At 41.1% G+C, this 72,089-nt stretch overlaps 2 protein-coding genes across 2 annotated transcripts; one reads left to right on the forward strand and one right to left on the reverse strand.

Annotated features, from left to right (window-relative positions):
- Nucleotides 1-16,987: 16,987 nt before the first annotated feature.
- On the forward strand, nt 16,988-47,841 carry lmo7b (LIM domain 7b; the record flags this gene model as incomplete). The annotated part of the gene is made up of 30 exons (XM_084001521.1): nt 16,988-17,078; nt 17,271-17,347; nt 20,094-20,164; nt 20,567-20,636; nt 22,219-22,325; nt 23,615-23,645; nt 26,361-26,474; nt 26,584-26,746; nt 27,510-27,669; nt 32,466-32,525; nt 33,284-33,434; nt 34,519-34,667; nt 34,839-35,022; nt 35,139-35,741; nt 36,619-36,924; nt 38,149-38,263; nt 39,045-39,206; nt 39,328-39,509; nt 39,602-39,665; nt 39,757-39,816; nt 41,908-41,933; nt 42,069-42,176; nt 42,310-42,402; nt 43,066-43,205; nt 43,406-43,450; nt 44,366-44,418; nt 44,504-44,675; nt 45,326-45,514; nt 45,618-45,726; nt 47,728-47,841. The coding sequence occupies exons 2-30, from the start codon at nt 17,279-17,281 to the stop codon at nt 47,839-47,841; spliced, it is 3,870 nt and encodes a 1,289-aa protein (XP_083857647.1). The 5' UTR covers nt 16,988-17,078; nt 17,271-17,278.
- A 10,225-nt stretch (nt 47,842-58,066) lies between these two features.
- On the reverse strand, nt 58,067-60,161 carry LOC311003762 (BTB/POZ domain-containing protein KCTD12-like). Its single transcript, XM_083995598.1, has one exon. The coding sequence runs from the start codon at nt 60,070-60,072 to the stop codon at nt 59,215-59,217; it is 858 nt and encodes a 285-aa protein (XP_083851724.1). The 5' UTR covers nt 60,073-60,161; the 3' UTR covers nt 58,067-59,214.
- Nucleotides 60,162-72,089: the final 11,928 nt, after the last annotated feature.

Genomic DNA, 72,089 nt, shown 5'->3' on the forward strand with positions numbered 1-72,089 from the left:
GATTTCAACATTTAGTGGAGTTAACAACAACAACAGTCGCAGCACTGAAAGTGTAAGCAAAATGTTTACAAGTAAAAAAAATTCAGTGATCTTCATTTATCACACCGACTGTTCAACAAGCATAAAGACACATTATGAACTTCTCCCTTTTTTTCCCTGTTAAAAATGGTTTTCCATGGAGTTTTTCCTCAGTCGATGTGAGGGTCTAAGGGCAGAGGATGTTGTTGTGATGCCATGTAAAGCCCTTTGAGACAAACTGTTTGTGAAAACGGGCTATACAAATAAAATTGCCTTGCCTTGCCTTCTCCCATCCACAACCACACAGCCAGTGCACTATACTGTAAGTTACACTAACAGTCATCTTTTTATGAACAAGCTAAAAGTGTAAATTTAAAGCTATATTTAAAACCGCTGAGCTGCTGCCCTCTCTCCAGCAGGAGGTGACCGATAGTGATGACCATCAGTGTTTTTCAGTCAGGTTCACTCAGTATTTTCGAGTCAGTAAGATTATAGAGATTATTATAGAGATGTATCATTGAGTTAAATACACAGTGACCTACAGTACTGCTGAAAACATGATTGTTGCTGCCCTAGAAACTTTTTTCCTCAACAAAATAAGAGTTGGATAAGCCGTACCCACAGAGCACCCGCTGGGTGAAACCCCACTGTCTCACTGCTGCAACCTCAATATACTGTAAGCCCTTCAGAAACATAGGGAAAACCCTGCATCCACACTCAGCATGCGAACATTTGACTTGTCAGTTGGAGATCTGGATTCATGGGCTGTGGTGCCAGTTTGGTGCTGACTGTAAAGTCAGCTAGCACATTATTAGTGGAAGACATTGGAGTTGTAGTACATTCACACATAAAACCCCTTAACATCCACATTAATTAGAAGCATTATGGCAGTAGACACTTGAAACATTTGTCAGTATTGACATACTATACCTTGTTGGCTCAGTTAAGTCGTACAAACATTGCAAAGTTGAACAAATCCATCTCACATTATACAGATTTTCATGTGGCAAGGTGAAGAGGGCCCGGGCGGGGATTGAACCGGGTAAGAGTCATGTGCGCTTGCCAGTCACCCAAAGGGGCATCCCCTTGGCCAAGTAGCCAGGGCACATGATCAATTGGAGGCATAGTGACAGGAACCTCAACTGTCACATCTCTCCCCCTCTTTTCACAAGCACGTCCTCGTGCTTTCGCGCAGGCTGCCACACATTAGGAATCCATGGACCCACCACTAGTACTACATGGATCCTGCCAACAACGCCAGAATGTGGCAAGGTGAAGAGGGCCCGGGCGGGGATTGAACCCACACCTCCCGGGTAAGAGTCACGCGCGCTTGCCAGTCACCCAAAGGGATGTCCCCTTGGCCAAGTAGCCAGGGCACATGATCAATTGGAGGCATAGTGACAGGAACCTCAACTGTCACATTCATATGGTGCAAACCTAGTAGAACAACTACTGCATGACTGTGAGTTCAACACGTGCAGCTTTAAAGGAGACATATTATGCGCCTTTTCCACAAATTAAAATAGTTTCCAGGTGTCCTAAAGACGTGTCTGTGACATGCTTCAGTCAAAATACCCCAAGGATCAAACATCACAGCTCTTTTCATCTGCTCAGAACAGCTGGTTTCAGTGCCTGTCCCTTTAAATGCAAATGAACCACTGTTCATCCAACCCCAACCCCTCTACTATACAGGTAGGTTGGGGTGGTATTATGCAAATTTGAAAACTAATGACATCATTGGATGACAACTGAGGGAACAGCTCATAAAACGGCATGGATTTCAACCTAGGGAGCCTGAAAATTACAGTTTTTTTGGGTCAATTCTCACATTTTGGGGTCCGGAAGGCAAACACCCAAATATACAATATGTTGTAGAGCCTTCAAAAAGTTATATTTCCATTATGTCCCTTTTAATTAAACACACAGGGGCAGCATGTTGTGACACAAATACCCCTGAGCTGGTGTCAGTGTTAGTTCGGAGCCAGAGCCTGACTTAAAACCAGTTCTTGCTTTACGACCACCTAAGCACCAGCTCCTGGCTCTCGAAACAGGTTCCAGACCAGCACCAACTCTTTGCTGGTCTAGTTAAACTGCTATGTAATTGATGCAAGCATAGTCGAAGCTATAAGCAGCCAAGTACCTGTGGCTAACAAAGACTAACGTTCATCTAAGAATCAAAACGTCTCACCGTCAAAACATAGTCGCTGTTTGCTGCGATTATTACAAAGATAGTTGTATTTTCTGTATATTTTGGCCGGGTTAGCGCTGAGAATTTGGCTCCAGGCTTCATTACCTGCGGGTCGGACCAAGTCGGGTTTAATTTTCAGGCCCATTGAAGACTCTAGTAGCTTGCAAAGACAAAAGCAGCACCTGTATGTGGTGCGTGGCTCTGACTTGTCTCCTCACCTGGTGGAAAAGCAAAATGGTTCTTTGAAGGCATGTGAGTTGAACCAGCTAAGCACTGACACCAGGTTCCTTTTACAACAGAGGCTGCAGCCTTTTCTGTTTATTCATTGTGTGGTGAGTGTGTAGACTAATTGTTACACATGATTCAGACCGCACTCTTAAACTTCAAGGTTGTTGCATAGAGAGAGAAAAATATTAATAATGGTGAAGTGATGGCATGAAAGAATAATAGTTTGATATTACTGTGAGCAATAAGGAAAATATTCTGATTTTAAGGACAAGCAATACGTTTTGTTGTGTTTTCAAAAAAAAGAAAAAAAAAAAGAAGTTTGATCCTCCAACATGCCTTGTTGTTAACAGCACCAACAACAATCTATTTTGTGGTGTAGGTTGGATGACTTACTATAATAAAGGTGATACAGACCTCTCCTACACTTGTGCGTCATATAATAAGATAAAGCACATCCCATCTGAATCTTAGATAATCCTTTGTTTTTTTCCATCTGTCTCAATGGAAGTAGTAAATGTAGCAGTCCTCCAGAGTGAACTCTTCAGCTGAGCCCTGTTCATTACCCTGCTACTGTGCAGGGAGCTGTCTGGTAAATGGCTTTATAATGGCTCATTGCTTCCACTGTGATCTCTCTGCCCATTTCTCTAAATTCTGATGCTTCATGGTGCAAAGAACCTCGTGACTCAAAACTACTATTACTCAACCAGTAATCCTGAACTTTTTTTTTTATCCTCACCTCAAACCTTTTGTTTTTGTAACCCTACTTAAGGACTTCTATCACAAGCCTCTCCAGAGAGTCTGAATTTCCATGTGTTCATTTATTGCTCTTCGGTATTAGACTTTCCAGTCAGTAGTTAGCGCTAGTTTTTATTCAGCAAAGGTAACCTCAGAGAGTGAGCTTATTAGCAACTCAATATTAATACTGATCATTTTGTCCTTGTCTCATTTTGTTTTACACACACACACACACACACACACACACACACACACACACACACACACACACACACACACACACACACACACTGTTCTGTCTATAGCAGCATCACTTTACCTCCGTCTACCTCCCCCATCCCCACAGGCAAAGCCACTGACTCCTTGATCTTGATTTAATGTAAATAATCCACGCTCAGACAGGTGATTACTGCCAGCTATTAATGACGCTTTCCAATAATGTGCTGCACAAGGAATATATGATAGACCCGACCCGGTAATGATGAGGAATTCAACATGATGGATCCCGTGAAACTGAAATGCTCACATAACATACTCAGGTAATTCAGATTCAACGAAGCGGCAACCTCCAGGGCTTTAAAAAAAAATGAACCCAATATGAAAACAACAACTGCAGTTCTTCTAATGACCACTTGAGTCTCTGTAGACTCTTGTATTACTGTAAAAACACCCAACTTCACAGCCACGTGCAAAGCTATAGCTTCACTGAATGCGACCCCCTCATCTGTATTTGTGGTGTTTGTGCCTTTTGGGAGATTTTTCATGCAAATATCAGATACAGAACAACATTGCTGGCTGTGCGGTCAATTGAATAACAGAAAGTTGGGAGCTAATTAGCCAGCACATGAATTAGCCTTGGGTTAGCCTTCCAGCAAGATGCCCAGCTTCCCAGTTGTGCTGACAATGCAAACAGGAGGTTATTCTTTCCTCAGTTGGATTCGAATTGAGCGTTTCTAACATTATGACCCAAGATATTTTATTATTATTGATGTTGTCCTACTTATCATGCCAATATCAATTACCTGAGTTCTAAAGAAACTGTGGGAGACACTGGGGAAAAGTTCAAAATACCTAGCCAGCTGTATCTGTTTTGGTTCTTTATATTCTTTATATTACAACTTGTGTGATGCACATTTACAATAAAGTCACTGATTGTTGATCTTTAGAGAAATGTTTTTTTCATGGGTGTCATCCTTACAGTGTTCATCGATAATGTGAACGTTGGAGCAGCGAGAGCTTAGAAATTCCAGACCACAGTAAGCTGTTTTTCAAAGTTTGGAAGACTTTGAAGTGAGAGATGGGATGGCGCTGCGGGCTGAATTCCTGATTGAGTTGTTATCATTCAGAGGCTATTGTACAGTGCTTAATGCTGTCTCGCACTGGTTTGCAATTTATGTTTGCTCAAAAGCTGAGGTAGCAACGCTTCTTCTCACAGTGTCAAAATGAAACTTCAACAGTTAAAGCGCTGCATTTATTCATGAACAGTTGAAAAGATAGATTTAAATGGAATACTTAGATGTCATTGCACAAAACATGGACTACAAACTTTTCCTGAGAACTTCCATCTTAAGGACTGACAGTTCTCATTGCTACTCTTTTTCTTATTATCTTAGGTCATTACATTTGAACATTTTTCATTGTCAGTATCGTCATTTACACTAATAACAGTCCCTCCTAAAAACATACAGTAATGTCACTCAGATTTTGTATCACAGCATAGACATAGGCCTCCACCATGTATATTGTTGTACACTGTCATTCATTTGTGATTCATTTAATTTTTCATTGTCAGTTGCTCACCGCTCTGTGAAGCTGCTCTTATGCACAGAAGTGCCTTGAGCTATGACACAATTATATTTACTCCACAGACACTTTGAGGTTTTCATATCTCCACTCGTATCATTAACGCATCTCTCCTGATTTGAGCAGAAGTGAGAACTCTGTACATTATGAGTCAAACTCTTTCTGCAGTTATCTTGACTGACTTCCACAAAGATGACAGGTGTTTTTTTTTTGTTGTTTTTTTCAAGTTTGGCTTATTCTCTGCAACCATTTGTCTTCCTGCCGTCTGGACTAAAACAAACTCTATGGAAGAATATTTCAAATATAGATGCAGCCAAAGCCAATAGCAACCACCCTGCTATAGTTTCAACTTTCCTTTTACTGTAATGAAGTCAGCTCATGGTGTTTCATATCCCCAAGCCATAAAAGAGCCCATTTGAAAGGCCTTGATAAATTCTACTGCTGTTTTCTGTCTTTTCCAGACAATCAATAGACACTATCAGGTAAACAGATATTACTGGCATATGTCTAAACTGAATTACAAGGGTTTTGGAGCCCATTGATTTCAGACACATGATGTTTTAAATAATTTTGACGAGGAAATCAAAACATTTATTTTTCTGAAACTAGCAGAGTTTTGTAAAAACATTAACATGTTTAACTCTTATATCGGGACTCACTTGGTCCAGACAAGCTCTGCCTTTCTGCAAAGGTTTCCTCTCTGCAATTACAGAGGCAGAAAGCTACAACTGCTAATTTAGTGCTGCCTTGTTGGCCAATGTAATGCTATGTAAGCACGTTTAGCATGACATGGACACACAAGCCTCTGCCCCACGCATCGTCCACACAAGCACAGTGTTCTTTTGAATCTTTATATGTTCATATAGAAAAGCCACTTACTGAGTTAAACAGATCTATGACCACAGATGCTTGATAAGCCACCATGTGATAGCTATAGCCTCATTTCCCAGGACAATGGCCCGCAGGTGCAAGGTATTTTGTAAATGCTAAATGGAGCGTTCTTTATGTTTTCTCATTCACCCATTCACACATGGGTGCTTCCTGCCATGCAAGGTACTGGCCCGACCAATAGGAGCGCTCGTTTAGATGATAAAAATATGACAGGAAATGAGGTTCATTATCTCAGGATGAACCGCTGACTACTCCAGTCTACCTTTTCTTTGTATTTTTCTCACCATTCATATAGAGATACAACAAAATGTTTCTTTCTGCAGAACTTTAAACCCATGGGAGTTGGTTTGGAATGAACTGGACAAAAGGTGAAGCAAAGTGCAACACATCTGTGTGAATCTCTGCAACAATATTGGAGCAAACTCTCCAGATGATCATTATATTGAAATCAGGATTTAAGATATGATTCATTAAAGGAATTATAATTTTGAAAAAAAATGTATTGACAGTAACTGAAACAAAATTAAGGTATTACATCTACAGCTTTTGAATGGTTATGGATGTACATATATCATAAATTATATCTAAATGTCTTGTGATGCATCACTATTGTGCGTTTGAATTTCAATATCAGTAAAACAAAACACTTTTCTTTCTGTCCACATCCTTATTTTTAGACATTTAAACACACCATGAATACAAATCTTTGGGAAAAAAAAGACCAACTTCATTTCCAGTTTCTATGCAACACAGTTATTGTGTGGACATGTTTCAGTGTTTGAGTTTGCGTGCAAAAAAGCGCTTTCCTCCAATTTACAGTTGTCATTCTTCCACCATTCACTTAAATGGTAAATGGACCGCATTTACATAGCGCTCTCTTTGCCACTCAAACCCCTCACCCATTCACACACACTGCACTAGGTCTACACAGCACTTCTTTAACACATACACACATTGTACCTCAGGGGCAATTTAGGGTTCAGTATTTTGCGCACGGACACTTTGACATGTGAGGAACCTTTCGATTTGTGGATGACCTGCTCTACCGCCTTAGCTGCAGCTGCCCCGGTATACGTGCAGGATAAAGCCCGTTAAATTTTAGGGTGGTTCTCCAAGTAAACACAACAACAGAGAGTCCAGTGGGATGGGCTGTTCAATCTCCTCTTTTATAGCTTGCCAAATCCCTGCAGCACTGGACAGTCCCAGACGACATGTGAATGATCTTCTCCAGTCATCCTACAATTCCTCCAACAAAAGGCTGACACTACCTTTAGCACTATTGAAATGCAAAGTGACAAGTGTCATGAGATTAACCCAACTGCAGTGGTATTATTTAATGTGCGTCCTGTACAAGCATAACATTTATATATAAAGTACCCATTCCTCACTTAAGGATGTATTGCTTATGAAGCAGCAGCCTAAGTCTCCTTTGCATAATGGAATTGGCAAGTTATTGATGCACTATTTTTACTTTTAAGTACACATTCAATATTCTGGTTGCACTGTACAATTTCCGTTACTTGGTAAGCTGCATGGATTTATTTCTGCCTCATTTTTTTTGGACTTGCTGTGCAAGCTCATAGGCATCATTGGCTTTAATGAAATATGGGCCTGAGTTCTTCGTGTAGGCAGTAGGAGAAATTTTCCAATTTATAAAGATTCCACACTGATGCGTATTTTCACATAATATAGTACAGAGAAAGAGAGAGAGAGAAGGGTGACAGAAGAAAATAACTCAGAAAAAAAGGCAAAAACATCTATGGCCTTAATTGAGGGTAAAAACAAGTAAACACAGTTAACCCAAATCCGAGAAACGTTTCACACATCACCCTCGGAGCATTTATGCACAGTTTACAGTTTACTATGCTCTCTTGCACTCTTTCTTGTATGAACTTGCACCCTTCTCTTTTATTTTATTCCGTTTTTTTCCCCACTGGATCATGGTATTATTCTCAGTGAGCATAGAGCAGCCGCCCACTCATGTCAGGTGAAGATATAAATAAACTCTTCTCTTCACTTAGACCTGCAACAAGACATGTAGGACACTTAATTGTTGGTTTGAAATTTGGACTATTTTGTTCCACCAAGAGTTGTGTCTTGACTTCTGCATTAAAACATCTAGTGCATGTTAATGTGGTCAGGAAAATATTTTTCTCACTTCAGCTCAATTTCTATTTCCGTGTTATGGCCACAGGTTGTTTGTCATTTCTGATTGGTGGTCAAAGGTATTTAACGCATGGTCTGTTACTATATGATACAGCCATGGGGCTTAGTGGTAATTAAATCCTCCAGACCAACAACAAATCACTTTACAAGCTCTACCTGCGCCAGTACATTCTGTGTCTGACCAGACAGTGATCCTCCTACGTACTCGATATCAAATACGCTCAAATTCAGTCTTTTAAGTTGGGATTTCTGACAGCAAAATAGGAGGTTTTCCTTCTATCATAGGAAACAATAAGTGGATTTTCGTGGAGATAAACAGAATAATGACTGCACGTGATGTGTGTCATTAATCATGCACACATGTAGAAACAATTCTCATAATACAGCCATACCTTTGCTGCAGGGAACAGTTTATCAATAGGGTTGACCAATACTGAAAATGGACACAAAAAGAGTGTGGGTGGTGTAGTAAAAAAAATAATAACAACAATAATTTAAGCCATTGTTTGAGGGAAATAGAGTGCACAGGGTGACCATGACATGCACATTGGTTGTTTGCTGTGCGTAGTCTGCCTTTGTTTGGACCTCCAACCTGTTATCACAGTTGTTTCAGGTGCCAGTGAAAAGTTATGGACAGTTTGGGTAACACAGGGTGACCATATTTTGATTTCCGACCTACAGTAAAGGGACACTTGGCTCCGCCTCAAGATACTTTAATGATACTTGAAGTTTACGCAAAGATGCCTCATAGCTTATATATATTTTAAGTATGCCTTATTTGTATGGATAGAAAATTCTGTTATATAACAAAATATTATCCAAGACAAACTCAGATAGGCTTCTCAGAGGTTATTCAAGACACTCTACACTATTATATGCCTACAATCATCTGTCTTTATAACAGATCTCAATTTTACAAAAATAAGATAAATATAAAAACATCTGAAATTAAATAATGGTAGAAATACTACTGTATTAGAAAATCAATTTGTCCCAAATGGGAAGGTAAGTGAAGATTTTTTTCTGTAATTCATTTGTATGGCTACACTTACGCCTGGGCCGAACTCGAACCTTGGCCACTGCCAGGTGAGCTAGGGTGACCCCCCATTATCAGCATTTTGTGATGAGAGGCAGTGCTCCTCCAACGTTTGCTTACACACAACAAAATAGTGAATCCTGTGCATCCTGCGCCAGTATATTTAAGTACATGAACCTGTGAAAAACAATGAAAACTATACATTTTCACAAAATGCCCCCGACAGAAGAGTGGAAATGTCTGGGCAAAAGAGGATGTTTGGTCATCCAAGAGTAACAGTGCTGTAAGTTTAAAGCCTTAAACACGGCTTGGCACACAGTTGGCATTTTACAACTATTAACCACATGCCCTGTACTGTAAACCACATATTGCCTTTGTTTAACTGTAAAGACAACTGTATGCATGTGGTTTTCCGTTTACAGTTACAGTTCTGTTGTAATGTGTGGCAAATTACCCTCTGAGGAAGTCTAACAAGTGCTTATTAGAATCTAATTAGCATCCAACAGTGGAAAATAAAGATTCACTGTGCTACCAGTTTCCATGGCCCTAATGCTTGTGACATATGGGAGTAGAAGCTATTGTTAGAACCTGCATGGGACTGTGGACAACACCGAGATAACAACAGATGGGTGAAGGAGGCCAGATGTGGTCCAATGTGACTTAATTTTAGTTTACGGTACAGTTTTCTTTTAATGAGCGACAAATGATCAGTTGGAAAGTTAAATGATGTTGAATAAAGGCCAAAATAATATACATGCCTCACATAATGTCACATTACATTCCTCTAATTACAGCTGTATAATAAGGCTATCACAGATCCATGATGGAAGTATTAAGTGTCTCCAGCTGTTTTATGTTTTATCTGATCTGACATTGTATTTTATTTCTGATTAGACCTTGGTCTTTTAAAATTGCCTCTAATAGTATATGATGTCTTCAATTTGGTTTCTAATTAGAGTGTAATTTGGTGTGATAGTGTTTAAGTATCTTTTACTTTGGGTGGTTTTTAATTACAGGATAATTTAAGTACAGCGTATGGTGTCTCATAAGGGTCTACTGTAACTATGTTTGTTTACTGTCTAATGAAACCCCAATTTGTATGGCATGCTACATCTTATTTTGGTCTAATCTGATACAAACTATGTATTTTACCAGCTGATGACTTTGGACATAGTGACATCTGCCATGCAATGGAAACAACTTTTAATTACTCTGCAAATGTTGGTTTAGTGGAATGGGTAAAGTTTCTGGTCATAGATTCATGTGTTGTCCCCTGACTAACCACAAAATGTTGCACTTGAACGCCACCGTAGCACAACTGAATGAAGTCACCCCGAGTGCATTAGAGCTACTAAACAAATCTTGTCTCAACAATAAGCCGAAGCTAACTTTGTTATGATCTGCTCCTGAGGTATCCCACCTGCAGTCACTAATGAAAACATGCAATAGGGTCAAGTTACTTGATAACGGGATGGAGAAAAGACTACGGAGCCTTAAGCAGCTTGGATTTATCCAGATAAATGACACACCGTCTGCTGGGCCCAATACAATAAACATGCTCTGACAGAGCAAATGCTTAAACCTAGGTCAGCATATACAAGCCATATTGTTAGATTGGTTAGTATCTAGAACTCCAATACAATTATCTACAAGCATGGTGTAGCATCAGAACCAGCAAGATATTGATCCCTAACTTTTTACAGTGCAGAAGTTTGAGTCTACTGTATGTGCGTTCCTCCATTATTTATATCCCTTTAGTCCATACTGTAAGGGTCAAAACAAAAAGCAGACCACAGAGGGATTGTTTATCCCAGACAGCTCTCCCTCACTTTCCATTTATGCTTTTCTGTCCTGCTGCAATAGTGGGTGTGTTTGTTTTCTTTATCTTTCTGGTTACAAAATGGTGACCTCAGATTTTGCTGCAAAGTGCGTTAAGAAAACGCTATACAACGCTGACTTGACTTGAAAGAAACTTATTGGATTGTGGTTATATTTTATAGCACAATTCATTCATTTTATTTCATGCCTGTCTGTTAAGACGCACAAACATACACAAGTAACATTTAAAATATTATCTACAGCGGATTTAAACTACAGGCCTTTGTGGTCAACTGAATGATGACTATGTATGAACTGAGGATAACAAATACATTTTGTATATATATTTTGACTTCTCATCTGGGATGTAACTGTCATTTTAAAGCATTGGCATATCTATAAAATAAACATATAGATGGGAAGTAAAGGTTTAACATAACTAAAATCTCCCCCCTCCTCCATCTGTGGGATAGAGACAAAGGTGCTGACGCATCTTAATGCCTCCTCTGCTCTCCTTCTCAGGTCCGTCATTATCATATTGAATTTGCATCAACTCTTCACTGTCCCAGAGCAGGAGCAGCACCTTTCTTACTATTCCACACATGCTCCCTCACAAGCAAAACCTCACATTAATCTCTGCCCAGTAACTGAGTGGTGTCATTATTTCCCTGCATTTGTGGCTGGACTTCGTGATGTGCCCATGAACTCGTCAGAGTTGCACCTCTGACAGCATTCATGAATGATAACATTTAGAAAAACTAATAATAAAATAAGTGTGTACAGTGCTATGTGGTTATAGCTTAAACAGCTTTAACATTTTAACATTTATTTTATACCATTTTATACTGTAGATCTTGTTCATAATGTGTCTTGTTTGGGGGCCAGCATGATCACAAATACACTGATGCCAACTACTGTTGAATATTGACAAGTCAGATTTACTTTAGTCAAGTTGACAGTTGACCTCCCCATACATTAAGAAAAAAAGGCCAAAGACATGAAAATATAGGTAAAATAAATTCAATGCAAATGATAAATAGAAAAACAAGTTTAACATCTCTGCATTGGCATTACGGTATACAAACACAAAAACAAGAAATAGGCCTCTCTACCAGCCCAATAATCCCAATTAAGACACTGGTTCTGGTTATTATTTTTAAAATAACACAAAGTAGGCTGGTTCTCTCCCCATGGTGTTATTCTTAAAAGCTCAAAACTCCAATTTATTTTCTTTATAAGGTCTCTCAAGGTAAAACCTTCCAAAACAAATGGGGGAGTGTACAGTACATCGGCCATAGGCTGCTACCCGATTTAAATGAGGGGATTTCACTGTTTTTGGAGAACATTTCCTCATTGTGGATAGACATTATAAAAGCAATAGAAAGTTTAATTAGCTATAAAACTATAAACAAACAATTTTGAAGGTAATAGTGCGCACACTCCCACATGGCTGTTTGACAACATGGAATCCATAGCTTTAGTTGATGTGGATGTGGGCAGCTTGCATTTCTACTTTCTCAGTTGTTTACGTGGAAACTCTGCCTGAGGAGTTGTGCTGTATACCAATATACAGTACAGTCTATGCTATAGGAGGTTTGGTGCTATGAAAAGCGAGCAGTATTTCTAATTGGTCCATACCAGTGCAGCATTCTCTATAGTCTAGATCAAGGTTTATGTGCTCACTGGACACAATTGCATTTATTGAAAGTATTGTTCCATACATGTAGAAAGATTTGAGACTGCAGCAAAAACCACCATCAGACAGACAATTCAGCCTTTCCCACATGTCTAATGATCCTGCTGCCCCCTCACTTTTGTTCCGTTTGAGTTGTGGCACAGCTCAGGTTCAGAAGTTGCATTAAAATGCAGTGATAATTGAACTATCTCCCAGGTGACTGACATTGCAGGGGAAGTACTCTCAGTGTTATCCCAGCCCACATCCTGTTGTGATAATGTTTCAGACCTTGGCAGGGACAACACACACCAAGCACAGGGGAGGAGGAGGAGGAGGAGAGAGTAGTGGAGGTGAACAGGCTTAAGTATAAGTGTAAATTGTACTGTGGCTGTGGCTTAATGGAGCACTTAAAAACCCACTGAAAATGAATTTCAAACCTCTTTCAAATTAAACAATGTTAACTTTCTTTCTAACATTTACAATATCATTTGTTTCCTTTCCTTTTTTTTTATTTAATTCATGGTTTAGTTCACTGAAATGCAAACCAACCCTCACAGACCCAGAGAGATGGACACTGCAGCCTTCAGTCAATATGCTCCATCTGTTGCTACAGTGTATGAACAATATGTCTGACACATTTATAGCCTATGTATTCATAGTTTTTTATGAATTAAAATCACATCCTATTTGATGACTGGATATCAAAATGAAACCTGTTTGGATCAGATGGCTTCAGCTGTTCATACAATTATTAATGTACACATAAAAGTAAATATACAGATAAGTCAGTAGCGTGCAAGTTAATTTGAATAAAGTATAACAGCCATAGCTTCTTCTATACTGTAAGAGGAGACTAGTGCCTCTGTCTGTCTTATGCAGTTCACTGAGGAGCACTGTAGGCAGAGCCTGCAGCTAATGATCTCAGATTTGAGTAGCGTGACCCTAATGATTCACTAATGCAGTCTCTGCACCAAGTATAACATTACTACAGTAGCTCTCACTCATTGTGTAAAATAGCTCATACTGTATAATACAGTACAGAGAGTACTTATGCAGACAGACATATCAGGTTGATGCCAACAGCATACACAGTGAAGGGGGGGATAATAATGGAGCAATATATGGTACAACTCATGAAGTACGACTGTGGTATATACTGCAGATATAATACAAACACTGCTCACATGCTGAGGATGCCCTTGAAAAATAACTCTGTATCAGTATTATGTTCTGGTCTATTTTCCACCATTCAGGAGCGCATATGTACAGCTTTACAAATGGTGGTGGGTTATTGAATTCTTATGAATGATTGTAGCATCGTTAATAGGCTACCTTTAATGTATTTGAACATTTCATTCATTTCAGAAAATACTGCTTTAGAGTCTCCTTCATCCATGTATATCTTGCTCCTGCAGGAAATTCATTAACAACGCTGTCACATTTAGGCCTGAGTGGTCATAAAAATGTTTTGGCTGAGAGCACAGTTAAGATAAGCAAAAAGACATTTCTGTGTGAAAATAATTTAAATGTATCTTTCATATTGGGGGGGGGGGGACTTTTTTGGTCTGATTTATTTGTTTTTCAATTCAAACTCTATCTGGAAAATAATAGAAAGCAGATTAGCTGTTGATGTTGTTGCAGCTGATAACAGTAATGATAGTGGATGTAATTGAAAAGTGAGTATTCAGAGCGGCTTCCCATCACACTGCTCACACTGGACTGGACCCAGAGGAGCAGCATGAAGGGGAAAATATGGGAAACGCCTGTTCAGTGTGAAGGCAGATCAAAAATATTGTCACTGTCCATTTCTCTGTCTACCATCCCCGCCACCGGCACCAAGTCGCCCCCACCCCCTTAAATGATGCATGCACAATGCAGAGTTACAGCAACACCTACTGGTAGTCATTTATAAATGCAATAGATAATTTTCCTCAGCTCTGATAAGGTGATGTATTCATAGGAAAACTCACTACAAATAAAAGGAAATGCATTTCATTTCTGCACTGTTACATCTTCTCTGACATTCCCTCTTTTTTTTTTTATTGCCGTTCAAGCTCATTGTTGGATTTGTTCCCTCTCAAAGATAAGATGATGCAAACTTTGATAGTTGCAAGAACAGAAATGACAGGCGTGGCATGCAATTGAGGCAAAGTAAACGTAAAACTGAAAAAGAAAAGATAGGAAGAAAAAAAAATGAAAAAATGTCATTTTTATTCCAAATAATAACTGCAAGTGCCGCTGTGGGTGTATTATTCTATCTATCTATCTATCTATATATCTATCTATCTATCTATCTATCTATCTATCTATCTATCTATCTATCTATCTATCTATCTATCTATCTATCTATCTATCTATCTATCTATCTATCTATCTATCTATCTATCTATCTATCTATCTATCTATCTATCTATCTATCTATCAGTGTCTCCTCAGCATGTGAAACAAACCCTCCTTTCTGTAATAAAGATGTCGAGCAGCATCAATCTGTTTTCTCAAGTACCCCGCTCTTAGCTTCCAGATCAATTAGCATCACATGCACAGAGACGGTGGAGGAGCACGTCACTGACGCTGAAGTCAGAGTTGAGTGTCATGATCTCACATATGGAGCGAACATGTCCGCGAAGATAATTCTAGCAATTATCAAGCACCACAAGAGGTAAACAGAACCTTTTGCTCTCCTTTTCTCAGACGTGCAGAAATAAAACATGGGAAAATGTTCCTTCTATCTCAGCATATACTGCAGCTGACTGTCCACCTGTTTTTCTTTCCCCACTTAGTTTTGTATACATTTCACCTCAATAAATATTCTGAGCATTCACTTGAACACTTGTTTTGATTTGCCACTTTCAGCCATAGATCAGAGTACCTAGGATCCAAGGAAGAAACAAACAACAACAAAAAAGAGATAATTCCCATTGTTGTTGTTGGAGTGATAATACTACCAGATGGTGCAGGATATTATCTTTTAATTTCCTTGGTTCAGCTAATAAGTGGAAGGTCTGTGCCGATTATTGATTCACATAATGTTCTTTGTGCTCTTAATGGGCATCTCATTAAATTCTCCACTGTGTCCTACACCTCTGCTCCTCATTTTACTTTGAAATTCTGTGATTCCATCTCCAGCTTTGTTCCCCACACACTGCAGCTCCTTAGGCATTAAGCAGGAAATTGGATCGGTCCGAGCACGTGCTGAAATACAAGATGAGGTTTACCCGCCAGGTTCTCATTGTGCTTTTCTTTCAACATGTGCACAAAGTAATAGAAAATAACAAGAAAAAAAAAACTAAACAATTTTCTATTCACGGACATATGCAACTCATGTGTGAAAATGAAATTGTCACAGGTCATCCTTCATCACTTCAGTATAAAAGGCAAGAGAGTGAAGAGACCTGCCCTTGAAACACCCTGTCATATTTTGCATATGTTATCAAGCTGCTGCCGCCGCTGCTATCGTTACCAGGGAATAAAAGAAATGAAGAAGAAGCAGACGATTGTTTTACGTATCTGCACCTCGAGCCTGCACAAGCACTTCATTCTGCACATTTGCATTTTTAATGCCCGTCATCCCGTGAAGTTAATGGGTTACAGGAGGCTTCATTTCACATTTCACATGCCAGAGCTGTCGCATCAGACCAGATATTTCAAAGTAGCCCATAAGAAACATCAGTGGGCTGCAGGACATGTGCAATTTATGCATACGTCACAAAAAACAAAAGAAGTAGTCGACTTAAGTTTCAACTGGTCAGAGCAACAACTAAGGTCACACGTCATGACCTTTGTGTCTGTTCTGGGAATTTGTACATTAGTTGCACATTTTACAGAACACAAAACAAAAAAAGCTTAAAGTAAGTATTTAATTGGATGGTTTTTGTATACTATACCACTCATTTAAATTACAGTTGAAGTAAGTAAAGTTTGGCATTTCTCAAGAAAAATCTTGTTTTTTCACTAAAGCCATAAAAACAGTTTAGATGTTTTATTTTGGGAATATTTGGTTTGACTTAATCTGAATTGACTTTTTATTGCTCTTTTATTTCAATCATCATTTTTTCCCTTGTTTTTTCTTAATTTTCAGTTTAACTCAAGGTTGCAGCAAATTGATCTGGGTTGCCTTTGTTCTATCCTAATTACATCATTTAAAATTAAATTTTGTTCTCCAGTGAATGAATGAACTAATGAACAAACTTCACTGCAGCCCAGTACACTTCACAGTCACTGTTTCAGTATCGCTTCTCCTTGTCGTGCAGCATCAGGCCACCAGAGGCTCGTGACGTGCACTCCTCCTCTGCACATCCTCCTCCACGCGGGCTTTCGCTTCACCTCTGAAACCTTTTGGTTGTAGTTTGGAAGTGGGCGGAGATCTTCTCTTCTCCCTGGCACTTCACCCAATAAGCGGAAACCTGTCAGTGATGAATAGCCTGCTGCCGGCGGAGGGCGGAGGTGGTGCTGCGGCTCTGATAACCTGGAAGTCAATTAGCGGAGACCTTTCACCGGTGAGCAGCTCCACACAGCAACAGGTGAGTCAACAGGTTTAGTGTTTTTTTTTTTTTTTTAATTAGACCGTCATATTAAAAATCAAATCGCACGCATCTTCCTCGAGTTTGTTGACATGACATGACTTGAACTCATGTGATTGTGTTGCATACTTATTGAGTTTTAAACAAAGTGTTGCCTTGCACTCTCACCCCTCCGCTGCTGCTGCTGCTCAGGATTAAAGATGGAGTGGCGCCAGCAGACCAGTGTCAGCTGTGCAGACGCATTCAACGAGGCTCAACGCTGGATCGAGGTACATGATCCACCTCCATCACTCTTTCTTTCACTTACTTGCTTCATGAGAGGTGCAATGATTTATGCGCCTCTTCATTAATTCTTGTCTAGAGAAACTTCTCGGTTCATCTTTCACTTCCTTGTGAAGATGTTTTATATTCAGCCATTGTTTCATTAAGACTTTAACTTAGTGCATACAGTTGTGTTATTCTATTTTAGATGAGTCATAAACCTAAACTGAGGCACCTTTACAGACTTATATATTCACATTCAAATTCAAAAATGCCTTGATAAGAGCTCATGTAAGAGCTCCTCCAGATACACAGATAAAAGTGACTCAGAGCTTCAGAGGGAAATGCACATGGATGAAAAGCAGGTAACTGGATAATGTCCAAAAGAGAAATTGAAAATATGCAACCCAGTGCAAAACATTATGTGGTCTCTTCCTAGGTGAGAATTGATAGTTTTGATTTGTCAGTGCCAGCTCTTTGCACATTTGTCATAGTCATGTGACAGTGCAGGTTGTACAGATGCATCTGTGGAGGATGTGGTTTCATGGCAGTGCTTTTTCTAGGTTGCTGTAGGCTGCCCCAGTGTTAAAGTTATAATCCTTAAATCATAACCAGTGAATATAACTTGTAGACTGTGGGCACTGAATGTTGACCAACTCTAAATGGGACCATTAATGTCAATTGTGCATGAGTGGATCATTATGAGAATTCCTTCCAGAGTTCTCTTGGCAGTGAGCCCGTGCCCATTTCCCCACACTGGTGGATGAAAAGATGGATGAACAGTGTGTGTCTGTGTGTTTGTGTGCATATGTGTATTAGACAGGACATAAGCAAAGCGTGCTGCTCTTAAGGAAATGCTAAATGGTGTCGCCCTCAACTCCTCCTTGTGCCAAATCACAACGGCAATGTGTTATCACCAGTTCCCAGTGTTATAGATTGGAGCATAATAAGCCTACACATTCTGTATATTCAAGTGTCCAGGAATTGTTGCTGTTTATCATTATAGCACGGGACCCGCAGCGAGTACACAAACTGTAGATGTTTGCTCAGGGCCGAGTGGAAGCAAGAAGAAATGAGAATGGATTGGCCTCTTTTTATATTATGTGAACAGGCCTTTTAGTTTCTGGTGAAATGGGAGCAGGTGTGTTGGTTTTATATCGGTGCCCATCATCAACTTTACCACACACGATTATTCCTGTATGTAGCGTAGTTTCTCTCTCTACCTTGGGCTACAACTAACAACACTTCCCAATAATAGTTAATCCCCTTATTCTGTCAGTCCATCATTTTGTATATAAAATGTTACAATGGTGGCTATAATATTTTGTGATCTTATGTGACACGGCACATCTGAGACTGTGGAACCTGGAAATATTTTTCTAAAAAGTACAAGTTAGATGTGATTGTAATGAAGTGAGTAATGATGCTTAGAATTTCTTACCAGATTGGTGTTTTCGGGTTAGAGAAACTTCCCCTTTAAACACATCAAATCAAATCAAATCATTTTTATTTGTATGGCACTTTTCATACAATGAGTAGCACAAAGTGCCTCACAGAGGGGAAAAACAACAAAGAAAATCAACAAAAAACCTGAACACCCTCACATGAAGGTCTCACCAGAAGTTTTGGAGTCACAGTTGAAAACACATTATTGAAGCTATAGAATCTGTGGTTTCTTGGGGGCAAATGTTTATTTCACCAATTAGATTTTGGTGCAGAGGAACAGACGGTATCTTGACCACATACTGTTTTGTTGTGCGAGTCTGTTTTTGCATTGTTTGTCTGATTCCACAGAGAAACATCCATGCCCAGTGCCCAGTTCTACCAAAAACGAATTGTGATTGTGGATTCCTGGGGGGACTAATTAGTGAGAAGAATAGTCTTTTGGGGCCCTCTGTTAGTTATGGAGCTGAACCTTAATAGCCCCATTTTTATGTCCTCATTAGAAAAGCCCTCTTGCCTTCCCATGTAAAACCATTTAGGTTATGTCGTATTCTTTGTTTTGACTGAAAACATCTTTTGGATGTTTGTGTAAATGCTTGTGTACATTCCTTTTGGTTTATCATAACTTATTTCAATCTGGAGCCTTGTTTTCCCAGTTTGTGTTGCTGTAGTTGTGTGTTTATTTATTCATTAATTTTCCTGTCACTGAACAGCTCAGTGTTTTAGTGGGAGTGCACAAATGGACCTATTCAGAGTATTTTTAGCCAAGTGTTTGGTTTAATTGTTGAACTCTGTTTCAACCATACTCTGGTTTATGTGCAGTGTCAGCCTTGTAGCTACTAATTTTCATTCTTATAGGTCTTATAGTAGTTATTTTATGTTTGAAAAATAAGTTTGTGTTGGGAAAACTGCAGTGGCAGCATCCTTTCTGTATCTCCTGTTTGGTATTTCTAATTATTGACAAGCTGATCATATATGCAGATACTAACATACACATGGATGTCAGTTGTAGTACAACACTAAGTTTCCCCAAAGCAAGTATTGGTCAGGGTTGATTGACCATCAGCTCAAACACATCATCATAGTATTTGAACATCCTGTTTCACTCCTGTAGTCCACACTAGTAAAAATAACATGTCAGCAAGTTTCAGGTCTGTTTAGTTTAGTTTTGGATCTTCATGTATGAAAGCAACAACTTGAAGAAACCTGGAGGAAAGTTAGACTGCACAGTGTCAGGCAAACAAACATGCATTGTAACAATAAAGAAATGCATTGTTCAGTGGATGATCTCTAAATGTGCTGTATTTTTAGGAGGTGACTGGAAAGTCGTTTGGTTGCAATGATTTCCGTGCTGCCTTGGAGAACGGAGTCCTGCTTTGCGAGTGAGTAAAGATGCTCGAACTCTGATTTGATTTTATGACTTTGTTTTGACTTATATTTGTTCTGGCTAAATCATCAAGTAAAACCCTCGTTAGAGCCTATAGACCATGGAATATAATACATCCATGGAATATAATACATCCATGGTATAGACAAGCTAGTTTGCTAGTTTATCTTAATGGCGTAACAGTCCTGAGTGAACCATTTTTGTTGTTGCATATCTTTTAATAATATTATTTCATCATTGTTAAGTTTTCATTTTTATTGATCCCCATACTCGTTAGCTCTCTCTGGGAATGCGACTCTACTATTACTTTATATATTGTATTACTGTAGTTCTCCAATATCTGTATCACAAAACAGATTTTTTTTTTTACCTGCCAATGTTTTGTTTTCATTCACAGCCTGATCAACCAGTTGAAACCTGGCATCATTAAGAGACTTAACAGACTCTCCACCCCCATCGCTGGCCTGGTGAGTGATATTACAGTTGTTACCGTGTGTGTGTTGCTGTGTGGCACAGGAGGTGCTTCCTTTACGTTTGTGTGTTCAGCATGCTGAGGACTTGTGTAAATCTTCTACCCTGTACTGTAGGTAGTTGTAATACAGTATATAGATTCAAAAATAGCATTTTAAAAGTCTGTTCCCTTGGCATAAACTAATGCAGACATAAAAGAAAATAAAACAACACTTGCTAGCCAGGAAGTCTTGACACATTATGTGGTTTCCTGTTAAAGGCACCGAGACGGTGTTGCCACAATTTTCTGATCTCGAAACTGCATTTCACTGCGACAAACCAACTGCTGAATATGTAGGTTTCCCCCCACCCCTTCTCTCCTTGGCATAGATGCAAATGCAGATTTGTATTTTTCCTTCTGGCTATGTTTCGATGGCTTCATACAAGTATAATTGCCAAAACTGCCTTAAGCAACAGCATGGAAAGATCAATTGCAACTATCCATCAGGGACCATTACATAGACAGAGCCCAACAGTTGTGGTGTTTGTGGTGGTGGGGGGGTTGAGATGCAGACGCAGCAGTGAGTTTGTCAGCCTAAGGGACCACGCTGGTTACTTTGCATATTTAACCTGTTGACTGTAAATTAAATGTCCTTTTACATTACTGCTGGCAGTGGCATGTAACATAGTGATTTATGTAGCTATTTAAATGAGGGCAAAATAAATGTCCTGTTTGAAGTTTGAAGCTAAGATGTTTGACCACTGCCACCTTGGTGTTATTTAGCATCCAACACGGTGGTGAGTCTACAGTGGTTCATGCTAGCTAGCTCATAACAGAGTGAGACAGAGCAAATGGGCAGCGCCTTGGAGAGCGAGTCCAATGTTGTCAGGCAAATCAAGTCCAGTTTTATTTGTATTGCTGCGGCAATTCACAACACAAGTCAACACAAGGTGCTTTGTAAACAGGGCAGGTTCAGACCTTCTCAAACTACCAGCAGAACTGAAATCAGCCCCAACTGTAGGCACTTTTAAATCCAGGTTAAAAACATTTCTCTTTTCATGTGCTTATGGCTGAGCTCTTTTTAAGAACTTTAAACTTTGTCTATTTTCTTTTCTTTTACTTTTTTTTATTCTTCTTTGCTCCTGCTTTTAACTGTGTTTTTGTTTTTATGCTGTCTTTTTCAATGTTTTGTCTTTATGTAAAGCACATTGAGTTACCTTAATTGGTATGAAATGCGCTATATAAATAAAGATACCTTACCTTGCCTTGCCTCTTTACCATCATGTGTAGCCATCAGTTTTGGCCGGTAACCAGATGCACCACCTTTCTTTTTTTTTTTCTTTTTTTTTCTTTTCATTTTTGGTTGATGAACAGATTTCTCATAAGTGATTCCAGGGAATCCAGATAATGCCATTTGTGTTGTTTAATGTTAATGCTTTAAGATGACATATCAATGTATGTAAAGGTTGGATAATGCCCTTTTCAGCCCTGCTGGTGTATCCCAAACAGCATCACACCAGTTTTTCTCCAAGCTTCACCAAAATTTTCTCAGTCTCATTTTGCTGTTTCTTTTTTTTTTATCTGACTCAAATCTCCAGGACAACGTGAATGTATTCCTGAAGGCCTGTGGGAAACTGGGGCTGAATGAGTCCCAGCTGTTTCATCCAGGAGACCTTCAGGACCTATCTACTCGTGTGACAGTCAGGTAACTGCCGTCTTTAACAAGAAGTGTCATGTCAGGTGTTACAAGGTGCTACAAGGTGCTCATGCCACTACAGAGTAGGACACCTTTCAATCAAGGTTTCCGGTTGCCTATGCAAGGTGGTACTGTATGTGATGTGATGTGCGGTAAACTCACTGAGCGTGAGCCGTTCGTGGTGTTATACAGTCAGGCATGCAGCTGTAGTGCTGATGCATCAACATCACACATCAGAACAGGGTGAGAAATGTGGTCTCGGTAATTTATGACTGCGGCATCAGTGTCTGTGCCAAATAGATTGAGTGTTTCTGAGGAGAAATCTGAGGCTGCAGTGGGCACAGGCTCGCCAAAACTGGGCAGTTGAAGGTCTAATGAATATTGATTTCTGCTCAGGCCTCAACAACATGAATCCATGAACCCATCCTGCCGCGTGTCAATAGTCCAGGCTGCTGCTGCTGGTGGTGTTGGTTTAATGGTCTAGGGAATGTCTTCTTGGCCCCTTAATACCAATCAATCGTTTGAATGCCACAGCCTGTCGGGAGTATTGGTGCCTCCCTTTTATGGCCTCAATTTACCATCTACTAATGGCTACTTCCAGCTTGATAAAGCACCGGGTCGGAGGGGAAAAAGTCGTCTCAATCTGGTTTCATGGACATGAAGTGGGTTCTTTGAGCTTCAGTGGGCTCCTCAGTCACCAGATCTGAGTCCAGTGGAGCACGTTTGGTAAAGCAGCATCAATGTGCAGCTGACAAATCTATAGAGAGGAAATGAAGAATCCCATAAAGTGCTGGTTGGATGTATGTATTTAAAAAGCCTTTAGATCGGTGGGTTCGATTTTAAAACTCCCACCATTATGCATCATCAGCTGATCAATTGCAGTTGCATCACTTGCATTGACATTTATACCCACGATGTCTGAAGTACATTTTCTGTATTGACTGCATTGAAGACATTTAACAGTGAGATTTTTTTTTTTTTTTACTGCAGAGCCTGCTCTGAAAGAAGGTTTATAGGTTTCTGCGCGAGTCTCATAGCTGCTTTGCATTTATAAAGATAAGAGCTTGGCTTGACAAGCTGCTACTCTGAGTTGATTGCCTGTTCTCTATAAATTCTGATAAGCAGCTGATTAGTGAGGCATTGCAAATGAGAAGTCTTCAAATGTCAGTCTATTCTCTTTCCCCTTCCGACAGCTTGCTATCGTTTTACTGTACATGTCAGTGGAGACTTGTGATGTAACTGTATGTGCAGTCACATTGTAAATTGAAGTCTAATTTCTGATTCCTCTTGTATTTTAGGCGAGACGAAGGCAACAGAAGGCTCAAAAATGTAAGTTTGACCAGGATCTCTTCTCCTTTTATTCTCCTCCTCAACCTCTTTCTACTTTTTTCTGCTTTTTTCATATATTTTTCCATTTCCTTCTCTTTGCCAATGAGTTTTTAACCCCCTAAAGGCAACTCTGCCTTGCTCTTGAAGTAACAGACAGCTAACAGCAGAGAGAGAAAGTCAGTAGTTAAAATCTCATTTATCAACCCAATTACCAGTAGCTCTAGCACATAAGTTCCAGCTCTTGATGCTGGTGCCAACACGCCACCAGAGTCGAGACTGATCCTGAACCAGAGTGATGGTGGTCAAAGGCTGATTTGAGTTTGAGGCTCGTCCCAGTAATCTGGCATTTAACCTCCCACAGCATGTGCCAAAATGCAGTCTTATGTTTTGTATCATGCCTTGAACTGTGTCCCATCACATTTACAATAAGTCAGTGTTTGTGTTTGTGTTTGTGTGTAACATGTGAATACTGTACATATATACACGCTTGTGTGCACTGCAGGTATTTTACATGTTCTGCAGCTCACAGGGTTGTTTGGTTATCTGGGAAGCCTCATTTGAATCACACAATAGCTGACAACCCAGGCTCAGTAATGAGGCTGTTTGTCAGAGCGCTCTTTCTTTGAGGTGGGTGTAGCGTTTTTATTTGAATTAACCAATTAGGGTCAATTTGCAGCCATTGAACTTCACTCAGTTTCACTCGGCTTTCCAACCACATACACAGATAACAGCTACTCATACTGTATATGTAGAAGTTGCAAAACATTGATGTGAATTAGGGCTGAAGTAATTTACCATAATAAAGACATGTATGGTAAATAACACCATTACTGTATGGAAAGTGATGCATATAATGTCCTGTTGTATACAGTGTGGGGATTTCCCAGACATGAAGTAGATTTTTTTTTTTTTGTGGAAATCATAAATGTGAGAAAAGAAAACTTTTAATTTGAAATAGCAACCTACTTATTTTCCTGACCTTTTTAGAGGGGCAATGAAATTTATTATGGGAAAAAGAATGTGGAACAAATATTATTTTATCTTTCTTTTTCTTGTTTCCATCATCATTTGAGGCCAAAATCATCAAAAACAATATTTAATCACTCAGCTCTACCTCCCGTCCATGCAGCATTTTTGTGTAATGAAAGTGAGAAGGAATCCCTTTGTTAAATAATATTTATTTTCTAAATTGACTTTAATGCCTGGATCATTTCTGTATTCAGTAACTGCTGTGGATTGACTGGTGGGGTATCTGCTACAGAGACTGATCAGGCATAATGAGGAATCCATACAGAGATGTTTATCACCGCTTGCAATCCTCATCGTTTTCATTTAGCTTTCATTGCGGGATCAAATATTTAGCTATTTAAATAATCTCTGGGCATTATATAGATTTTTTTTTTATATTATTATTCTGCAGGTTGCTGTACGACGACTTTGTACAAATGGAAAAATTCTGACACGTAATGTTGTGGATTTCCCTTTGCAACACACAGGCTGCTGCTCTGGCAGGGAGAGAAAAAAAAACAGTCTGTCAAAATATCCCTGGCCTCGGGGCAAATGAGAAATAAACTGTGTCCAAAATGTTTTGTTTGTTGCAATAAAAAAAACAACATTTAATTGTTAGGCAGCGAGCAAGGGTCTGTGAAATAGGGGCTCCTTCCTATTTTATACTGCCAGTCGACTGGTGGTAGTATCCTGCACCACAGTGTTTTATGCTGTGTTACGAAGACCATGCTGTTTTCCTTGTGGCTGATGTTGCAAGAAAAGTAAATCATATGCTGTGGTGTAGGAAGATGGAGAGAAACAAACCAATTGTGCTTTTTTTTGGATGTACTAGTGTGTTGGGTCTAGGGGTGGCAGTGTGAGTCTGTCTGCTACTCTGGTCCAGTTGTTAGTGGATGGATTGACTCAGCATTTGGAGCGGCCATTGGATGTATCCCAGAGAACCGGTTGTAACAATACCGTCCTCGCCTGACATTGTCCTTTAGCACCGCAATGAGGTTGATATTTGAGATATTTGAGTCTGATACAGTCGCTCAGGAATGAATGTAAACACTTCAGTGATCCTCAGACTTTTCATCATCAGCTCAACACTAGTAAAACAAATCAAATCCTCATTTGCCTCAGTTGCACTTCTGCATGATATTAAAAAAAGGTGATCAACATACCTGCTTGATATCATGTTTTATAGTTAGCATACTGATATTGGGTGGTGGGTCTTTTGTTTTCAGCAGCAGGTTGTCTTATTGTTTGTCTTCTGAGGACAGAGCTGCTCAGCTTTTTCTCCCAGGCCTTTCACAGTACAGTACAGTACTGTATACTGTCTTTTCTCATTCAATGAAAAGAGAACGTCACCAGGTACAGTTTGAGGAGTTTGAGGGGAGGGGTCTCCAAAGTGATGGTCACACAAGGCAGCACTTCACTGTTCAGGTGGAAAAGAGACTTATTGTGTCTTTGCCAGTTACATTGACCTTGTTTTCAGTATGTTTTTAGGTGGAAAGAGAAGCCATTTTAGCACTGGTTCTTAGAATTGATGTCTTCTCACATCTTTTTTACTACATTATTTGAAAATTCATTTTAATTATACTCCCTTTCTCACCCTGGTGCTGATCCTAAATCACAATCTGCAGAAATTGCATATGAATGGATCCAGATCAGATCAGAGACAGATTCTTTGTTGTAATCCCAGTTCTTATCTTTGCTCTTTCCCAGGTTCTGATCACCATCTACTGGTTGGGCAGGAAAGCTCACCTGGATGCCTTTTACAATGGTCCTCAGCTCAACTTCAAGGCCTTCGAGGGGCTGTTAGGTTTGGCCTTGTCCAAAGTAAGCTGCTCTCAAAGGCTTTTCACAGTTTGCACTTCCCTTTTTTTCTTTTTTTTTTCTTTATTTATCTCATCCTGCGTCCTCATTAACCTTGTCTTCTTAAACCCAGGCTCTGGATGAGGGAGGTGTGTTTGTGAAAGACGGCGGGGACAGAGAGTGCTGGTATGCAGAGAGGGAGGAGTGTCGGCGCGCGAGGCCGAGCTATAAGAGGGACAACTCTGTGGACAGTGTGGACTCTTTGGACTCCCGGGCCGTCCGCCAAAACAGTGAAGGTACACGTTCTTATTCAGATGAGCCCTTTTCTAGTGAACAGATGGTGCACACCACACCCTGTTCAGGCGCTACTCATGCATTTGTGCACAGACTTTAAACGCTGGTGCCAGTAGTGTCACCTTTTTTTTTTTTTTTTACCTTACCACCTTTTTTTCTATGTTGAGCTTTCCTTTTATTTTCAGTTTGAGCTTCTGCTCTTTGAGCCCGTTACTGTTCAGACTAAGCCTGTTTGTATTTCTTATAATCTTATGAAACCTGCTTTTGCAGCCTTTGCTCATCCCCAAAGAGTAGTCCATCCCATAGTACTGTCAAACTACAGAAAAAAGAAAAAAATAGAAATATGCCACCACGCTACGGCGGTGGACCATTTTACTTTTATTAGATCAACTATCTAGAAGCTGCTGATCCCCCTTATATCATTGTGTCATCTCTGTGCACTCTGTGTTGGGTGTCAGAGTACGTCAGTGATGGATTGTGGCAAGTTCCACACGGTGGTGATGAAAGTGTGTGAGTGGGTGTGATGGGAGAGGGTAAAATACTTGGCATGAATCTCCCTAAAGACTGTCTGTCGACTCGCTCTCCCACTAAATGTTCTTTGTTATTCTCTGATGTCTCGGCTTTTATTTCAACCATAAGGTGTTCAGTCGCTTTTCTTTTCTGTTTTTTAGTTTATTACAGCCTTTTGTTTCTTGTCTTTTTTCCTTCCTCTCTCAAACTTTTCTGCGGCTCATTCTGCGTTTTTTTTGTCTGTGTGATCTGCAGGTTGTGGCAGTGACGCAGAAGCCGAGCAGGTCTTCAGGATGGAGACCGCGCGCTCCTCTTCCTCTCTTCATCAAAACAAAGGTTATGTACCGCCGCCGCTCCTACGGAGGAAACAAGGCCGGGAGGAGAATGGAACGGTCTGTGTCAGTCCGCTGTCCAGGTACTGCAAACACAGTTCACTTCACACACTGAGACTAATTCACTCATCCAGAACTGACTCTTTACGTACATCTTCAACAACAAAAACATCAAATTAACAACATAAACATGGAGCTTGGACATACTTGAAAAAATGATGTTAGTTCTGCTTTCAGTCACACAAATAGAGAATAATTGTATGTTGTTGACGGAGGCTGTGATTTGCTCGGGGCTTATTTTGGAAAACACTTCACCTTCCCACAAATGACTTCACATATGCTCTGCTCTCAGACATTTTGTACTAATTGACTAATTTGCAGTTGAGTACGTTTTCATTCACTCCAGGCTCTAAGCCATACCTAGAAAAAGTCATCGCACTTTTCTCCTTTTTCAGCTATTAAAGCCTCGCTTCATTTCTCCGCTGCTGGATTTGGCAGCGACTGTCAAACCAGAGTGGCTGAGTGCACTTTTTTTCTCTCTCTCTCCCTCCCTCTCTCTGTTGGACTTGTTGTTCTTGTTCTCCTTATTTAAGGTTTTAAAGTTTATTTTTCTAAGATAAAAAGTTGGTATTAGGAAGTTAGGCAGCTTGGAGAGCATGTGCATCTTTTAAACAACAATCTTCAAAAGGTTTTCAAACTTTTTTTTTTTTTTTCCAAACTCTTTATTTTCATCTTTTAGTACAGGAAGTTAAAACAAAAGACAAATACAAAACATTGAACAATTACCCATATTCAAGGTCCGAGTGTGATCAGTAAATCCAAAAGACAAAATGTCATACCCAGTACATGCAGACAGTCTCACTCATAGAGGCCATATAGGTTTGCCATTTCTGCCATCGTTTTTCACCTAGATCTTTTTGGAGTCTGATTGAGTAAGTCATTTGCAAAAGGTTCTCAAACTTAATATTGAAAAAAAAACCTATATATTAAAATGTTTTTATTGGCTTTTGATGATGATTGAAACTGCAAACACAGAATACAGTCGACAAGACCACAAACAGCATCACCAAGATGCAGCAATAATGGCATAAAACATATATATTTTTATAAAAAATAAAAATAAAGAATACAAATTCTAATGTCTTACAGAGATTGTGAGTGAATTTCTCCAGCAGTAGTAAGTAGTTCATAAATGGCTGCCAGACCTTGTAAAATCTCTGGGTTTATCCTCTAAATATTGAAAAACCTAAACTAATTAATTCTGTCTGAGGTTTTTGAAACCCAAATGCGTCCAACTGCTGTGTCCTCTCGCCAGTGACTTTATCCATTTAACCTATAGTCGCCATAGTAACAATAAATTTGGATGGCGTGTTTGGGCTAGCAGCAGATTTTGGTGGCAGCTCACCACAGGGGTCAGTTTGGCCGGCAGCTCGCTGCGCCCACATGGCAGCAGAGCTACAACTGTCAGAACAGACCATCATCAGTGCCGGGTCAGATAAGTGCCCAACAAATGACAAGCAACTCTTTTCAGCAGTAGATGACGGTATACATTATTAATGTGGCAGGCCAGTGTGTTGGCAGTAAGCTCTGGTCTAATCCTACTTGTCAATTCAGCATGAAGCTGCTGTGTGAAGAACTGTGGACGTTGCTCTGCTCCGCTGGTATTTAATCACACAACCTACGACTCAACTCCTCATGTTGTGGGTCTGACTGTGCGTCGCGTTGTGTAGCACTAAAAAATTGTGAGCAGTTTTGCTCACCGACCCTCAGCAACTGCAGCTGCACTGCTGAGCTTTGGAAAATGGAGAAGTAGGATTGTGTTTATGCTTTTAGAATGTTTCCAAGAAATGTTTGGAAACCAAGAGTATGCATAATGTTTTTAGAAAAAATTAAATAACAGAGGTCCAGTACAGTAGCCCTAATTTAACCCACACACCTGCAATTAGGAGAATTACAAGATTTCCTCTGCATGCGTCATGCAGCCTGATTTATGCATGGAACAAAATTGCAAGGTTAAAATGTTAAGTTACAATACAAGATACTGTACAATTATGTTGCATATTAAGTATTTTATTTTATTTTTTTAATGAACACACTGGCAACACTAAACCAAAAAAAGCTGAGCTAAAAAATGTTTTAAAAGATGCTGAATGTGCTAACCTGCATCTTTTAAAATAAAGGTCTGTGCTTTGTTAACAGTTAACATCACTCTACTACCTCAAGGAAATTTAAATCGAATGCAACTGGACTTGGTTATTTGTCTAGGAAGACGTTTCACCTCTCATCCAAGAGGCTTCATCAGTTCCAGTCCCAGCCTGGTCAGATGCAAACATGAACTGATGAAGCCTCTTGGATGAGAGGTGAAACGTCTTCCTAGACAAATAACCACGTCCAGTTGCATTCGATTTAAATTTCCTTGACTATGACCTGGACAAATGAGAATATTCACAGGTTTATCACTCTACTCTGCTTAAAAATAAGAAAAATGCTTTGTTACCTCATCCTCAAAAAGGATGAATTTTCATTAATCATGACTCGCACAGGTACGAGATACTGTGTCCTGTTTTTTGTAAAACTATATCCGTGTGTTCACCACCATCAGCTGTGAATGAACATGGCTGTGGGTATTTGCTGCTCTTTGCTGCAGCGCTGAAGATGCCCCTCAGCCTCATCTGGCTCTCACCTCTCCTGAGTACACCTTCGATGAAGAGCTTTTCCAGCGGGCTCTCTGCGAGGAAGACTCGGAGGACGATTACACCGAGGCGGATCCCGTCCTTGATGACTTGTATTTCCGGCGAGTGCAGCAGACTCTCCATCAGACATCCATCAACTCCAACTACGATCGCTTCTTACCCCAATTCTGGACGCCTGAAGAGGAGATGCGTGTGCGCACCATCTACCTCGGCTCTCAGAGAAGACCCTGGTACCGTATGATGCAAGGATTAAGGTCTGTCGGCTGCTCTGTGATGCACGGCAATGCTAAAAGCGCAAATGCAATTTACTTACTAAATTAATACAAGGCAAAGCTGAAACTGCTGCTTTGTTTAACATCTTAAGTTGTTAAGTTGATTCACACCATCAGCTGGCTGAGTTTGCAGAGTTACTCACTTGATTAAAATGTAACATGAAACTTTAAACAGTTTGTGTGTTGTGCTAAGATAACCTGCTGTTTGATGTGATTTGATCAGATTTTTGTTTTTGGCTGTAACATTAGTTTATAAATCCAGCTTAACTACTCAACACTAAGCAAACTTAATTCTAGTTTGCTGCATGTAGGGGATTAGCTAGTGCTACTGACACTTAAAGGGATAGTTCAACATGTTTGGCAAATTGGCCCCTTTGCCATAATCCCTATAGTCATAGCAGTAGGCTTGTTACCTTTAATTGTCGGTGCAAGCTATTTTTAGAACGGCGGAGCAGAGCCGCAAGCTCCTCAGAGCTACGCTACAGAGGCTCATGGGATTTCTTCGTTTCCCTCATCAAATACACAATCCAACAACTCTAAAACAACTCTGTCCCGTGACATTCTGTTATTATCTCATAGCGTGTTGAATGTGCAGGTCACAACTTGTCCACCAGAGCGTTTTGGAGTTGTTGGATTGTGTATTTGATGAGTTTGATGAGGGAAACCAAGAAATCCCATGAGCCTCTGTAGCGTAGCTCTGAGCAGCTCGCGGCTCTGCTCCGCCGTTCTAAAAACAGCTTGCACCGACAAATATAGGTAACAGACCTACTGCTATGACTATAGGGATTATGGCAATGGGCCAATTTGCCAAAATGTTGAACTATCCCTTTAAAGATTGCAGCTAAGACATCAATATCTTGCTAAATGTTTTATTCTGTGTTACTTTTTTGTCGGTCTCTATTTTCATCACCATGTTGTGCTCATTTCATACATGTTCTCTCCCTTTTCTTTGGCTGCAGCCTTAAAGCTCTCCGCTCGTCTGACAAAGAGTTCGACCTCGACTTCATTTCTTGGCTCGTGACATCTGCTACTGTGCAACACCGCTCTGCCCCATCTGGAGCGCCTCAAACCCGTCACTGAGCCCCCCCACCTCCCCCTTCCCCAGCCTGAACATGCACTCCTGTCCCGAGGACCCAGAACTAACGCACACACGGTCCCAAGCGCTACAAACATCACACACCGTATAGGCTGCACTCATTATCTAATCATGTACCACAGTGGCGAACAGCACCTGTTCCATTTGCATTTGCAAATCTCTAATGCACCCGAGAAAGCGGGAAACATTTAGCCAAAGATGCAAATTTTTTCACTGTTCGTCAAATGGATGTTTTATGAAGTTATCAGGCAAATTAAATGTGCTAAGCACTGTGTGTTTTATCTGGCATTTACTCAGGCACTTTTTTTATAGCGCTGATGGTGTGAGGACTTTTTGACAGCATCATGCTGAGTGACTCATTAGCTCATAATGTTTAAACAGATGACTCATGCACTGTGTCATACTTTGATATTCATAATAGATTCATGTTATTTATAACACCGTTTGTGCCAGGCAGCGCTAATGTTTTCCAGTTTCCTCCCAGTGCTATGATGTGTTTTGCCGTGGAATAATAAATGTGTTGTAGTGGGTCAATAAACAAACTAAAATACAGTGCAACATGTGAATTTGTGCGTTCTTTTGTTGCCAAGATCTTTTGTGCGAGTGTGTTTTTAGGTTTTCATTACATCTGTTGTGTTGAAGCCATATTCATTACATCTGTCAAATAACAGTGCATGCCACCTCTCTACATAATGTTTCCAGTTCACCCACTTGTTCATTCCTGGCTTACACCATTTGTTACTCATTCTGTCAGACTTTTATATTTAGTGCGGTGATGGCAGTCATCCATCCTCATGTCTGTGTCTCTGGTTCTGTAGAGCAAAGCAAAACCAGGTCAGGCCTGAGAGACCAGTCCAGGTCAACCCTGGCTGGATCTGGTAAGTCCACCTGTTTTCAGACATAAAGTCGGAGCAACGGCGTGTGCGAGCGCTCCGATCGTGGCTGCTTCCTCGCTGCTTCACGTGTGTCTGCTTTGGTTTGTATTCAGCTTTAGCTACAAAGTGATTTTTTGCTGCCAACGGCACTTTGCTTGTTCCTGAAGATGGAGCGCTCAGTACGCCTCCCACCGCTAATATTCTGGGCAGAAACTTGTCAGAGGAATTTACGACACACTACAGGATTGTTTTTTGATCCTGCCATCACATTATGTCATCGTTTTTGATATACCACCCACTAAATGCTGCTGTAAGTTATATTGAATGGCGTGTGTGACATCCTCTGTTGCCCACAGCGGCACCATTACTTTGTTACAAGTCGAGTCTGTTGTGTTATACAGACAGCAACATCTGTCACGATTTATACTGCTGTGTTATTTGACTTGTTTGCTTCTGTGCAGCTCGCACTTGAGTAAGGATTCTGTTGTTTGAATGCAGAATGTGCCGTGTCTTGGCTGTTGATACTGTTCGTGTGTGTGTGTGTGTGTGTGTGTGTGTGTGTGTGTGTGTATGCGTGCTGGCAATTGAGTGCACATAGAAGTTAGTTGGCATGTGCATCATGCTTCTCCTGCTACATGCTCTTCTAAAGTGACACTTTCATGCCACATAAAGCAGCAGTGTTGTAAATACCATCTTTGTTTACTTTGTATATCCATTATTCATTTCCATGTCCTGTCTCTGTGTCTGTCTGTCTGAACCAGGAGTAAATCACTCAGCGACATCCCGATGGTGTACCCAGTGCGTAAATTTCCCAGTGAGGATGGCGCTCGTGATGTGGGCCGGGACACTTACACAGTAAGAGGCTGGAGGAGCGGCGTCGCTGTCAAAGACAGTGAAGCTCAGTGGCAGGATGTAAGTCTAGATAACTGACTGTAACGGGCCATTTATGGAGCTTCTGCTCATACAGCGGGGAAAATAAGTATTGAACACGTCAATAGACTTGCATGGTGAGCATGCATCGAGGCCATGGTGGTTAAATGCATTCCTAATTTTTTATATACATGTGTATATATAACTGTAGCTGCTAATTGCAGGTCTGTCTGCTCTCTGTCAGTGATCCTCGGCTCCTGGACTCTTCTTAGTTTTCTTTTGACTCTGTCAGAAATGTTGTGAGCACCTGGTTGTGGCCAGTTTATGGTGAAATAATGTTCTTTTTAGTTTCAGATTAACGGCACTAACTGATAAAACGGTGCATTCAGACACGTCTGTACCCGATGCCATCAGTCTGTTCTGCAACATAAGTTTCTGAAGGTCTGGAGAAGCTCTTTGCTTTTCCCCATCATGAGACGCCTCGTGTGAAACCTTGGTGATGAGAATCCTTTTCATAGGCGTCAGTTTGGACTAAACCATCTGATATTACTTTGCACTAGGGGACAGGATCACTTTCTAAATACTGACAGACTCCAGCTGCTTTCTTGGCTTTTCTTCTTTACCTTTTTGCACCTCTTTTTCTTCATGTGTTCAATACTTATTCCCTGTGTCGTTTCACTTTATTACACATTACTTAATTTATGGACATAAATATTTGGATTTCTTTGTAGATGTGCATTACTTGGGTTGTTGCCGACATCTGGTGAAAATTTCATGTCAATAGCTCTATTAGAAATATATATTTTATGAGAAAAATGTTGACAGGTTCAATACTTACAGTATTTTCCCCGCTGTATCTCACTGACATGAGCAGAGAGTTTTCCATTTTTCATTTGCGTCCTCGTGGAAATAAAGGTTTGTCCTAGCCTGAACATTAAAGTAAGGCCAAGAATAAACACCATCTGAAGTTCAGCGTCTTTTCAATTACATGTTCCGAGGTCAAGCCTCCTGTGCAATCAGTCTAAAGAAAGTGTCTTTAATCCTTAAGATACTGATGGTGACACTGACCTGCAGTTACATGCAGACAAACAACCCGTTAATGGCTCTAGTGTTGTTGTTGTTTCAGGACTTGACAAAGTGGAAGAATCGTCGCAGGAGCACCAAGTCTGACCTCCGCAGGAAGTCGCAGGACAGAGAGCACGTCATTAACCAGATGACTAATGGTGCTATGACCGGCTTTGACACCAACAAGGCTCAAGGCGGGCTGAGAAAGAGGTAACGCTCCTGCAGAGAATCTTAAGCCTGCACTCCCAAACATTATCGCCACCAAAGTATTTATTTCAAGTGTGCATGAAAAGCCTGGTGAAGTCCTGTAAGACGACTCCCCCATGTTTCCTGCTTCCTTTATGACACCGGCTCCTCTTTCTTTACACGTCGACTCCCCAGAGAGCAGCAGTCACCGCGCAGACATAACCCTGCCCCCCGACCTTACTCCACCTCTCCTCCGTCTAAACAAGCGAGCTCCGACCTGCGGCCACACACTCGAGCTCTGCTGGCCCGCAGCTACGCCACCGAGACGCCGTTCAGCCCCACGGCTACCGTTAGCCCCCAGAGCTCAGCCAATGCTCAGGTGATTTAACAGTTTCAACACTCTGGCCTTCTGTATTGTCTCTATGGTGCATAGTGTGTTTGATTTTCTGTGTCATGTGTGACCTGTAGCAGAAGCGCTAATTTGCTTCTTTTCAGGCGTCCTTGGTTGGAGCCATGCCTGCGTCCGATGGGAACATCTTGGGGGAGGAGACCCACTTCGCCTCCCTGGCTTCAGATGGAGCAGGAGTTACCACACCGTCTCTGGACTTCCCCTTCAGCTCCCAGACTCAAGTCAAAGCCCAGGGCAGCTCGGCTTCTCTCCCGCCCACATCCGAGCCAGAACACGTCTACACAAACCAAATCTCCACTCTGGTCACAACCATTCAGCCAAATGAGAGCAGAAAGTCGACCGGCACCAGCGATCGTCCTGCATCCATGCTGAGTTACAAGGAATTTTCATTCTACACCGATCCAAAAGCTCCAACTTCCTCCAATGAGGAGGACTCGTCCGTCCAAAACCACAAGGACGAGAGCCAGAGGACGACGACGACTCCGGATGCAGCTGTGGAGCCGGGCAGAGGCCAGCAGGCCCCGGGCGTCTACAAGTACTTGTCCAGAACCAGCTCGTGGTCCGGCTCGGCCAGCCTTCCTCGGGGTTACCGGCGGTCCGACGGCTCGGCCCGTCTCTCCTCTGCCATCACAGCTCGGCCCTTTGTGACCAAACAGTCCAGAGGCTTCTCACTGCCCAGACTGTACAACGTGAGTTTAGAGTCGTCTCCACATGAGCGCTTCATATCTTGATTTTTTCTTTTTTGTTTCCTCGGAACAAGAGGGGTTTGTTGATGATATCAGAGACAATATCACAATTGTACATCTGTTTTCACCCTTTCTTACGAGTACATATTTCAGGGTGTTAGTAGGCACATGTAAAACCAACAACACCAACAACACAGTCCCCTTTTGTTTTCCTGCTGTCCTCTCTCTGTCTGCCTCCCTCATGGAGCTGGAACAATCGGTCTGATGCAGCTTCATTATAAAGCTGGTAATTATGTTGATGAGGATGAGTGTCAGGACATAGATAAACAGGAGTGCGAGAGACCTGTGTCTCTGCTCTGCAAAAATTGAAAATATTCTCCAGTGTTCCTAAAGTGTAGGCGCTTGTGTAAAAGAAAAAAAGAAAAGAAAAAAAGAATCACCACCTGCCCATTTAGTTTTACACAGTCTGGACTTTTTATAATTTTCTGGCTGTAATTCTGGCTCAGTTGAAGTTTAGTGCTCAGGAAGGTGTGTGGGGACTTGTTAAATCTGCCAAATAGACTCAAGCTAGTTATTATAATGAGAGCATATCCTGTGTGTGTGTAGGTGGGCACATATACATGTTTGTGTGTGCAATATATGAGAGTGAGCTTGTGTTACCTTTGTTTCCTTGGATCACCCACCTCATTAATAATAGAAATGCTGCTGCACCGTCGTGAGCAGTGTTGCCTCATTAAAAGATTGTACATATTAATTTTCACGTATTGGTGGTCGTGGACAGTCGGTACCAACGGCCGTGCATTAGCAGTTAATATTTCAGTCCTGCAGAGTAAACGGTGTGATCTAATTCATCTATGATTTTTATAACTCTCCTCTCCAGGTAGATGATAACCAGGGTCTGCTGCTGAACAGCGAAAAAGAGGAAGTCGTTTCCCCCAAATCGTTGCCCAGAGCCACAGCGGCGGCCCATCTGCGGGGTCAGTACCAGGCTTCAGTCAGACAGAAGAAGGCCAACCAGGCCAAGCTGAAGGGGGCTGAACAGAAGGAGGAGGGGAGAGGAGCCGGCGTCTCCAGCCAGACCAACGGTTTCCACCACCAGCCCCTCTCCAACGCCCAGATCCTGCCGCAGCCTTATTCCAATCTACAGTCCCACCACAGCAAAAGCTCCACTCTGCCACCGACAAAGGTATACTGTGTTGTTTTGTCAGCGTGCAACATTGGTTCCAGTGTTTCTACTGTATTGTAATGCACAAAAACTGTAAACTAGGGATGTCATGATAACTTGTTTTCACAATTAATCGCGGTATTAAATTATTTAATCGTAAAGGTTACTAAAATACCGACACTTTCCAAAAAAGATTATGTCAGAACCATGTCAGCAGATCAACACAACTCGCATGGAATGTAAACAAAGTTACGCAACATTATGAACCATATGAATAATCACCTGCGAGATAACCACCTTGCTTTGTACCCCAGAGTAAAAGTAAATACACGGTACGTAACACTGAACTGGTAGGAATTTAAATGTTAGTGCCTCATTTGTAATAAAAAAAAAAAAACATTTAAAAAAACATTTATTCTGAAGGATTAATAATTGGTCCTTTTGTTTATATAATTGGTAATGCAATTATATTTTGACTATTTGATTTTACACATTCATCGTGATAATTGTGATTATTTCTCTGACAATAATCATACCAAGAAAATCTATAATTGTGACATCTCCACTGTAAACACCTTAAAACATAATTTATGTTAGATGAAGGGATTATAAAATTAGATTGGACAGGGGCACAAGCAAAGGACAGAAAACAAGTCACTATTATTAATTAGTTACTTATCTGTTTAATTTGGAGCAGTGATCAGACACAGGTCGATAAAGGCTCATATTTATTGTGTGTGAATCAGAATAACTGATTGTAAAGCAAATGAGCACCACTGAGTTCATGATCAGACTGAGCAGGGCCTCTACCTTGAATTTTGAGTCTGACAAAATTGGCCAATTGTCACATGAAACATAATAAGCTGTTATAAATCATTGTACTATTAGAATAAAACATGTTGATATTTTGGATGAGGAAGTAAAACTTTTGACTAAACAGACCTGCTATCAGGACTGTGTCTGACATTTAGACTTGTAATTTTTAATTTGTAAAATGAACGGATCAACATCTCTGACAACAAAATAATACCAAACATTACAAAGAGTTGTCTTTTATCACAGGGCTGCTGTAATAGTTGCACTACATCGCAGATAATCAACTCATCACATCGGGTATACTTTTCTATATTTGTGCAGCAGGCGCCTGAAGTGTCTAATTTCCACCAGGAAGCACAGGACATTGGATCACAGGGTGTCACCTTTACCTATGGTGTGTGTGTGTGTGTGTGTCTCTGTGTGTAACAGGTGGATCACAGTGACATGAGAGTGAGCCTAGCCCTCAAACCCAACAGCAGACCGGACTTTGGTTTCCAGACACACTGGGACTCCACAGGGACCAGGATAAAATCCATTCAACCTGGTAAGACCTCTGCTGTGCTTAACCCTGAACTGCTGAAATCCTAGTTAGGGTGAAGTAGCATGAAGATTTAGGTCACTGAACACTGTTGTGGTCTGCAGTCAGTGGCAGAAACGGTGATGCTACATCGTGCACGGCTAATATTTTCTACTTATCTGAGGTAATCTGCTGCTACAGCCTGCAGTTGGAGTAGCAACACACTCTCCTGTTGGTACGAATTACACATGTAAAGATGTTAGTGGGTCGACTTCTTGTGCCAAAATGATAATGCAGCTGAATAGGAGTGTATTTCTTTTACAATTTTGTAATATATATGTTTAATGCAAAGAAAGAGAAATGTCAAATTATCAGATCTTGATTATCCAAAGTTGTTATAGTTATGTGCAGGAGAGCAGAAATGGTAACTGTGGTTTTGCACTGATCTGTCAGTTTGAGGTCGTGTGTGAATTTACAGTCTGTGCATTTAAAAAAAAAAAAAAAAACTACAAAATGCAGCCAGTGATTTAAAACTCAACCATGAATGTTTAATGAGATGTGAGCGAGGTGTCACTTACTCACTGATATGTAGTTTTGTCTTACTGGCCTACTTTTGGACTCGGAGCAGGAACCTTGTGCTCATTACCGTGACTTCGTCTGTGAGTTTGTTCTGTGGAAGTTGGAAGCTGCTTTCTTCTTGGTGCCGTGCTGTTCTGTCCTTACTCTCATCCTTCTTCTTTTTTATTATTGTCCTGATGTCTGCTCCTCCCTCCCTCCCTCCCCTCTCTCTCTGTCTCTCTGTTTTCAGGCAGTCCAGCGGAGCTTTGCCAGCTGTGTGTGGACGATGAGATTGTGGCTGTGGATGGAGTTCCAGTAGCACACTTGAGCTACAGCCAGTGGAAGGATACGATGACATTTGCACTTCAAACCGGCTGTCTGACCATGGACATTCGACGTTATGGCAACAAGGGTAAAAAAAGAGAGTTGACGTCCTTCAGCAGCTCCTGAGATGATTTATAGTAACGTACTGTAACTCCCCGAAACCTCCCGAGTGCTGGTTTAGTTCTGATGTCTGGTTCTCGTGTTCTCAGATTGGAGCACCAGCGAGGGCGGTCATCATCACAACCAGCCGGGCCAGAGCAGGTTGACCATCAATCTGACGGCCGCAGCGCCCGTTCTGATAGGCTGCCCTGATCACCATGCCAACAGCAGCAGTGCCTCCACAGAGACCACAGTCACAAAAGCAGAAAAACTCACCGGGCAGGCGGACGATGTGAGAAATGTTTTAGCCGTTTGTCACTTCAGTTTAAAAAGTGCAGCTTCATTAGTGGAGCTCATCTCTTGGTGTTTGTTTCATTCGCCCAGGTTGTGCAAAGTAAAGTGGTGGATGGAGGACTCACTGACAGCAACAGGACAACTACAAGTAAAGGTAACACCAGGCATAAGACATCTCCATCTCAAGGATGACTCCTCAGACACAGATGTAATTTCTCCTCTTGTTCTTCTTCCTCTTCGTGTAGATTATGATAAAATAATTACGAAAAATCAGAAAAGGAGGGAAGAATTTTTCAAACAAACAGGTAAAATTGCAGTTTAAACTTTGGCTCCTTGCGCTGCAGCTTTGGTGTCCGACGCTCGGCTTGAAACACAAATAAAAAATGCAGATTTGACTCTTGCCTATCATACCTCTTCATCATAGGATGTGTTGATGCATTGAGTTTATGAAATATGTAAAAGGGCCTGTAACTAAAAAGAAAATCAAAAGACACACTGCGATCAGTTTCACTTAAAGGGATAGTTCAACATTTTGGCAAATTGGCCCATTGCCATAATCCCTATAGTCATAGCAGTAGGTTCGTTACCTTTAATTGTCTTTTGGAGTTGTTGGATTGTGTATTTGATGAGTTTGAGAGATTATGGCAATGGGCCAATTTGCCACAATGTTGAACTATCCCATTAAGTTACTGTTTAGTGAACTTGTGTAATTATGACAGAACTTAAAGCAGAAGTAAGCGATATTTTTGTGTTAATATTAGTCTTAAATAGTTCTATCTTCCGACAGCAATCACTTACATAGAGTGTTTGGACCGAAACACGGGTCTCTCAGTCACTCTGCTCTGAGCCGAGGAGAAAACTTTTCTTGTATCCTACAATTTTTATCCAATGAGGAGAGAGAACAGCATGAAGGGCTGTGTGTGCAGCCAAGGGATGCGCCTGAATGTGGTGACGTAGGGACGAGGACCAATAGATCCATGACGAGGGCGGGGGCTGCTGACTCCGTCGGCTGACAAGAAGTTATGGTGCGTTCAGGGCAACCCGTAACTCGTGTTTTTCGACCTGTGAAGTCGTACCAGTTCGATCTGGTGCGAGTTCACAGGTCGGAAGTTACGAGTGGCCGTTATAGTGACTTTCACAGGCAACAGGTCGGAGAAACGCGAGTTGCAGGTTGCCTGGAACGCTACTAAGTCGTGACTTGAAGCTGTAACTTACGGTTTCAAAAGCCTGCCTGGAACGCAGCATTAGCCAAAACGACCGGATCGCTTACTTCTGCTTTAAACAGTATTTTCATTCAGAGCAGCCTCACAATAAACAACTGTAATTATGAAAGAAGCGGCATTTCTTTGAATGGCTGCTCACTACTGCATCAAAAAGCTGCTGCAGCTTTACTTAGCAACCACAGAGCCGACGGCACGGATCACATCTCTAAAGTCGCCACATGCGCCGGTGCAACAGATGCTTCTTCTAGTAGTATTCCTACGTCCTTTTGTGCAAGCAGGCTTTAAGTTTTTAATTGGAAACTTTCTCGTTCTTTTTTGCACAATGACTGATTTGTGGTGCCGTCCTTTCTGGTTGCTAATGACTCTGATGTGTGTCCCCGCTACAATGGTTTCTCTCTTCAGGCTCTGCAGGATTCAGCTCATGGGTTTACTTGTGTGGTAAATGCTTTGCACTGTGTGTGTGTGTGTGTGTTGTTGTTGTTGTTGTTGTTTTGATACTGTGCTAGAGTCTGGAATCACTTGTTTGTTTTCTGAAAGCAGATTTGTGTCAGACAGTGTGTGATGCTTATTTTTACTCTTTGCTCAGCTGATTTCTATTGTTTTCAGTATTTGCGTGCAGCATCTTTAAGTTTTGTCTGATTAACACGTTAACACACAGACTTGCTGTTCCACTGGCTGGCAAACACAATCAACACAATCTTGTGTATTTAATCTTAACTAGATCTCATGTATCACAGACTTGTGAGCCATCTGATGTTTGATAGTTCTGACCAGATATTTGAGCCAGTCCTGCAGGTAAAGCTCAGTAAACAGCAGAATCGTAATTACCCTTCCTCCTTCTCACCCAGTGTGTTTGTGTTGTATGGTTTCTGCGAACCCAGTGAAACCATAAGAAGCGCTGTAGAGGGCTGTCACTCTTGTTAACCGTGTGTGAAGTGACCTGCTGACCTGTAAACACCATGCGTGACTCCGACAACCATAAACCAAAATTTCGGGCTGCACAGTCAGACTCTGCACAAGATTTGCCAGGGTTCAGCAGGATTGTGTGCTACTTTATTAGACTCTTCTCATGTATCACCAATCCCCCAGTTTGTGTGTGTTGCTCTGTATGTGTGTGTTGCTCTGTAGTAGCTTCTGCACGCTGCTCTCTGACCTGTTACTTTTCTCACACAGGAGGTTCAGAGTCTGCGATATCTGATGTAAGTCACCGCACCGCTTCATCCCAGGATATGTTAATTCATGTTCCAACATAAGGTGTATGTGTGTGTGTGTGTGTGTGCATATACTGCACTGTGATCACGTTGCAGCCTATGATCTGCTTTGTGCGCCCTCAGCTGCAGGTGCCGTCCCTCAGCCCCTCCTCATCCAGCTGGTCGTGGGACCGCGAGGAGGATCGCAGGCGTCAGGAGAAGTGGCAGGAAGAACAGGAGCGCCTCCTACAGGTGAAGACTCCCCCAACACCCAGTCACACACACAGCAATCAGGAGGGCAATGTTAGTTGATCTTCATCTAAAATTTAAAGCAACATTCATGTGTGTGTGTGTGTGTGTGTGTGTGTGTGTCTTGGTTTTTCAGGAGCAATGCCAGCGGGATCAGGAGAGACTGGAGGCCGAGTGGCGGAGGGCACAACAAGATGCAGTGGGAGGAGACTTGAGCAGGAAGACGGGGGTAATGCTGTTTAATCCTTGGAGGCTTTTCAGAGCGACAGACCGTTTTTTTTATTTTTTTTAAAGCATGTGTTTATTAGTTTTTGTTTGCAATTTACAGCAAATCAAACAAGACATTCTTACAAGCAAGAAACAGAGCAAACTTTTTCTCCCTATTCTCCCTCCCTTCCCCTCTTCCCCTCGCTAAATAAGTAAAACATAAAACTATAAAAATAAGATGAAAATAAAGCAAAAAGGAAGGAAAAACAAATAAAATAGACAAATACTGGCGACAGACCATTTTGAGTTACAACAGAGTGATCATAAAAAGTATTATCTCAAGAAAGTCGCCACAGGAAAAAGTGCTTTACATCTACTCAAGTGTGTGTGCTTCAAGGCTGTGGCCCCTGATTGACAGTCGTGTGTGTGTGTGCGGCCTACAGACCAAAGATCCAACAAAACATGTTTTCATTAACACTGTCCATCTTCAAAGCACGCGCATGTATTTTCAATCAGCAGCTCTGACGCATCTGTGATTACTGTGCTGACAGGAACGAGTACAACGTCTTCACTGCTGATACGATTCATAATGTTCTCCTCTGTTGATCCAGTCTTCAGAGATCTGGAACTATTAAAACTTTTCGTGAAATATAATTTCTCCTTTTCTGTGACGTATGTGAAGCAGATGACCAACGGTGGAGGGAGCCCTGGCTGCGCTCAGCTCCATGCAACTAAACCCAGAGAGGAAGGGAAGCCGACACCTGATGGAGATCAGCTGAACCGAGCTGCATCAGAGCGTCACAGTTATGCACAAGGAGCCGACTGGTACTGTAAATCAGTGTTTTCTCTCAATGTCACCAACATTGTCACTTCTTTTTCCATCCATCGCTGAATATTGTTGCATGCAGTACTATTTTATTGTTTAAAATGTCATAATTTTTTTCCCCTGACTGCTGCTGTTTGGGGGTGTGCTGCACTTCCCGCTGCGTGTGCCGGGTCTTACTGCTGCTCATGTGTTACCTCAGGGCTATGGAGTCTTGTGGCTTTGCTCAGCTGTCTCCTGCACACAGGTCAGAACAAGATGAGCTCAGTTTATCTTCTAATCAAACTACTCTTTAAAGGGACAACGAGGAGTTTTGGAAAGCAAAGTGTTTTCCACACTACATTTCCCATGAAGCCTCCATGCGCACGGTGAAATTCTCTTGGACTGACGCAAGACGGACGATAGCGCCAATAATGTTTTCATTGATCAAGAATGAAAGTCAGGGGGCGGTGTTTAGCTCAGTTGGTAGAGCACCAGCCCCATGTATTGAGGCTATAGTCCTCACTGCTGGCCCCTGTTCGAATCCCGCGTCGAGCGGCCCTATCCTGCGTGTCATCCCCCCCCTCTCTGCCTCCCATTTGTGCAGATTTACTTTGATGCAGAGAAAATTTTAAAAACCTGAAATGTCAAATGTCTTCGTCTTTCCAAAGGCCTCCCATTTCCCGTCTCTCTCTCTCAACTGTCCTGTCCATTAAAGGCGAAAAAGCCCCAAAAATATACTTTAAAAGAATGAAAGTCTGCGGTTCGAAGACGATCAGATACCGTCGTAGTTCCGACCATAAACTGCAATTCGGCTGCATTATTCCCATGACCTACTGGGCAGCATCCGCAAAACCAAAAGCAGGAAATGCTGGGAGAACCGACCACTAAATAATAACAAAATAACGATAAAGACAAAACGATATACAGTATTTATCGAACATGGACCCATTAACAAGTGGGCAAGTAGATTAATCCACATTAATATGAGACTCTTTTATAACCAAATACAAACTCATCATTGTCCCTTAAGAGTTATTAATCATTAGCACAAAGCGAGGTGGTTGGCTGGCTTGGTGAGCTGGGTACTGCACCTCTTGGTAAAGGATTGAAGTTCACATCAGCATTCAAGCAGCTCAGACCCGATTCTTTGAACTGTGTCTGTCTTCCCCCTCCTCCTCAGGGCAAAGTCCTTGTCCACCCCAGCATTAGCCGGTCCCTACAAGCAGATGAGAGGTTCGTCTGATGTCTTCCCTGTCATAATATTACCCTCTGTTATGTGGGTGCACTGGGGCTAACCGCCCAACTCTGATTGGTGCAGGTGATCAGAGGAAAAGGATAGGACAGTCCGTGTCCAAGGCCGAGCAGGACAGGCAGCAGATTTTGGAGGAGATGAAAAAGAGGACTCAGCTCCTGACCGACAACAGCTGGATCCGCCAGCGCAGCTGCAGCTTCTACAAGGAGCCGGTGTATGTGGGGGTCGCACTGAAGAGGTGGGTTCTGACTTTGTGTTTGAACCTGATTGAAGGTGGATTTCACCTTTCAGTTACACCTTAGTGGCTCTTTCTCTGCAGGTGGAGATGGACTTGACCCCAGTACTTGAGTAAGAGTACAAATACTACTGCTCAAAATTTACTCCGTTACAAGTAAAAGTAGCTCAGTCGACATGTTACTCGAATAAGAGTAAAAAAGCACTTGCTTTTAAAGGTACTTAAAGTAAATTTAAAAGCATTTACTTTTGGATACTTAAGTAAAAGTAAGAGTAAATTTCTTATTTTTTACATCAATGAATTACTATATTTTTTTCTAAATGAATGTAAGGACCTTTTAACTCTTGTTTCTGAGAATTAACTCTTTGAAAGCAGCTGCACTGATGTGCTGCTTTTAGGGGTTAGGGTTTCCTTCTTTGACAAACACAGCTTGTGTTCAATAATATTTTAGAAAAAAAAAAAAGAGCAGACCTGAAAGTAAGGAGTACTTTTCAGCCTTCCTAGAAATTAACTTAAGTAAAAGTGAAAATATTTGTCTTGGAAATGTATTCAAGTAAGAGTAATAAGTACCAAAGAAATCTAATACTCAAGTAAAGTACTTAAGTACAGTACTCAAGTAAATTGACTCCGTTACTGTCCTCCGCTGTCTGCAGGTATGAGTCTCTGGACGACCTAGATGCTCTACGTCAGTCCCCCATCTCCACCGCCACGTTCGGTTACCCCCGGCCACACTCGGCTGCAGCAGGTTACTTCTCCACCAGCAGGAACGCCTCCTCCCGCTACAGCACCGGGGCCATTTTACCCCAGAGGAACGCATCCATGGACCCCGCTCACCACGGCAGGTAGGCAGCTCATTGTGTCCGTCCCTCTGTCTTATTTTCTGTATCTTTTTTTGTCTTTTGCATTTTTTTGGGCCTCACCACTTGTTAACATGTGCTGCACCAGGATGGTCAGTGGCAGGAGGACTTGCTGTGTGTGTGAGCGTGTCCTGGGTAGTGGTGCAGCCATGGTCGTAGAGGCCCTTAGTCTCTGCTACCACCTCGCCTGTTTCCAGGTGAGAGGTCACGACCAGGTCGAGGTGCGGTCACAGTAGCTGCTTGCCCCGTTTCTTTCACTCGTTCGGTTCCAATTTGGTCAAAAAAGGTCGCGTCATGGCCTTAATTTGTATGATTTCTGCACCGCAAGGCAAAAGCAAAGCACAGTTTCTCTTTTTAATGCATTTTTTGGTTTCATTTTATACATTATAAACAGACACCCGCAAATCCAGAAATGTTTTTGTGCTCGGCTGTAGTCGTAACAGTTCAACTTTTCAAAGTGCGATGCAAAAGGCAAATAAATCACTGGGTACGTGAAGCCGAGAGACGTATTTGTCTCTCAAGCTGCTGCTTCCACTGAGGGGATGAAAAATGGCAGCAGATGGAAATATCAGATGTGCGGATATAAAAACAAATAGCCGAGTCAGTCAAATTTATTTTTAGAGCGTGCATGTTGAAGTGACAGCGTGAGGTGTCTGACAGAGAAGTTTAAAATGCAGGAAACGTAACTAAAACAGACTTTAATGAATCTGTGCCATAATAAACAAACAAGCCGGCGTGTTGTTAAATGACATCGTCCCGTTCAGACTAGTGTGACCTCACCTTTGAATCTGGTCAGCAGGAGTCTCATCTCTGTAGCCTGAATCACAATCACAGCAGCTCTTTGTAGGCACCAGCTAGCAGCAGCATTTCTACACCTTTCTTTGTTTCTGTCTTTCCTAACACAGTCTGTTTTAACCCTCTGGGCTCTGCTGGCCATTTGTGTCCAGTTGGCTTTCTTTTTTTGACCATTTTAGCTGTGTTAATGCACATGGAATGAATTTACCAAGGGTCTGTTTTTTTTTTTTAATTTTCAAATTCAACTCTTTAAACAAATCATCAATGTAGCCTAAATATCAATTGAACAACTTGGCTCCATCATGGCCAAATTTTAATTGCTTACAGTATTAAATCAAACAGTTAAGATCAAATGTCTTTCATTCTAAACTCGGCACTTGAAAAATTTCATTTTTAAAGTTTTCTACCAGAATTTGTCATTGGTCCATTTTTGGACAAGGAAACAATTTAATGTAATATTTGTAAGTTACCACAGGGGGCGTATGATGGCTTACTGCTCTCCTATGGAGCAAATGTATGACACAGTTTTAATCCTATTCATGATAATACAAAGAAAATCAGTAGCACTAAGAATATAGAAAATACTCATTTTGCAGGTTTACCAAGTGCAACAAGTGCATTGTGCAAACAAACTGGTATTTTAAGGGTTAAAATGTAAATACACCAGAGTTAGCTGGAAGTCCCTTTGCCAGGTGTTAAAAGGCATCCTAAAATAAACAAAAATAGCAACAATAAAATACAGTATTAAAAGGTAGAAAGGTAACACATTATACACATGTAGTGTAGATGAAAGACAATGATGAGCAAAATCCACTCCATGATTTACATGATGCTCTTATGTAATATATTCTATGATGCTGGTAATAATAATAAAATCAACATCAGTGTTCACATTATTTGTTCAGTAAAAGTTGCAAATAACATAAAAAGTCTGAAAAATTATAGACAAAATGATAGACAGTCTGTTCGTGTCCTGGTGGTCGATGTAAGACAACCTCCTGCTGTGTGTCTCTGTCTTTGTTTTTAATTGAGTGGAAGAAGTCCACCCACTGTCCCACTTTGCTTTTAGATGCTCACTGTGAAAATGTCACAGGCAGAAGACCCCACACCTCCCCCCCACCTCCCCCCAGTTTCATTAACATGTAGAAGTAAAAGTCTGTTCACCGCTGCAGCTCTCTGCTCCATACGAGTTCCAGACACAAATAGCAGCTCTGACACTGATTGTGTTTTGTTTTTGTACTGAAACAAAGCTTTTGTTGTTCTGTGCTTGGGTGGCGGACAATCTGGGGGAGATAATTTGGACACAAACAGCCCACGTCACGGGGGTCAGCTGGATTTCTCTTATATAAACGCTTGATTCTTCTTTCTCACTTCTCCCTCCTCCTCCTGCTCCTCCTCTTCAGTGCGTGGGCTGCCGCCGACATCTCGCAGGAACTGAGACTGGAGTCCAGGTTCGAATCCGCAACACGAAGCCCTACTGTGAGCTCTGCTATTTCCACCTCAAGTGTGAGTATTGATCGGCGTGAGAAGTGACCTCGGCCGATTCTCTCAAACATACCACGCCTCAGTTTCTGTGCCTCGCATCACGAAGCCTCCCCAGATTGTTGCTTTTAGGTTTCCTGCTCAGATTAGACTCTTTTCTCCTTTTGAGGTGTGAAACAGGAACGGAAAATGTAATTTTGTGCCTGAACTGGTTTTAATCACTTTTCAGGGAACCTGCATTTTATCTGCCCATCAAGTAAAAAAAAACAACAACTCTGTTTTATTAACATTTTAGACCCTGGTGCACCCTCCATATGACCAGTGCGCTGTACTGCAGATCACAGAGTGAGCAGCAGAATAAACAGAACAGTGGAAACATCGACAACATCCTGTCACTTAGAGAAAATACTGGTAAAACTGAAGTCTAAAGTAAAAGTTTGACAATCTGTGTTTAATAAATGAATGAATGATGGCTGCTTTTTAATCAAATACAATGTTCAGTTTGTTTCTGCTAATTTATTTCTAATAAAATTTAGATTAATATATATAATAAAGTAATGGTGGGAATTATTAGTGTTTAGATTAATATTTTTATTTTAATGTTAGTGTAGCTGATTGACATGATCCTTCTTGTTGTTGTATTTTGATCTTTGCCCAGTAGTGCATTATTAAAGATATTTCTTGTTAAAGTAAGAGGCACCTCTGGTACTGAAGCACTCTCTCTTTAAATCTCACCAAGTGCACTTTGGGATAATTCAGTGGTATATATCTACACACATATATACACATGTAATCCTCACATGAAAATGGTTGTCTTAATGGAAATGTTTTTTGTAAATAAATTGCACCAAACGTCATCTAATAAAAGTTTCTATTTGTTATTCATTCTTGGACCACATGATGGCATCGTTGGTCTCACAGTACAGCAGTCATTATAGCGTCACTCTTTGCTGTTGGTGACAAATTTTCTTAAAATATTTTAAGTGCAATATGACTTTTATCTGACATTATATGACGATGAGATTGTTTTTCAATATTAGCTGGCTAGGATCCTACAGAGATGCAGCACATTATTAGCGGACAGACGGGAGTAAATACAGTTATTTAGATGTCAACAGATCATCAGTCAGATCAGCCACGGCCTGTGACGGAGCACAACACTGTTGTGTAATGCAACAACGTGTTGTTTTTTTGTAACGGCACAACAGTTCTGAGGAATTTAAATGGACTAAATGCTGGTTTTACTCTTGTTTAGTAAAGTCTGTGGTTGTGAAGCTGCAGCTGAGGAAGGAAAGTTAATCACAGCAGTTTTGTTGTTCATGTTGATCTGGTTATGCCTTAAAACACTTTTCAGCATGAAATGAATATAGTGATTAATTCTGCTGTTGTCATGATCTTGGTCTTATCTGATCCCTGAAACCACATAGTACTACTTTTTATTTCTTCTTTTTTGTTTCTGTCTGACTCCACTGCAGCTGACTGTGTCCGGTCTCACAAAGAGCATTTTGTCGTGGAATATTTCCATGGAAGGAATGTGTCTTAAATCTTAAGTGGTATTTCTTGTGAACACAATCCAGCTCTGTGCACTTTAAAGTCAATCTTTGCCTTAGTCGTTGCCTACGGACAAAAATATCTATTTAATTAACTGCTGGAGCGGTGCACTGTATGCCACGGGAACTTGTCCTCTTACATGTGCTTGTTGCTTATCAGTGGGTCTGTAAAACATTTTAATAACATTTTAAACACTAGCTGGGAGCTGGAGTATTTTCCATTTATGCATACACTCCCATTAAGAGACACTGAACTGGGCACTTTTTGAAAAACACGAGCTGACCCTTTTTTTAATAAAGCTCTTAGAAGTAAAGAGGAATCCATTTGCATGCACTGTAATAGCATACCGTACGTAAAAATGTCGTGCGTTAGCAGTGTGCACTGGAGTTTACAGGAAATAAGTGAAGCAAGGTTAAAGCGACAAAAGGGAAGAGAAAGTTCTGTCCTCTGGCCTTTCAATGGAGGAAGTGTCTTTCCTTTTTTTTTTTTTTTTAAATAGTTGATTCAGGCACTGACATCCAAAATGAAAGAGTCTGAGGTTATGAACAGAGGGAAATGTTGACTCTGAGTTATCAGTGGGTTGTTTGAATAAATACGGTTGCTTTGCATAAATATAGCCTGGCTGTGTGAGTAAACAGCACAGGAGCATTTCAAGCTAGTATTTCATCCACATGAGGAAGTTGTGTAACAATGCAAATCATTTACTTGCAACAGCTCTCTCTCTATCTCGTCGTCACTCTTCCGCCTGACATTTATGAAGTCTCTTTTTTTTATCATTGCCACCTTTCAACAGACGTGTGATAAGATCTGGGGTGAAGAAAAAAAGCTGCAAGAATGATGCTACAAAGATGTTATTTCATCACTGTGGCGGTGACAACTGTTTTTTCCTTCTTCTTCTTTACCTTAGAGAAATAATTTTATTGGCTCCTGGAGAGCTGAGCCCTCGGTGCATGGGGACAGTCGAACCCAGGGTCGTCCAGAGCTCTTGGCCTGATGGATGGAAATGTTTTCATGGTTTACAGTGACCTGGTCTTTGGGAAGGGAGAGTTCAGTTCCCCAGTGGCACAAGTAGAGACATTTTTCAGCTTCTGACATGCTCCATCTGTTTAGGATGACTCCTGTGACTCCAGTGGGCCTGACCCATTTAAACAGCACACGTACAGTAAAGCTGGAGGGTCAAACAGAATGCCAGGCGTACACATTACACAGTACAGACATTAGCTCTCCTAATGATTTAGATTGAGAGATTAACCAAACAGATCAAGTGCATGGTGTTTATAGAAAAGCAATGTTGAATATTCCCCTTGAGATATGAGCTTTTTCCCCCCACAGTGATTCAGGACATAGTGCAACATGAGCACCTTTAGAGATGGAAATCCATATTGCATCTATCTTAGAAATAAGCAAAAAATGCTCTGCAATGCCTTAATGGAAGGTCTCTTCGTACACTGTAGAAAACATGTGCACCACAAACAAGCAGGCAGCTGTTGAATAACGCTGATTTATGTGTTTGGCCATCTGCAAGGAGGCTGTTTTCATATCTGTGTAACTGGCAAGTGCAAATGGGAACAAGTAACCTTAAGACACATAATGGGACGGATTTGTCTCGAGCGTCACTGGGACGTCTTTCTAAGCGCTACCGTCGCTGTTTTTCTTGTTTAACACATAATTGCAGAACAGCCAAGTGGAAAACGTTGACCCTGGACTTTGTCAAACAATCTTTTTAAAGATCCTGGTTCCTTTGGGTATAGAAAAGCATTGAAAGATATTTTATTTATTTTTTTCTAGAGGGGAGAAATTTATACATTCCTTCAAACTGTTATTTATGGCACCATGCAGAACTGCTTTTACTTTTAGCCTCAGAGGTTTTTCATGTAAAACTCTCCCCACAAAGTTTCCGTAAGAGGTTCTCTGTTTCTGTCGACCACATATTTCATCATTAGTTAACAGTCCCCTGACTTCTGGCTCGGTCCTGGGACATCCTTTAAAGAGAGATCCCCTTTCAAGTCTGTTTATCTTTGCACAAAATAAACCATTTTATTTAAAATTCCTTTCATCCAAGGGTTCAAGAGAATGAAGCTTCCTTTCATTACTTTGCTTGCGTGATGATTATAAAGTATCTTTTGTGAGGAACCTGTGCAGAACATTGCGATCTCACAAGAGAGCATGATGACATCAGGAAATGGTTTTGAATGTGGCATCTCTGCCGTGTCTTAGTTGTCAATCATCGGTGACCACGGCTCTATGACCACACACTCGTCTGTCTATCTGGACGACACAGGAAGCAGCGAGGACGAGGAAGAAGTGGGAGTGTCTGTGCCGTGCAGATATCTGGCGAGTGTCCTTGTCCCCTCGCCGCCGTGACACTGTGCAGACCTTCGACCGACAGACGAGCTGGACAACCTGGAATCTGTTTTTACGACCCTCACTTCAGATGTAATCATGGCTGGATATCAGACCTAGGGCCATAACTCACGTACAGGGGCTAAACAAGGTGAACACTTCAGGACAACTTTTTTTTTTTTTCAGTTGCCCACAGAGACAAACTATTCCTCAACTGCTGTTTATACAGAGAGCCTGGCAAGTAGCATCACTGATGTGTAATAAAGATCTAACAAGAACCATCTAAGGCCATGCTAATGGGTCAGAGAGATGATGCCAGCACCACAGCAGGCACAGTGGCACATATTAGCAGCTTTAGCTCACTCAACAGGTGTATTGATCATTTTTATTTATAACGTGCCTTTACAAGTGCCCAAAGATACTTACAGTACATGAGCCAAATTATAATACAGAACAATGCACAATGTCAAAAAGAAATAGTGGTGGGTGCATGATGTCTGTCCGACTACCTATTTCCCCGACTTCCCATTTCTCCGACCATACATTTCTTTATTTTTGCATCCATTAGTCCGACCTCCCATTTCTCCGACTTAAGTAGCCCTAACCCTAAACCTAAACCTAAACCTAACCGTAACACTGTAGAATAACTCAGGTTAATGGAGCAGTCAGAGAAATGAGCGTACATAGCCTACTTTTGGGCGGTTGGACTGACATATGCTCCCCAAGGGTGGTGTGGAGTTATGATTTATGTTAAAGAAGGGATACAGTGTAAAACAAATGGATTTGCCCCTGCCATACCTTAGAATGTGTAGGCGCCAATATTGTTTCATCTGAATATTGTTATTGTTCTTACTCACCTGCCCAGGGACTATGGATGGAAAGTAGCTAGTAAATCCGGTACAAAGCATCTTCTCTCATCTCTAGACAGTTATTTTGTACATTGTCCCTGATGCAAATAATCGTATTAAACTAAAACTAAACTAGTGTAGAACATGTTTACCATATTAAACATGTTTACAGTGTTGCATTGTTTTAGTTGTTAGCACTGTTAGCAACTGAGGCAACAGGTATTTGGTTGTAAATCAAGGAATGTGAGGAGGACATGAATGTTGGTGCTGGAAATATCATAGATACCATTGCTGTTGAGATTTTTCACTGAAACATTTCAAGTATCCAACCCTGGCAATGGCACAGGAATCCATAGCCTAATTTGTTGTATTTCAGTCTGTGTCAGTTGGGGAAAGAGGAAGGCCTGTATGCTTTTTGTGTATTTCGAGGAACACCGTCACGCAACACTGACTGACAGTGACAGACAAACTCAAATCAAGATTTACATAGAAGCTAAAAATAAAACGCATCCCTCAGTGTCGGTTGCTAACAGGAAATACTGTTTTGTTGTTGCACAAAAGACAAAAACTGTGAAGTGTTTCAGGTTTCATGAAGTGGTGTAACAGCTTCAATTACAGTAACCTCCGTAAGACACACTTGCAGAGAATGATAAGATGTTTCCTCCACATCTTGCCCTTTCAGACAGCCCTGATGGGTGGTGGTGGTGGTGGTGGGGTGCGGGGGCAGAGGGGGGGCTGCACCTCTTGGGAAAGGAAGCCATGCTGCAGACACAGCAGGGGGAGGAGGATGCTCCCTCTCTTCCTCTCTGCTCCCTGCAGCTGATTGATGCTGGCAGCCTTTTACCTTTCAGTTTCCCGGCACAGTTGCACGACTCGGCTTTGTCACTGGGAGCCGCACCAGTCTCCGGTGTACCGCTGGGTGCTGAGAGCAGCTCAGCGGAGACTGGCAACATTTTGAACTCCCTGCACCTCCGCCTACTCCCCCACTCACCCCCCACCCCCGCACACACACCCCCCCGACCCAACAAAACTACACAGAGCAGACAGGGAGAGGGGAAAAAAAAAAAAAAGGTTTCTGGGCAGAGACACTGAGTTGAAGTCCTTGAAGGAGGCGGTGAACACGGCCGCTGGAGGATCACACACTTTCATGTCTCTCTGCAGCTGCTGGAGGATGAAGGAGGATAAATCCCAGGTGCAGCTGCAGTTTCCAAGGCATTGTATTTTTCTACGTGCAGTCGTGCACCTTTTATGTGTTTCAGAAGTTAATTTCGAAGATTATTTCACAACTACTTTATCCACTCAAACCTACTGGACTGTGTATAATTTCACGCAGCTGAAGTTTAACTCATATTTGTGAACTTATTTCACTTTTATTAAGGTCCTCTTTAAAGATTAATCCATTCACCTGAAACACAACATTGTGCTTCTTATACTTTTTAAGCAGAGATTGAATCATATTTGTCCTCTTCCATGCAGCTGGTGGAGATGGTCTTTGGTCTCTTCTCGATAGATTCAGTTTCAGATGTGCCAGTGTAACGGAGGGTCCGGGTGCACTCACTCACCCATAAAATTACATGCAAACCTGACTGCCAGGCAGTCACTGACCTCTTGGCAAAACAGTTTGAATCATTGCGGGAGACCAAGGTTTGAATCCCACCTGGGGCAGTCCGTACCGAAACACAACACAGAGGGCCAGACAACATCGGCTACACCAGTGTGATTTGACAGTGTTGGCTGTTTTATACCAGGAAGTTCCTTCAGTTAATTGATTAAGTATATTGTATTATGAAGGTTTAATGTGATGCATGTTGTCGTGCATGTGTTCAACAGCAGAAGAACCACAACTTGTTGATTTCAGGTTTGTATGTCTTCTCTTATTGCTGGGATTCACTCAGATGAATCAGGCTTATCTCAGGTGGTCCCTAGCATTAAAAAAAGTTATGCCTGGAATGTATTATTTCTTTCATTTCCTGTATCTTTTCCTTTTTCTGGGGGCAGTGATTGAATTTCATCCTCTGCTTGCACACAAACCCCCCACACACATACACGCCCATGCACAACAAAAAAAACATTGACCATAGAATGCAGTTCCTGCTAATCTATCACCTCTGGTAATTGAAGAGGAAATGAGGAAAATGTAGCTGTAATCTATTATAACAATAACAAAAGTGTCAGAGTGTAAAACTGAATGATGCTACTGAATAAAATATATCAGCATCACATTGTTATAGATTAGAGTGTCACAATTCAGGAGCACAAGCTTAGCTCTCAAATGATGGATTGTGAGTTTAAACAGTGTTTTAGTGGCTGTTGCTGCAGGGAAGGATTTGTGAAAGAGGATGTTTGTTTTTATGTGAAGTGCTGAAGAACTTTAAAGAAACTAAAGGGTCACTCATAAGTCTACTGATACCACATGCTACACAAATCAACACAGCAGCATTTCTTTTTTTAGTTTAACTAAATTCTGGGAACTGTTAATGATTCAAGGAATGTATGGATCCGTCACGGCTTCGCTGCTTGGTAACGCAAACGTTTTAAGAACTAATTATGGTCAGCAAATAGTAACAGTCTGCAGTGATGTATGCCTGTGTTGGTCTGTTGTAATATGTGTGTTTTACATTAGCAGTCAATGGCTACGCAGCCTCTCAGGGTTTAATCAAACAAGTGTTTGCCGAGATAATTCAAGATTAAAGAGCTATGGGGGAAAAAAGCTCAAGAAGAAGTCAGTGGGTGGACTTTGAGTTGAGGTTGTTTTGTCTGTTGTTGTTTTTGCTGTTTCCAAGGTACAAGAACAAAATGCAGAAAATTACTTTATGAAGGTGCTCAGTATCACCCTCATCCATGCACATGGATTTTTCCATATTTTCTTGATCAAATCAGTGTGTAACACAGACCATGTGCCGCTGTTTGCTGTTTGCACGGTCAAGAGTCAAGCTCAGCTTTGTTCTCAGGATATTTACAGACACTTAAATGAGCAGTTTGTCATTCTTGAGGGTTTCGGAGACACCAGGTTCCAGTCCTGCATTGAAAAGTTAAAAAAACAAAACAAGAAGCTTTTGCTGTATTCATAATATCATCAGTGAGGTTTACAGGGATAAGATTAACTCTCATCTGACAAAGCTAAAGTCCGGTCAGCCTGCCTTTCATTCCCAGTCTTTGTGCTGAGCTGAGTGAACCTGCAGCTGTTCGCTGTAACCCTAATGTCTGACACAAACACATGAAAGTGGAATCGGTCTTCTGAATCCACATTCACCAAAATGTCAAACTGTTCCTCGAAGGGAGACTTTTCATTGTTTTCAATGTTGCAGTTATAGCCTGAGGCAGTTTTACTACTCTGACATATAAATACAAATGTATCCACAGTGCAAAAGCAGACAGCTTTGGATTGAAATCCAGGGTTTTTAATCAATAAAGATTTACTGCTTGAGTAGATTTGAGGCGGATTGTGAAATATTGTGATGTTGGTTTGCTGGTTCTCTTTAATAACACGAGGTCCAGAACTGTAATGCCTGTAGTTTCAGCCTCTTGTTGAAAACCTCATGTGGGAAAACCATATCCTCACTTCTTTCTATGAATTTCAGTGGCTTTCGGTTCATTTTTTCTTGTTATTGTTTGTAGAAATTCTTAGCCAAGAGTTGTTTGCCAAAGGGGCTAAGCTGCATCTTTGCAATCACATTTTTCATTATGCTTCACAAGTAGTTGAGGAATCCTGCAGCACACAGCAGTGATAGATGCTAATGTAGCAGCCACTGCTGTCATCGCTCGCTGTGAAGACAACGTGGAAATGAACCAGGGGAAAGCATTCTTCCACTTAGCTCGTGGCCATTCTGCTTTATTCTCTGCACTCACACCTGAACTATACAAAGAGAGACACAGTTTGAATTAATTATTCATGTGTTGTTCTCTCTGTGAACAGTGTGATGTAGGCTATCTAGCCTATATCAGAGGAGTGGGAGATGGGAATAGAAAAAAAACAAAAGTAAACAGTGGGCCTGTTAAAGACATGCAGGTTAGGCCGAGCTGGAGGCAGACTGTGAGAGGAAAGTGTGAAAGATTTAGCGTGCAGAGGCTGATATGAAGAAAGCCAGCATGTCTGTGTTATCTCCAACTCTGCAAATGGGCTAATTTGGCTCTCTTTATCTGCCTCCCTCCTGCGCTCTGTGTGTTCCTGTGTGAATGTGTGTGTGTGCAAAATTTAGCATTCGGTTGACAGAGTTTTCTTGCCGGAGAAAAAAAAAGAAAAAGAAAGCATACATAGATTGAAATGTGTTTTGGAGGTGTTTTATCACCAAGGACATAATACACCACATGCATGCATAACAAGGTCTGTATTAGAAATAGCTGCCTGGCAGAGAATCGCATCATCACCTCACAGGGAACAAAAAAAAGAAAATGCACTGAGGTGTTTTATGCATGACCAATGTTTGTCCTCGTCATTTCACATGCTATATCAGTGTAATGTGATGGATGTGAAGGTACTAAAGGACATCTTTCCTACTCGGATCTAGTATTTTGATTCACCCATTTAGCTTTCTCATCATCATCCATGCAAACAAAGATATGATGATGAGGGACAAATGTGTCCGATTTCGCTGCGGCTCAGCTGCTGCGTGTTGGTCGAGGACAGCCAGTCCTACATCCTGTTTCTGAAGATCACACATAGAGGAAGAGTCACCGTGGATCCTTCCTCTTTCCTGTCCAGATGGCAGCATCAGCTGACAGCAGATACGAGGTCTCTTGTTTAAAACATGCTCATCTCATGAAGCTCTTTGCTAGCAGAAGAGTGTGTGGGAGGCTGGTTTGTGTGTGTGTGTGTGTGTGTGTATGTGCATGTGTTTTTTTTCTTGTTTTGCAAAAGGGGTTAGCACATATGTGCATGTGCATCTTTGTGTACATGTCTTTATGACTTTGTTGGCATGCAGGGACTTGAGGAGCAAATCCCACATTTATGATTCATATTGCTGTTTTGTTTTTTTGTTTTTTTCCTTCACACATTTGTATTCCAGCTCTCTATCTAACACAGCCCACACAGAGCCTTTTTTGTGTTAAAGCTGATCCTGGGATATCTTGGATTTGAGCCCCAGATCCCACAAGAGAAGAGACATTTGATTACTGTACTTGTCAGCCAAAGAGAAACCCCCTCCTCCTCTTTTGCATCCTGTCCAGGAGAGATAACAGAGCTCCTCTGTGCTGCAGACAAGGACACTCTGCTCTGCTCTGCCAGAGAGACGACAAACTTCTGCTTTTGGCCACAATACGTTGGCATTCACTGGAGTGTTTTCGCTTGAACTGGGCATCACAGTTTAGAGTGAATTACATAACTCAAATACATCAATATATGCTGAATCTCTGCGATGAGACATGAGAAATCAAATGTCCAAAGTATCTATTAGATTTGTGAGTTTAGTTTAAAAGTCTGAAATCTCTCTGAAAAATAATTTTGTGCAAAAAAAAGACACAGGTCTTAAATAATGACAGTGAACTCAAGAGGACAATGAGGTGGTTAGTGTTAAAATGTCACACTTTATTTGTTGTTATATTATATATAAAGAAAAAAAAACTATGACAACAGCTCATAGATGACACACAACAATGCAGCACAGTAACAACGTCCCAACGTGTACTCTTAAAAAGCAGTGACTCTGTGTTTGTGATCAATAAATTCAAATTCAACAACAAAAACAGAACAATTTACTGTCTCCCTTTTCCATCAGCTCCCAAAATTAAAACACTGGAAAAAGTTCAGAGGGGAATAAAGCAGGAGCTGCAGGACAGAACCAGACCCAACATTATGGGCTATTTACAGTGTGTGTATATGTGTGTGTGTCTGTGTCTGTGTGGTCAATGTGTTCAGAACAAAAATGTGACTCAGTGAGGATCAAAAGACACCATCTGCTAAAATTTCTGCCAGCCCGAGAGAGACCATCTATGTCATTTACCTCAGAACAAAGCAGTCTTTGTGGAAGCCATGGAGGTTGGGAGGCTCAGTCAGCCATGAAAACTACACACCCAGTGACATATCAGTAGTTTTTTTGTTTTAGCTCCTCACTATGTAATGTAATGGGGTAATTTGGAGAAAGTTCTCCTTGTGCAGATCAGTGGAGAGGAGGTGGCAGGAAGGCTGAGGTGTCTGCAGCCTGATCACACTGCAAAAACTCAAATATCTTACCAAGAATGTTTGTCTTATTTCTAGTCAAAATGTCATTTCTAGTCAAAACAAATCTCATTATACTTAAAATAAGACTCATTATATTAAAAAGTAGCTTGTTTTTAAGACATTTATAGCTTGTTTCAAACAAATTTTCACTTGAAATAAGTAGAAAAATCTGACAGTGGAGCAAGTTTTTCTTTCTTATTACAAGCACAAAAAAACTTCCTTTCACTGGCAGATTTTTCTGTTACTTTGAGTCTTGTTCTAAGTGGAAAGAGATTAGTTTGAATAGAAATCAGACATTTTGACAAGAAATAGATGAGACAAATATTCTTGGAAAGATTTTGAGTTTTTGCCGTGCATAAACAGAGGAAAGTGAAACTAAATGACACTGACACTTTATGATGTTAGTTCATGTATAAAAAAAAGAGAAAACAAAACTACTGATGGTTCTTCCCAGTGTTGATGGATGCAGCCTATTCTCTCCTGCAGCCCCATGCAGGCTTCAGTCCCCTTCACCGGCTGAACACGTACTCGGTGTAGCTGGTCCACAGTTTGTCCTCGCCCTGGTCGTTCCCCCCGTACGAGCAGGTGCCGGTGGAGTTGCAGGCCACCATGTGGAAGCCCACCTCGGCCAGCCGGTCAAACGCCTGCTCCAGAAAGTTATACTTGAGGTAATACCTGGAGGTGTATTTGTCAGGGGGTCGGTCCGGGTCCCGGCTCTCGTTCAGGGTCTCTCCGAACACCTCTTTGGCCAGAGAGATTTTGCTGCACACCGTTATTCTGGCCACCCTGCGGAACTTTGCGTCCGCCTGGATGTCCCTGCCGATGGTGTAGCTGCCTCTGTATCCGATGGTGATGTAGCCGGCGCAGCCCCCGGGAGAGCGCGCTGTCCGGTCCGAGGCGGAGGTGGAGGTGGAGGAGGAGGAGGTGGAGGTGGAGGTGGAGGTGACCGGGCTGGTGAGCGCTGCTGCTGCTGCTGCCTCCTCCGGATCCCCGCTGCTGTCCTCCGCGGAGGAGGAGCAGCTGTCCTTATTGCTGGCCGCTGTCAGGCGCCTGGAGAGCTCGGGCAGCTGGAAGAAGTCCGCCTCCTTCTGCAGCCGCCGCTTCTCCTTGAAGAACTCGGGCAGAAAAAGCTCCGAGTCCCGTAGATAATCCAAAATGTAGCGGAACAAGAAGCCGTCCCGGTCGAAGAAGAAGCGGCCCTTCCCGTCTTTTGGCAAGTCGCGCGGGGAACTCTGCGTAAACTTGGTCCACAGCAGAGACTTGGGCACCGCCGTGAGGGTCTCCAGCCGGGTCACGTACACCTGCCCACCCACGTTCAGCTCCACTATCTCCGGGAAAGTTGAACTTAAACTGTCGCTCTGTGCCATCTCTCCCCCTCTCTCTCTCCCTCTCTCTTTCTATTTCCCTCCTCTTCTTGTTAACTACAGTTGTGTTTTCTGCTGTTTCTGCCCTAACAAGGAAGGACAGTGGTGTAGTATCCTCACTGTTACAGAAATGTTTATATTGCCCTGGGTGAGTGGGAGGAGGAGGAAAAAGGACGGCCGAAAGAGACTTTAAGTGTTCAGTGGAAAGCTCCGAGAAAATAAAATGCTGCCTTCAAGGACTCCCTGTAAGCTGCAACTTCCTTAAAAAAAAAAAAAAAAGACTTAAATGTTTATTCAAGTATATTCAAGTGTTATATGAAATATAGATTTGTTCCTATCCCGAGTGCTACACATAAATAATACCAATAAGAATTTACCAAGTGGTCATCTCTGCTGACAGTCTTTTTCTCCTCTGAACACAGTTAGGCTATAAAGGGCTTGTAGCTTTAAGAGTTGTTTTATTGAGTGGTATTGCTAAAAAGAAAATTAAATCAATTCTTCTCCAACCCTAGCCAAAAGGGAAATAGCCTTTTCTAAATGACCATTTCTAAGTTTTCTATGTTGTCAGTGATTGACTCAAGCTATGGCCATTGTTGTGTTTACAAGGGAATTGTAAGGCAATTTGGCAAGGCAATTTTATTTGTATAGCCCGTTTTTACAAACAGTTTGTCTCAAAGGGCTTTACATGGCATCGTAACAACATCCTCTGTCCTTAGACCCTCACATCGACTGAGGAAAAACTCCATGGTGTAGCCTAATATACCCTTTATATTTGAGCACTGCATCTTCTCCGGGTCAGATTGTAGACTGTAGTGGTAGTGGCCATTGGAAAATGACAGACAGGCGGGTATTAAGCATGAGAAAGTTGTGACTCATCCAGATCTTGACTCGACTTACACATGTTTCCAGATTTTGTATTTGAGAGGGGTCATTAGGCTGCAGTGGAACGTATAGTTGTCTGTCATCAGCATAGAAATGGAACTTTATGCCGTACGTATTCAGCAATTATCCTACCCAGAGGGAGCATGTAGATACAGAACAACAGAGGGACCAGGACAGACCCCTGGGGCACACCAGAGATAACTGTAGAGCATTCGAACAAAGAGTTATTCAAACTAACGCATTTATATTTATATTGTATTTTGAAAAATAAAGGGGAGAGTGGAGACAGGTCGATAATCAGCAAGAACCAGTGGATTGCTGTTGGGTTTCTTGTAGTTTAATGATAGCAGATTTATAGGATAAGGGGACACACCTCTCAGAGATCAGTAGGAATCAGAGTTAATTAGTGCTGACGGTTCCCGATTAATAAATGAATGAACATAACATTTCTTCTTGACTGGTACAGTAGAGTAAACACCTGTTAATGCAAACACTAGGTAGCAATTAGTAAAACTTACATATATCTTCTGAGGAATAATGGTAACACATTCAATTAAAGCCACTTAAACAATGAAATCTGTATAATGTATTAGGCTGGGTCAAGTCAGACACTTACTTTTACTTTATTCTAATTTTTCATGACAGGAGCCAAAGACCTGGAAACATCATAGAGCTTTTTTGTGACCACATGTGGTAGGTTTTTACTGCCTTTAATTTAAGTATTGATTGATTGGTTGTTATCTTTAAGATATTTGTGCTTGCTGTATGTGACAGTACTGTAGCAAAGGTCAGTCATAACATATGTTAATGTAAATATTCTGTCTGGCTGCAGAAACGTTGATATATACAGCAACCAATGCACCATTCACTGACTTGAAGCAGACACACGCTGCTGTTATGTAGACAAAATTATTATGACAACCATAACGACACTCTCCATTCGTGTTTACATGAAGTCTGTTAAAACACATTATTACCTGTCACATAGTGGAGTGATTATTAAAAGCTGTAATACTTATGGCCAATTACCCATACTTTCAGTGCTGCAGGTGTTTTTGAGCTTCTGCTTTCAGAAAATCATTAATATATATATTTAAACATCTTCAGTAAATGACAACTATGGAAACTAAACTCCACCTGCAGGAAGATGTGTGTGATATGATCAAAAACTCCTGTACAGCTACTAAACAGACCTTTAGGTGAAATTTCTTGATGCATTATTCATGCACTGATATGTGCATAAGCTTCAAAGTGTTGCAGAAATGAGTGAGAGTGGCTCTTCTTGCAGAACCCACACAGTTAAGCTGCATTGTCAAAGTTCAGGGAGGTCAGGGGGAGTTTACATTATAGTTGTCATATTTGCCCTGGAGCATTGTTTTTCTACTTCCTTTGGGCCTCGCAGGAATGAAACTCATCCTCAGGCTTCCCGTGTTTCAGTTGAAGGATTTGAGCTCTTTATATGAGGTAAAGCTGCACCGTGTTTGACAAGAACAATCAAACTCTGAGGCTGAAAACATCACTTTGCCTTGGAGTCAGACCTGTGTTGCAAAGATGAAATGCAAGAACTGGAAATCCACCGGTGAAGCCTTGATTTTCCTGCACAAACTGAGAAACGAAGAGGCATCAGAAGTCTGCCTGGGGTCTTTGTGTGTACACCCCCGAACTGAACAAGAATAACAGGCAAAGTTCAGTATGCTGGGTGCACCGAGCGCCTCTGGTCTGTCTGATCTGCAGTGCCTCCAAAATCCCCTCGAAAAGAAGATGCACTCTTCTTCAACAAACCCCTGTACGTCTTAACCCGGGATTGATTTCATCTAAGCACCAGAGAGCTCTTTGATCCAGTCTGGAAGTGAAGTTGTAAGCTGCGCTCATATTTAAGTCCACTCACGACGTTATTATTGCACATAATCTCAACAGAGAACATAATTGGTCTTATCTCAGACGTGGTTTTTTGTTTGATTCACTCAGAGCACCCTCACAAGGCAGATTGCTGATTAAGACCCATCTGTATTATGGAAACAACTCTTGTCATAATATCACTTAGAAACAAACAAGGTTTGAGGGAACATGAGCATCACAGATACAGCTGGAGCCTGCAGAAATGGATCATTGACACAGGAAGTAATCAAGACCACTCAGAATTGTGTTGCAGCAAATTTTCTGTTGATACAGCTCCACAATAACATGTTGCAGAGACTTAGATTGATGGCAAGTGCTGATTCAAGGAAACAACACAAAACACAGTGGGAATGCTTGATTTTTGATGAAGCAGAAGGCCTAGAGTAATGTTGGTTAAATAATCTCTGAACTCAAATAAGATAAATGCTCAAACTATACAGGAAATAGACTTTTGAACCTCTTACTTTAATGTAAATATTGTATGGCAATAAAATAAATTGGACTGAACATGCTGAAAGGAAAACATTTCTCACTTTGGAGCTCAAACATAAATGTCATTCTGCAGATATTTCAGTTGCTGGATTAGAGTGACATCTAGTGGACAGTGCATGAGGAAGCAGGTTGTATATTTTGTGTTACAGGAAAGAACCCTCTTCTCTTTTTTCATTCATTTCTTTCCACATTTACTTTGTCTTTTCTTTATCTTCACTGTGTCAAATAGGAGCAGCATGTTTGTTCATTGAGGATTTGTGTTTTGTTCCCATCTTATCAACACTGAAAAATGTGTATCAGACACTTTGGTCGAGTCTCTCTCCTTCTCTCTGCCCTCGCTGTCTCATGTCTGTGTCATCGTAAGTAAAGGTTACCATTTCTCCTCACAGGCCGGTGGGAGATAATTGGATACAGGATGTTGTAAAGTTTAGTTCTCCAACATTTTTCTAGATAATATGACGGTTACCAGCAGCAGTGTGGCAGCTCATTTACTGATCATATTCTCCCTGTCGCCCTCTCTAATAGTAACCACATCCCACCAAAGACCCAGCTGATCATGTAGAATATTTATATTATACTTTATACATTTATTTCTTATTTCATGTGACTCCTATTGAGTGTTGTTGACTTCATAGGTTTTATCGTAATGTAACGTGGGGTTTAAATGTTTTGGTTGCTCAGGGACAGAGAAACGATAAGGATGTAATTGGTGAGTTTAAAGGTCCAGTGTGTAATAATTGGCAAGGTTTATTGGCAAAATCTGAATATACTGCCCATGAATATAAGTATTTAATAAAAAAATAAAGTTTGTTTAGTTTTCGCAGCCTTATAATTCTTCTTTTTTATATATACATGTAGCACGGGTCTTGCTTTAGAGTGTCGCCATCTTGCGCCGCCATGTTTGTATGGTTTTACACACTGGACCTTTAAGTTACAAAAGAATTATATGATATAATATTCAATATTATGTAAAACAAACAGACAGATCATTTAAGAAACAAACAACAAAAATCCCGTAGTGAATAATAGATAATCATGATGATAAATTAATAAATAGACTCCTTATTTTCTGCAGAAACGTCATAAATCCACTGAAAAACAAACATGGCTCAGAGCAGCAGTCATGTGAGCTCCTGATGTGACACCCAGCCAAATGCTGTCACTCTGCAGTGTACTGGAGTGTGACCCCTTCAACACTGTCTCTGTGCTCTCTACAGCAGCGAGGCCCTTCATACACATGTTGCCCCCTCCGACTCTAACCCTCACTCAGCTCCTCTCCAGTGATTCTCCCCCTGCTCCCGTCTGACACACAGACAGAGACGAGAGGAAGAAACCTTCTCTACTCATCTTTATTCATCGTCTTTTTTTCCTCCAAAACACACTTTGACCTATTGTGCTTGTTTTGTTCTTGGTTTGATTCTTGTCTTTGCTTTCGTCTGTGTTTTCCTTCCTCTACAGAAAACAAATAGTCATCCTATGCTACACAGTACACAAGTTATGTATGTGATTGGACAAATCAGGGAGCATGTAACTATTTCAACCACAAACTACAGTATCATAACTAAGCCAGTTAATACAGAGCTAAACTATGATAGCTGTTTTGTGTTAATTAGCTAGCCCCCTTTAGAGTAAATAAAAAAAAACAACAACCCTACAGGACCAGTGTGTAGGATGAAGAAGGATCTATTATATAATATTCAGTTGGTTTAAGTCTGAAAACTCACCACAAGATGCCACCAAATCCTTCACACTGGTCCTTTAAAGCATAACTTGATATCTGCTTGTGCTTTACTGCCCCCTCAGGCTGCAGGTTGTAAGTCAGTTTCACCTCTGACCACACTCTGGTGCACCGGTGCTCCTTCACACCTGTAGACACACTGATGTCATGGGATCCTGAACCCACCTGTGCAGCACTGTGACATAGTGAAGTGGAGTTAAATGCAGGTAATCAAAGACAGATTTCTTTAGGGGTGTTTGGTTTCTCGTTAAACTTGCAATAACTGATTTCATTGGCCACTTGGGGGCAATGGAAGCATGCGTTAAACATTATTTAGCAAAGTTACATGTTCACACACTCAAGTGTAGTCATTAGCAGCCATGTTTTTGGTCATATAATGAATTTAAGTGTAGTATTTTACTCTCTTTTGGTTTTGTCCTGCAGGAAATATCTGTGTCTTTAGCTGCTACATGCTCAACTCTTGGCTGAAACTCGCTAGCGGTGTCTGTCTGATGTTTCCTGCTTGTTCTGGTCAGCTGGCATGCAGCTAAGTGTGGTGGTGTTGTAGGCTATCATTACTCAAATGTATTTCACTTCATCCAATAGCAAGTGAATGCACCAGAGCTCAAGTGCATGATAGTACGGTACTTAGAACAATAGTGAATTCATCGTCCATCACACTGCTCACAATAACTTCCCTATTGTAAAGCAACTGGAAATGCATCCATCCCTTGTCAGTGAGTAAAGTCAGTGATAGCGCACGTGTCTTTGTGCATGTGCACGTGTTTACATAGTGTGTGTGTGTGTGTGTTCTCGTCACCTTCTCCCAGGGTGAAGTCTGCACCCTTGTGCTCCTCAATCAGCTCTAATGGATCCTCTGGCTCAGACTCAGCCAGGGGGACTGATTGTGATACTGAAGACACACACACACACACACACACACACACACACATGGACGCACACACTCACTCACTTACTCACGCACACACACACACACGCATAGAAGACAGGGCGGGGCTGGAGGCTCATGTGCGTCGTGACTCGTGATGAGCAAAGAGGTACGACGACCCTCCCAACATTTTCTCCCTGTCTTTGTCCTTTATTTCTTCTCTTATGCTTCACCATCACTGCTCATCAACGCTGCAGTCAATTGAATGCAACACTGAATTAAACTATAATCATAATATTTACAATTAAATTATGTAAAATTGGCAAAAATTTCTAATATTGTGTGACATTGAAAAGCTTTTCTTAATTCCTTACCCATATAAAATATTAAAACATTCATAAAAAAATCAAATTTACACAGTATATAAGAGTGTTTCCATTAGAAATATTGTATCTTTCCTTGTATCTTTGACTCACCCACCCCCCACATCCATCCTCACCAGGACCCCTGTGTGTGCATATGTGAATGTGAATTCCCATTGGTCCTATCCGCCTCCCTCCCTCAGCTCCTTCATACGGAGAGAGAACAGGTCCCCAGGGGCTAATGTGTGCTTTTGTATGTGTGTGAGGGTGGCCACTACATTATTCTCCCCACTGACTTTCTATGGCATGAAAAAAAAAAAGGCTGTCCATCCAGTCTGCCCCTTGCTTCCTTTCTTTAAAAAAGAGATGGGCTGAGGGGAACATGTTGTAAAGCAGAGCAGGCCTCGTATGAATAAAGACACACACGTCAGAATATAGAAATATTAAGCTGGAGCTGTTGCATTTGTCTCAGTTTTCAGACTTTTAACATGAAATGTTTTACTCCTAAATGTGCCCTTTATAGGAGATGATGTGAAAACATCAGTAATAAAGTAGGAAATTCATCAGACAGTTAGTTCATCAGAAATTATTAAAACAAACGCCAACAAATGGACATTGAAATCAAGTAATTTCATGTTTTTCAGCTGATTTTTTTTCTTTTTGCATAAATCAACATTGTGAAAACCTAAACTTTCATTTAATGATATTAATAAATGCTGTTATACAGTAAATATGGATATACTGTAGCCGTGTAAAATAAAATGATGGCTGTTATTTGGCCTGCATCAGTTCAATTTTTAATTTCTGTGTAAATGACAAAGTTTATAACAGTCAAGATGCTGCACCATGATGACAGAAACCAAAAGAAAATGAATTGTGTTTCCTTTATTTTGCTGGTGGGTCTGTCACCAGACTAATGTGGAGAAACTTATGCTGCATTTATTGAGTGAACTGGACTGACCTTATCTGTGATCTAAACACAGCATCTTGTGTTTTAAAGTAAGTAGTAAAGCTTTTAGTGAGTGGAATCATAAAGCGAAACTCAAACTCAAGCAGAAATACTGAAATATACTGTATCTTTTTATAACATGGGGAAAAAAACTAAATTAAATAAATGAATAAAAATAACTAAACACATTGTGATGCGCTATTGCTTGTGCACTTGAACCCCACATGCCAGAGCTTTGTTTGTTTCTCTCATTCTGTGCAGTGTGCCACCAACTCTCCATACATCCAAAGGAACAATTGAATTCTCATTGATCCTCTGTGGCTGTGTGTGACGGACCTCCACCACATCCAGAATCTGGTCTGTTCTTAGTAACAGTTTGACTCACAGCTCTAATTCCTCGTCACTGAAGCTGATTCATGGCTCCGACTTATTAAGAACTGTTGCGTTTGCTGATTTCAGCACAGTGGCCTCATCATCGCTGCAGTGAGTGGTGGAGGCCCAGACAGTCCAGGTCTACCTGCAGCCGGCCCGAGTGCAACAAAGCTGCTTCTATAATTAGGTTCTCGTGCATGATTTGATTAGAGCAGCTGCTACATTCATTTTGCTAAAGATGCTCCGACCTCAGCTGCATTTGGGAGGGGGGAGGAGGGGGCGTAATGGAGGAGATGAAGAGATACAATAAGACGTGACATCATCATATGGTGTTTGTTTGTGTGTTTGTGCATGAGCTGTGTGTCTGTAGACATTCACACTGATACAGTATAGCACACACACATACACATACACATACTTTCACACATTTCCTCCTCAAACCTGTATCACTTCTTTTTGTTCTCCCCTTCTCCGTCCCTCTCCCTGTTTCCAACTTTCAATTAGCCGTCTTTCTATTAAATTACAGAGGTCATTACTTAGGAAGGACATAAATAGTGGCCTGCCGACATGATGGTGGTGCCACAGCCTCAGATGAGATACGATGTGTCTTTGTGTCACGATGTCTGGAGAACGGACTGATCCAAAAACCACATCTGATCCATCATGATCTGATCCACTACATCATGTCGAATCATAAAGTTAGAAACATTAAAGCCTTGGTCCTCTTGAAAAAATATGTTTGCATATTGTTTCTATTGCTCTTGTGGTCAATTATATAACAGCACAAGTGTAATGTGGAAAGTGGAAGCCTCCAACACACACATAAACTCAAAATGGACCTTTTAGCCAAGTAGGTGTCTTGTAGTTAAACTTTTAAAATGAAATATAGGCCTACTGTTATTCTCAAGACAGAAGGAGAAGATGTAAGTGTTCTTCTTCATATCTTAAAACAAGTTTCACAAGAAAATGGCTTTCTTTATACAAAAAATGAAATAGAACCGGCCTGTTGTTTCAACTGACACAATGTTAACAGGACAAAGTGTCAGTGTCAAACTGAGATGTAAACAAGGGTTTTTCAGATCAGCTGTTGTTAATGCGTTGCTCTGGTGATTTTGTATTGAACTTTCACACAGTTGAACGAGAGAGATTGTTTTAAAGAGTGGGCAAAAAAATTAAACAAATATTGAGAGTGTTATAAGAGGTTTTTTTGTGTGTGTATTTTGTGTTGCAAACAATGACTTGATATTACTAAACATGTAACAGGGGTTCTCATTTATCCACTTTCTCTACAATAATGTTGCTCGGTATATTTCTTCTACTATAAATGTATCTAAGTGTTAAACTTTTGTTGAGACATAAAGTTGTTGACATTTCTTAGTACATTTTCCTGCTATTTTACATCTGTCCAACGATGTTCTTAAATTTGTACTATATTTGTTATATTAGTTGAATTGAGATTTCGAAAAATATTATTAATTTGTGTCAATTTGGATCTGATCATATATTACAATTAAATAAAGAGTAAAACAATACAACCATAAATAAATAGATAGATAAATACACGTCATTCCATATCACAAAGCATTTCCAGCAACAGTCTAATGCCGGAGAGTCACCTTGTCCCAAGTCTTTTCTCTTAAGTTATCCCTGACTGCAGCACATTAGATGTCTATCTGAATGCACCGTCTCCTCTCTGTAATCTCATCTCCTCATGTCCGCATTGAGGGAAAGTGCTCTAGTGGGACTTAGATTCCCAGAATTCCCTTTTTTATCTGTTAAGGCTGGTGAAAGAAAAATAAGTCCAGGAAGAAATTAGAGCAGACAGCCATCACAGATAAAAATGTAGTGAGGGAAAATTGGTTTAATTTCACCTTTTTAAACATGCTGTCTGTCCATGGGCCAGAGCTCAACGTCGGCTAATTCCCCTTTTGGGATCTAATTAGGTTCTTACAGGCCGAGACGGAAAGTAAGAATACAGGTTGGGAGAGCGGTTCTCAGTCTGTATGAGCGGGTCATTAAGTCTTCTAGGGTTCTTATTTAATGCAAAAAAGTAAAGACTATATATACTGGGATCACTTACTGGTAAAAGTGATATTAATATGAAACCTCATGGAAGAAGGGCAGAAGATAAGAACATGTTCTTTGGAGATTTAAATAAATTCAAGATAAATAAAACTATATATTGTATATAGCCTGTATATGTCCAAGCAATGAGGCCTTGAAAGGCATTATAGGACGTTCTAAATATATCTGGTGGTTATGAATGAATGAATGTGTTTTGGTTTGCATCCAAAAGGCTTTCTAGAAGAGAGTCGTACGTAAAAAACCACCACCACCCCCCATCCCCAACCATCTCCACGTCACCCGAAAATAAATGGATTGACTTTTGGACGAGCGACAGTTTTCCTTCATAATTGTTAATTATCATGAGTGCTCTCTGTGCTACTCTCTATGAATGGAGATGGGACACTCACTCTCTCTCCTTCTCTTTTACTCCACCCTCTGTTCTTTTTTATGGGATTGGTCTCAGTTCTCAAGGACGCCCAAGAGGACGACGGAGGGAGGAGGTGCAGTGGATGGGTGGGGCACCTGCGTCACTCCCTGCCTGCGCATCGTGGGCTTTATGGCTGTGGGCGCCAGGAAGCTGCACCCCCCCTCTAACCCCAGCCCAGTCCATCTTCTCCTGCACTGACCAGCAGTAACCCCACCCACCCACCCACCCACCCAGCCCCGGGTGGCTCCTCCCAGAGTCTGAGACGGAGAGAGAGAGCACTAGCACTTAAGGTAATGTAAATAACCAGGGAGGAAAGAGCTATTTTAAGATGCTGTCTTTCTCTGTGGCCAACGGACGGGGACAAAGATGCAAGCCAAGCGATTGTAATGTCAGTCACGTTTTCGGAGACGTTCTCTTTCTCCGTCGTCCATCCTGCTAGCTGAAGGGCCCGGCTCACGACAAAGAGCTAGGGCCGCCTGCAGATTCTATGACAGCCTTTTTCTAAAGAAACATGTTTTTAAAACATATTTATATATATATATTTCTTGACTGGATGAGCAACTGAAGGACTGAGTCAACACGAAAACATAAAAATGACTCAAATGTTTCTGATCTTTGAATCTAAAAATTCCCGTGAAACAAAGACTCTCCAAAAGGCCGGCGAGGAAAATCGGAGGGGTCACATGATGACTAAGAGATTAGGAAACCAGGAAAACTTTGACCTTTTGGCCTCTGCAATCTAGTCAAATGATAAATGTTGAACACTCTGACCATGAGAGGTCACATTTTAGTTGAACCCAGGCCAACGAGATGCAAATCAAAGTGTGTTTTAAGAAATTAAAGGCCGTAAACTAAACACAACAGGACCTGGTTTAGAAACACTACGCAAACACACATCTCAAGAGTCGGCGAACAACAAACGTGAAATACAACATTTTTTATCTTCTTACAAAAGTAGAGTTTATATATTCTCCTCAAATAAGTAATTTTTTTATTGTTCCATCTTTTATGACATCAAAAATAAATAAACATTTAAACAGCATCCTCTTCATCTCTGAATAATTTTTTCTGTATATATTTCACCCCCCCCTCCCTCATACGTATACAAACATACACGTCACAGAGAAAATGATCTGTACACTGCAACAAATAATGAAACCGATTTGTAAAACAGAACCTGCTGCCACATTTTTTTCCCCCTCCTGCAACAGTTCAAGTTTGACTTTTGCAAATCACAAACGAAAACATACACAAACATCAGTAGAAGTACACTATTTGATATAATTAGATCTTCTTTTTTTTTTTTTTTTTTGTATTGGTTACATTCATATTCAAGTCCTTTGCTCGCTGCAGTCTGACCTGAGTCCAGTCAGAGCTGTGGGAATAAAAGTTTCTCCTCTTATGAGCTTGATTAAGGCAGCTGAATACAAGATCATCTTAAACACTAATTTACACTGATTCAAACTGTTCTCTACACCTGACATTAAAGAGAGTATTAGCTATTGCTTCAAGTCAACTACCTTTACTACTGCTTGTATATTTTCTACTCGGCGTGATGGATGGATGTCGTTTCCTTTCTTGATTTCACAGTCATGGTCACGTGGTGTTCAGTGATCAGTGATAACTGATAATATATACGTGAGACGTGATGATTGCCTGTCTGCGTCGAACAAAAGGAGTTATTTCTGGGTTAATATGTCATTTTTATGACATTAAAGTCTATTTAATGTGTTAATTAATTTATTAATCAAAACCCAATTATCTCAAATGTGAATTAGGTTCCACACTACATGAATTAATTAGCTTGATATTTCACATTAAAGCTATAAAATATCCAGTTTCCAATCGTTTTCCTTTTGTTGATCTATTTTACTTTGATTTTCTTAGAGTCATATTTTTATTATAATTGCTGTACATGTGTTTAAACTTTAAGTGTGTGTATGTGTGTGTGTTATTGCTTTTAA

This window comes from Trachurus trachurus (genome assembly GCF_905171665.1).
Source record: "Trachurus trachurus genome assembly, chromosome: 3".
NCBI lineage: Eukaryota > Metazoa > Chordata > Actinopteri > Carangiformes > Carangidae > Trachurus > Trachurus trachurus.

Excerpts from the sequence above, each read along its gene's own strand:
- LOC311003762 (XM_083995598.1), bottom strand. The coding sequence starts at position 60,072 with ATGGCACAGAGCGACAGTTTAAGTTCAACTTTCCCGGAGATAGTGGAG.